Below are 67,141 nucleotides of genomic sequence, written 5' to 3' on the forward strand. Positions count from 1 at the left end.
ATATGGTTTTGATTTATAACAATGTAGAAACAGTTCTAATAAGTTGTTAAATCTTGTTTATTTCTGAGACTTTGCTGAATTTTCCTTTTCATGAAATTATTATTTAAAATTCTAGTTAGTAAATTAGTGTCAATAATTTAAATGAATTTCTTTATATGCAATTATCTTGGATTGGAAGGCAATAAAAGAGTTGGGATTATTTTTAACAAATTGCACATTTTTCCCCTTCATGTACTCTACTGTTAACATTAGGAAAAGTTAAGGCTGTAATTTTGTATTTAAAGTAGAAGTATTTGGTTTAGAGGGAATCATAGAGCTAAAAAAAAAAAATCCACATGTTCCTCACATCCACCTTAAAGAAATAAAAAGACCAAGAGTTCACAATTTCCTAGTAAATGGTATTCAATCATCCTCTATATATTTGAATTTTGTTTTAAAGAAATTAGACTGGGGAGAGAGCATCCCAGAGAGAGAAGGTGAACTTTAAGAAGATAAATAAATTAATGCATAATGCATTTTTAAATTCATGAATAGCAATCCGTTTTTTAACCTGTGGTAGTATTGGGCATTTTTCTGTAGGAGCCATAGGGTTTACCTAGTGTCTTGGACCATAAAGGCAGTTACAGGAAAGAGTTGATGATTAAGGAAGAAAAAAGGTAGGTTTCTACCGTCCCAAAACTTTTCACACCTAAAATTTCTACTTGTAACCATTGGATGATTTAGTCAAATTGGAAGATAATATTAAAATGTTATATAGACAACAGTTGAGAAGTTGATGTATCATTAGGCTGCAAACCATGTTCTGGAAACAGTAAAAATTAATGATGGCAAAGTCAGTGAACAAATGCGAAGAAAAAGACTTGAAAAACTGATTTATCTGCTATGAAAAAGTAGAGCAGATTAGATATATGTTATTTACTTTGAGGATAATTACATTGATCCTTTGGAATTCAGAATCAAAATATATTAAAGCAAATCATGAATATAAAACAGGAGAACAAAATAGATTAAAAAAATGGGATTCTTGTTTGGACAGCTAGCACATGACAGCTTTTGATGGACACAGATTTCTTCTCTTAATAATCATTCATACCACTAAATTACCAAGGGCACATCCTACACTGCCCACCCTCAAAATGAAAACCATGTGGAGAGCAGGCTAATGTAACAGAATAATGAAAATTTCACAGGTAACAAGGTAATGTAACAGGATAATGAATGCCACTCAGATGCATTCAGTCTGGAGCCAAAATTAGCCTATTCCTGAATCAGCCTGTTCACATCATTTAGCATATATTATATTAAATCAAGGCCAAAAAGTGTACATGTAGTTCTAATACAAAATCTTGCAGGAGCATGTAGACATCAGGCAAATGTAAATAAATCTAATCCTAAATCTATGTGGGTTAATAATGAGACCTAAAATTATCTAACCTTTACACAATCTTATGAGGTAGGAACTAATATTACCCCCATTTTGCAGATGAGGAAAACAAGATACAGACAGTTCAGGAACTTTCCCCAAGAACAGACAGCCAATACCTGGCAAAGCCATATTTGAATCCAAGCACTCTGGCTCCACAATTCATACCCCTTATTATGATATGATTATACCACCCCTATGGAGGTTCTTGAATTTGTTTAACTGTCATCATCTTTATGTGAATAAAGTTATATTTTTCTTATGAAAAAGCTCTGGAATCCTGATGCATGGCCACAGACATGGGGGTTGGAGCATCTCTACTCAGATACAAGTTGCATATGTCCATCTACTACTTCTCACCAAAGCACTTATCAGACCTACTGCCCGCAAATAATTCATGAGTAATTAGAAGTCCTTTAATCTCATTTTTAATTTTCAAAATATAGATTCTTTTGGTCATCAACCTGTATATTTTTACTCACATGCACTGAATTTGCCTCTAAGACTTAGAGACCCAGGTGTATGTCTGAATTTGGTATGGCTTTTATGCAAGTCTTAAGAATTCAGTTATCATTTCAACAAATATAGCCAACATCTCTATGTTAAAAAGTGACCTGAGAGTCACAGAATGTGGCCCACATAGCGGCACCACAAATGAAATGATCAATTCCCAGTATGTCCAATGAATCTAGACACCCTTTGGGGTCTATTACAGTGATATTTAAGCTATATTTAGTAAAACTGTTTGAAATGTCCTTCAGTTGCATTTGACCGATACAACTTGACATCTTTCAACAATAAAAATGAAGCAGGTCCCTGAAACTAATGTAGACATTGATTAAAATGGAGTTGCCTAATGTGTAGCATTCAGTAAACACTGAAAAATATTAATTCAATTATTCTTGGTCGGGGAGGGGGGAGAGAGCCCTTTAAAGCCCATGCATAAAAGAGGAGAGCTTCTGCTTGAGGTCTTTCTTAAAAAGCCTTCAGTTTTACAGCTATGACAGCACAGATCTCTCCTCAGCCTCTGTGCTTAGGCATTTATGTAATTCTGGGAGGACAGAGCATATATTAGCCATAGCTATTGACTTTGATAAATCATCTGGGCTCTATGGAATGCAAAAGGATATTGTAAGGAGAAATGCAATACTGTCTGTGATAATACTTTGAGGTCTCCAGAGAAAGGCACATATTTAAATATGGCAAAAGTCTAGGAGTGAGAATATCAGAATGGCCAGGGTCTAGCTTCAACTCCACCAAGTGGCAGATAAGCAGTAGACAGATGGTGGCCCATATGCCTTCATCCTTCTGTAAACTTTCCACATGCAGACCAATGCATGCCATTCATCACCCAGTCTGTAGGTCATCCCATCTACTCGGCTCCAAGGGGATCCACCATACCAGGTCTGTTTGTTTCACTATTTGTTTTAACCCCAGAGCCATGCCATGAATATAGAATGTTCCACCTGGCCATGCTACAGAGATGAACTTATGCATACTAGTTTGTAGCATGTAGCATGTAGTCAACCCCATCTTCCCACCATGTTTGTGTGCCCATCTATACTTTAATGATGCCAGAGAGAGGATGTTATACTAAGGGCCCAAATATCAATTCAAGTCCTAACTCATATACTAATTAACTGTATAACCCTGAACTTGGCTTCTCTGAGGCGAATAACCCCTGCTTTATCTGTCTTCCAGGGGGATAGAATGATCTAATGAACTAATAATTTCCTGAAAATGCTTTAAAAAGTAAGGTGGAATTTTTTTAGTATTAGTGTTGCTACTGAAAAAAATACTGATTAAATACAAAAGATAATCTAAAATATGCCCTGTATGTAGTTTTACACATTAATATGCGTGCACACCTGTAACTGATACATAGGTTTACAATGTAATCTCAGTATTTATAAGTCCTGAACATGTTCTGAGATTTTGGTCTTATACATTCTGTGCCTGTAGAGCCATATCCAGCCCAGGTTATTGTGGAAATTTTTATTTCCAGTGATTAACTTTCATTTTTCTCCCTACCACTGCTATTTAGCTGAGCTAGAGATAATCTCAGGAAAAAAAAAAAAAAGGAAATTTCCTTAAAACACTATTCATTATGTTCAAAAATAGCCATAGTCCACTTTAGAAGTCAGTTAATGATAAATTTTCCTGAGCAAAATTCCCCTTTTAGTAATTTAATAGCAAAATGTTTACTCCTGGAAAATGCCTGTTTCCCAGGGATTATTAATCATACTTTATTGGGAAGTAATCAGTTACATAGTTTGTTTTCCCACCCCTTTTAGAAAATTGAAATGCTGACGTACTCATTTTTGCTATGAAAATCTACCCAGTAATTACCATATTTACTTTTCATTTAGGGGGGAATAATCTGTTTTAATTAAGCCTAACTGAAGAACTTTTATCAGATGTAATTATCCCTTTCGATAAATATGTCTCCACTAATTACATTTAACCATGGGATTTATAGCTCTTAAGTCATTTAGTAGGAAACATAATAAATCTTTAGTAATACATGCTAAATTACTATAAATTAATTCAGATCATTAACATAATAAACAAATTAGGATAATTTTGCTTAATTAGTTTGGGTGGTTAACTCAAAATCCCATGTAAGCTTCATGGTAATCTTGATCTTCACCATTATTACTGGAATGACACATTTTGAAACAAATCTATTTTAAAATTTAAATATAAAGCTATCCATTCTCTTAAGTCTTAATCCTTTGACAATTGATTATTTTCCAAAGAGGAAACATAATTGACTGTCCTTTAGTTTTTGAACTTTATAAAATTTTTCATAAAACTTTACAACCTAAATATATTTCAAATAAAAATATTTTATATTTCCTCCTTAAGTGAATTTTCATTTTCTGACTCAATAAATGTACCCCAATAAAAATCAACATATGTATCTATATTTTTGTGTATATGTGTATGTTTGTGTATAAATGTATAATACATTTTAGGCACTTCTCTAGGAATCCTGAGCTTTAATTTAGGTTAAAGAAGGAAAAGTTTGGGATTGTCTGGGTGGCTCAGTCAGTTAAGCATCCATCTCTTGATTCTGGCTCAAGTCATGATCTCCTGTGTCCTGAGATCAGGCCCTGTGTCAGGCTCTGCACTACGTGGAGAGTCTGCTTGAGATTCTCTCTCTCCCTCTCTCTCTGCCCCTCCCCCTACCCTCTCGCTCTCTCTAAAATAAATACATAAATCTTCTTTTAAAAAGGAAAAGTTAGTAGCAAAAAAAAAAAGAAAATATTAAACTAGGAAGCACTTAGACAAATTTAAAACAAATAAAAGTATGTTTTTCATGATGAGTGGAAACCTCATGGATATTCATTATCCAAGAGGTGGTGCAGACGAAAAATTAATTACCTTCTAAAATAGCCCAGCTAAATTCAGAGATGTTAGCATTTGTAGATGCCAGAATCAGGACAAGTTATTAGAAAAGAAATATGCTGTGTTCTCTCCCACTTCTGCCAAGCATTCCTTCTGTTCTTTCCACTTGTTTTCACCCAGGCAACTCTAGGACACTGCAAGACCCAGCTCAGGTGCCACCTTATCCAGAAATGTTAGAGAATAATCTATTAGGTGGCTTTTAACAGCACTCCCCTATTTGTTTCTGCATTTTCTCCCATAATAGATGATGAACTTCAGACACAGGTGGCCCTTCCAGACACAGTAAGCCACAGCTCAATGATGACAAGGTGAGCACACATAGCCATTGGTCCAGGATGAACCTGCAGTGGCTCAACCTGCCTGCTCTTGGCTCCTGTGCTTGCATTCTTCTCTTCCATACAGAGAACTGTCTGGGTATCCTTCTCTGGTTTACAGCCCTCCCCATCCTCCTCTACCAGGAGGCTCCCTGGGTTTCAGCAGTTCTCAGAGCTTCAGGTAAGAGCCCTTCCCTCTGCCTGTACCTACCCATGTTCACTCAGCTGCTTCATGAATCTTTGCCCAGGGCAGCCTTCCTGACTCCTCTAAGATGAGAGGACACCCAGGCAGCATCTTAGTAACTGAGGCAAATAATAGTGTGTTTCTCAATAGTGAATAAATCACAAAAATGAACTATTGGGACTTCATCAAGATACAAAGCTTTTGCACAGCAAAGGAAACAGTCAACAAAACCAAAAGACAACTGATAGAATGGGAGAAGATATTTGCAAATGACAAGTCAGATAAAGGGCTAGTATCCAAAATCTATAAAGAACTTATCAAACTCAATACCCAAAGAACAAATAATCCAATCAAGAAATGGGCAGAAGACATGAACAGACGTTTCTGCAAAGAAGACATCCAAATGGCCAACAGACACATGAAAAAGTGCTCAACATCGCTCGGCATCAGGGAAATCCAAATCAAAACCTCAATGAGATACCACCTCACACCAGTCAGAATGGCTAAAATTAACAAGTCAGGAAATGACAGATGTTGACGAGGATGCGGAGGAAAGGGAACTCTCTTACACTGTTGGTGGGAATGCAAGCTGGTGCAGCCACTCTGGAAAACAGTATGGAGGTTCCTCAAAAAGTTGAAAATATAGCTACCGTATGACCCAGGAAATGCACTACTGGGTATTTACCCCAAAGATACAAATGTAGTGATCTAAAGGGGCACATGCACCCCAATGTTTATAGCAGCAATGTCCACAATAGCCAAACTATGGAATGAGCCTCGATGTCCATCAACAGATGAATGGATAAAGAAGAAGTAGTATATATATACAGGGGAATACTATGTAGCCATCAAAAAATGAAATCTTGCCATTTGCAACAACATGGATAGAACTAGAGGATATTATGCTAAGTGAAATGAGTCAATCAGAGAAAGACAAGTATCGTATGATCTCACTGATATGTGGAATTTGACAAACAAGACAGAGGATCATAAGGGAAGGGAGGGAAAAATGAAACAAGATGAAAACAGAGAGGGAGACAAACCATAAGAGACTCTTAATCTCAGGAAACAAACTGAGGGTTGCTGAAGGGGATGGGGGTGGGAGGGATGGGGGGGCCGGGTGATGGACACTGGGGAGGGTATGTGCTATGGTGAGCACTGTGAATTGTGTAAAACTGATGAATCACAGACCTGTACCTCTGAAATAAATAATACATTATATGTTTAAAAAAGTAGTGAATGAATCAGAAACTCAAGATTGACATCTGAGTGTTGCTGGAGTGGTGGGGGGTGGGAGGGATGCGGTGGCTGGGTGATAGACATTGGGGAGGGTATGTGCTATGGTGAGCTCTGTGAATTGTGTAGGACTGCTGAATCACAGACCTGTACCTCTGAAACAAATAATACATTATATGTTAAAAAAAGAAGATAGTAGGAAAGGAAAAATGAAGGGCGGGAATCGGAGGGGGAGACAAACCATGAGAGATGATGGACTCTGAGAAACAAACTGAGGGTTCTAGAGGGGAGGGAGGTGGGGAGATGGGTTAGCCTGGTGATGGGTATTAAAGAGGGTATGTATTGAATGGAGCACTGGGTGTTATACTCAAACAATGAATCATGGAACACCACATCAAAAACTAATGATGTAATGTATGGTGATTAACATAACATAATAAAAAAAACTATTGGGAGTACATCAAAATAAAAATCTTTTGCATAGCAAAAGAAGCCATCAACAAAACAGAAGGGCAACTTACTGAATGGGAGAAGATATTTGTAAATGATATTTGCAAATGAATATCTGATAAGGGGTTAATATCTAAAATATATAAAGAACTCATAAAACTCAACACCAAAATAAATAAATAAATAAACAATATGATTAAAGAAAGGGCAGAGCACCTTAAAAGACATTTTTTTCCAAAGAAGACATGCAAATGGCCAACAAATACATGAAAAGATACCCAATATCACTCATCATCAGGGAAATGCAAATCAAAACCACAATGCATTATCACCTCATACCAGAGTGGCTATTATCAAAAAGACAAGCAATAACAAGTGTTGGTGAGGATGTAGAGAAAAGGGAACCCCATGCACTGTTGGTGGGAAAGTAAATTGGTGCAACTACTGAGGAAAACAAAAATTAAAAATAGAAATACCATATGATCCAGTAATTCTATTGCTGGATATTTACCCAAAGGAAATAAAAACACAAATTTGAAAAGATTAAAAAAAAAAAAAAGATTGACATCTGAGAGACCCATCACACCTTGATGCTGTCTACTGTTTTAAGCACCCAATAAATATATTTATTTTATTCCTTCATTCAGTCCCTCATATAGGAAACTTTTTTTGACAAGCATTGCTTTATATGTCTTTTCCCTTAAATGACAGATTCTCAACAAGCATTTAATCTTCTCTAGGTCATCATTCAGTTTAATGTTGGGGGGAACAATAAGCAAATTAGTTCCTGCCCTTAATGAGCTTGCCATCAGTTAGATTGCTCCATACTCTTCATTTTTGGTCCACTTCTCATCCCCAGAAAGGCTTTCCCTGACTTCCCAGAAGAGAATGGGGCCTTGGAATTTTAGACCGCCTTACACTCTATATACTACCTCTATACTTTTCATGATATTTGATTAATATCTTTCTCCCTCAGTAGACTGAAAAATCATGACAGCAGGGACCACATCTGTCCTATTCACTGTATCATTCCCAGTACCTAACACAGATTCCTCCCATTGGTAAGCACTCAATGAATGGCCAGTCTGAAATAAGAAAGATCAAGGGAGGAAATTGAGTGAGGCTACATTATATATTATAGCTAGTATTATAAAGTGGTTAGTGTTAGGTAGTCATTCAAGTACTGTACATATACAAATTCTTTTTATCTTCATATTAACCCCATAACATAGGAACTATTGTTACTTTACAGATAGAAAATTTACACAAACCCTATGGCCAGATACTATTGCTATTTTATAGATGAAGAAATGGAGATGATTAATTTACAAACATCACATTGGTAGAAACTGGCAGAACTGTGATTCCAAACCATGCTCTTAGTCACTAAACTGTATGCATTTGCTATCCCATTAACCACAGCAGAGTGGGCCAGAAACCAAGACTATCTCTAATTTTGAAAGTTTACCAGATTTTCTATGTATTACTGTTGTCCACATTTGGGAAAAAAATTAAAAATAAATAATTTTTTTTAAAAAGACAGCCAGACCCCTACCTCACAACATAGACAGAAAAATCAATTCAAAATGGATCATATAGATGTAGACATAAAAGTAAAAACAATTGAATTATTAGAGGAAATAGAATATCTCTGTGACCTTCAAGTAACACTTTTTAGAGAAGAAACAGAAAGCATAAACCATTAAAAAAAAACTTAACTTGGATTTCATTCAAATTAAAAGCTTCTACTTATCAAAAATACTGTAAAGGAAATGAACAGGCAAACCACAAACTAAAAGAAATATTCACAATGTATACATTTAACAAATGACTTGTACCCAGAATACATAAAGAACTCCCACAGCTCAAAAAATAAAAAGACAAACAGTCCCATAAAAAACTGGGCAAAAATACTTGAATAGACACTGAAAAAGAAGATATACAAATAGCCAATAAGCAGATGAAAACATACTTAACATTACTGGTCATCAGTGCAACAGAAATTAAAACCATGAGGTACCAAAACCCAACCATCAAAAATTTAAAAGCCTAACTACATCAAATATTAGAGAGAATATGGAACAACTGGAACTCTCACACATTGCTGGTAAGAGTATAAAATGATACAACTTTGGAAAACTATCTGGCAATTTCTTTAAAATATAAATATACAATACCATATAAGACATCAATTCCATTTCTAGTTTTTTATGCAAGAAAAATAAAAATATTTGTCCACAAAAAGCCTTGTGCACAACGGTTCATAGCAGCTTTATTCATAGTAGCACAAAGATAGACAAAAGTCAGATGTCCATCATCAGGACACTGGGTATATAAATTGTGTTATAATCATATAGTTGAATACTAATAGGCAATAAAAAGGAATAATCTACAGACCCATGTAACAACATAAATCAATCTCAAATAATATTATGCTGAGTGAAAGAAACCAAAGAGCATTCTGAATGATTCAATTTATATGACATTCAAAAATATGTAAAACTAACCTTAGTGATAAAAATCAGATTAGTGTTTTTTTTCTGCTGGAGGAGAGGAGGAAGGAATGATGGGGAAGGGGCATAAAGGAACTTTTCTGAAGTGGTATTAATGTTTTGTGCCTTGATATACTTTCATTAAAACTGACTGAATAGTATACTTAAGACTTGAGGATTTGGCTGTATATAAATTTGGCTGTATATAAATAGAAAACAATTTTTAACAACATTTTTAAAAATTTTTTATTGTTATGTTAATCACCATACATTACATCATTAGTTTTTGATGTAGTGTTCCATCATTCATTGTTTGTGCATAATACCCAGTGCTCCATGCAGAATGTGCCCTCTTTTTTTTTTTTTAAAGATTTTATTTATTTATTTAAGAGAGAGAATGAGAGAGAACACATGAGAGGGGATAGGGTCAGAGGGAGAAGCAGACTCCCTGCCAAGCAGGGAGCCCGATGCGGGACTCGATCCAGGGACTCCGGGATCATGACCTGAGCCGAAGGCAGTCGCTTAACCAACTGAGCCACCCAGGCGCCCAGAATGTGCCCTCTTTAATACCCATCACTAGGCTAACCCATGCCCCCACCCCACTGCCCTCTAGAACCCTCAGTTTGTTTTTCAGAGTCCATCATCTCTCATGGTTCGTCTCCCCCTCCGATTTCCCCCCCTTCATTCTTCCCCTCCTGCTATCTTCTTCTTCTTCTTTTTTTTTTTTTTTTTTTTTCTTAACATATATTGCATTATTCATTTCAGAGGTACGGGTCTGTGATTCAACAGTCTTGCACAATTCACAGCACTCACCATAGTACATACCCTCCCCAATGTCTACCACCCAGACATCCCATCCCTTCCACCCCACCCCCAACTCCAGCAACCCTCAGTTTGTTTCCTGAGATTAAGAATTCCTCATATCAGTGAGGTCATATGATACATGTCTTTCTCTGACTGACTTATTTCGCTCAGCATAATACCCTCCAGTTCCAACCACGTCATTGCAAATGGCAAGATCTCATTCCTTTTGATGGCTGCATAATATTCCATTGTATATATATACCACTTCTTCTTTATCCATTCATCTGTCGATGGACATCTTGGCTCTTTCCACAGTTTGGCTATTGTGGACGTTGCTGCTATAAACATTGGGGTGCACATACCCCTTCAGATCCCTACATTTGTATCTTTGGGGTAAATACCCAGTAGTGCAATTGCTGGATCGTATGGTAGCTCTATTTTCAACTTTTTGAGAAACCTCCATACTGTTTTCCAGAGTGCTGCACCAGCTTGCATTTCCATCAACCATGTAGGAGAGTTCCCCTTTCTCCGCATCCCTGCCAACATCTGTTGTTTCCTGACTTGTTAATTTTAGCCATTCTGACTGGTGTGAGAACACCATTTTTTTAAACACAGATAATACCAGCATTAAAAATAAGTGTGAGGAGGTAAAAGGACACAAATAAATAACCATTAGTCCATGAGGAAAGAGTGCTAGTGTAGCTCTGAACATAGTAGAAATTTTTATTTTTATTTTGACTCAGATTACTATATTAACATTCTTTTGACATTTTATGATAAAATATTATTAATTGCTTGATCTCCAGGTAAGAACAAATATTACACTCTGTGTCAGAGCATTATATCCTCCTTTTAAAATGACATGGATTCCAGATATCTTTCCTCCCTTTCTCAGGGTGATAGATACTCCTAAAGACCCTGGACAGGAGCAACTGATTTATTGCCAAAGTTCACAGAGAATGAAGTCATGGAGGCAGCTCAAATCTTACACACAGCATAAGTTTACAAGGTCTAACTTAAAAGGATCTACATTTCTCACCAGCCTGCCTTCAAGCCTAGTTAGTGTCCCCCCCTCCGCCTCCTGTGATGTGCATCTGTGCAGGAAGGCTCACTTGTTATCTATGGGGTGGAATGCATTCATCATCCATAACTCATGGTCATCAATACAGTCATCACCCAGCTAAGTGGAAACATCAATCTATTGCCTCCTTTATTCTAGCATCCAGAACTCCAGTCTTGCTAAGGTAAATATGCTTTTTCCCAGCTTTCCTTACAGTTTAGGGATTTATGGGGAAGCTTTTCCTTTGCTAATGAAAAGGAAAGAGATGCCACTGGTACCATCCTTTTCCCTGCTTTCTGTTTTGAATGTGGATGGGATGCTTGGGGCTACAGCAGCTATATTCCAACCGTGAACGAACAGCCAATAAGCTAAGGATGGTGAAGCAGAGTCTAGAAAGGGGTCTAGGTTCTTGATAGCATGATTAAGCCTCTGCACCAACTCTAAACTGCATACTCCTAGAGTTCTTGTTCTGATGGTGGAGATACTAGTTGGGAAAGTTCAAGGGCATAGACACATAGGAAAAACTGCCCTGAAAGCATGTAAAGAACATGGAAAGAACAAAAAGCATAGGAAAGAACAAAAAGGAAGTGGATAGCTCCAAAAATTAACTTTGTCCTGTACAGGCGCTATATATAACACCAAGTTCAAATGATTAGATAAAAACAAAGAGGAAGTCTAAAATGTCTTGTTGCCTAGAATTTAAGAAAAAATATATATATTTGCTTTCCAACTTGGCAAATGACTCTTTTTTTCCACCTTTTTAGAGCATGTGTGCATGTCTGTGTTTAAAGAAAGAGTCAGAGAGAGACACCAAGCTATTCAGTACTCTGCTTTTTTTTCCAAGCTTCTGAGCTTCCTTTTCTACATTGTACTTTGCTGTATTCCATCCAAGGGGCATCCATTAATCACCATCCCATTTTTGGCAGTGACAAGGTAGACAATGCATCATGTCAAAGATGTTGCTGTTAATAATTAATGATAATTTCTGTAATGGGGAGTGACACATTGTATTATACCCAAGCTCAAGATAACTGGGCCTGCCATCCACTCTTATTCTGACTTACATGATGAACATGGCAGATTGAGCCTGATACAGGACAGAATTGGAGAGGTGGGGGTGCAGAAACAATCATTTCACCCAGCAATTGGAGAAAGCTATGTTTCTAAAACCCATCCTGACTGCAGGAATGTGTGGGGTCCCCAGATAAGGGAAATTATGACATTTTAGAAGATAAAAGTTCACAATTACTTCTGAAATAGTAAGCTAATTTATTTCACAGAGAGGTGCGAAAGGGCAACCTCAGAAGACAGAGTGGTCCACATCCATTGTCCTGTTAATCTCTGAAGAGGTAAATGATGGTAAAAAAGGTATTTTTAAGAATTGAGGAGGAAGAGGAAGCCCTGCTCAGTCCATTCTTGAGCTCTCTACTTGTTGTCTATACCAGCTTTTATGCAATCCTAGCTTGCATTAGAATGTGTGGCACTATCACCCTCCCCAACTTCTGCCCCAGAACTTCTAAAATGGAAGACCCTGGATTGGCAGACACTTGTTAATTGTCTACCCAATATCAAGTGCCCCTTCTCTCTTGTTATTATAACCCTGATTTTGTATACGGCACCAATGTGCCCAGCTAAATGTTCTCTTTTCCAGGTTCCCCTGCAGTTAAGGGTTGCAATGTGACACAGCTCTGGTCAATGAGAATAAGTGTAAGTCTCTGATGAGAGCTTCAGAAAAGTTTGCTTGTTTGATATATATATATATATATAAATGCTTCTAGGACCATGTTACCCACTTCTTTCTGACTTAAATAACTTAAATGTGTACACTAAAGTCTGGAGCTGTAGCTACCCTCTTATAGCCATAGCAATGACCCAAATGCTAAGGATAGTGTCATAGAGAACTACAAAGAACCTGGGTCTTTGATGACACGGTTGAGCACAGGTCTGTGCCACATGTCTCTGTATGTGGTCCTATATGAAGGAAACCAGTCCCTATTTGTTTAAGCCACTCCCACGTGGTTGTTTTCTTACCTGAAACCAAATATATTCCTAAGTGATATGGATGAATCTGAGAACATAACTTTAAAAAAGCATATAGATGATTGATTAAATGTCTAATACACATTTGGAACTTAACATATTCAAAACAGAACCCTTGATTCCTACCTGCCATCCCCTCTCCAATCCCTTCCCAACCATAAAAAGAAAACCCCATCTCTTCTCCTAGCTTACCCCCATCTCAAAGTGTAGTAATAGGCACTACAACACTTACCCTGTTGCTGGTGCCAAAAACCTAAATGTCATCCTTGACTTCTCTTGCCTGACATCCACTTCATCTGCAAGAGTTATTACCTCTAAAATATGTTCCTAAACCACCTCCTTCTCTCTCTCTCCATTCTCACCCACTTCTTCAGTCCTGACTGACACCACAACCTCCTAACTGGTTCTTCCCCAGACCCAGTCTTTAATCATGCATGTCAGAACATGCCATTCTCTGATTAAGACCCACTAAGAGCTTCCCATTGCACTTGGACTAAATCCTTACCATGGCTGGGAAGCCTTGCATCACCTCACCCTGCTACATCTGGAATCTCAGTTTATTAGTGACTATCCCATCACTCACTGGGCTTCAACATCTCTGGACTTTTCTTTGTTCCTTGAACACAACAAGCTCATCTATGTCTGCGGACTTTGCACTAGGTCCCCTCTATCCAGGTTGTAACCTGCTCATTCATATTATTTAGATCTTGGCTTAAATATCACCTTCTCAGATTTGCTTTCCTTGGCATCTCTTTTGAAAGCAGTCCCACTCACACTCTATGATATCATTCTGCTTTTTGCTTCATAGCACTTGTCAGAATCTGATATTTTATTGTTTATTTATGTTAATTGATTTATTTTCTGATTCCTGCCATTAGAATGTATGCTCCTTGAGTGCAGGAATTTTGTTTGTCTTATTGCTTGGATAATTTCCAGCACTTAGAATGGTGTCTAACACATCACTAGCTCTTATCTAATGTGTGTATAATTTTATTGAATGTATGATTTACATCCCTATGATGGAACCACTTAAATATAACATCCAGATTATTTATTTAATTCTTCTTTTACATTGGATGTGCATGAAGAATATTGATTTCAGTCATGATTTCACTGACCTCCAATAATATGGTGCTGATACTGCTGGTAGCTTATTGATTACTCTTTTGAAAAACAATAAAGGACATTTTATGTTGGATTCTACTGTATGCTGAAAAAAAATTTCCCCACTGAATGCATTCTGAATTTTCCATCTTATTACATCTTAGGAAAGCACCTATTCTAGTTAGTTTCATAAAATATTCAGAGGTCAAAATTCCTGAACTTGCCGAGTGATGACTTCCAAGGACTCATTCTAAAGTCTATCATTCAATTTGCCAATAGCTATAAAAACAAAAATCTAACAGAGACAGGCCAGGGGATAAGTAGAGTCATTTAGTTTGAAAGATAAATTATACCAATAATGTACATTATCACATGCTGAAGAGTCACCAACCTGCTTTAGTTCAACTTTGTTAGCAAATTACTCATCTTAATTACTGCCTTCTTCTTTTTCTTATCTCATTTTTCCCTAGTCATATTAATGGTTGCATATTAATATTAGAACAATGTTCACTAAGCTTAACTCTAAAAATAATGGCTGTTTTAAATCAGAGTTAATTAGTATGTCAGGAAGTTCAGGTAATTATGGGGCCATGTGATTTTTTTAAAAAAAGATATTGAGTAAAAAGACACTTTACCAAATGCTACATTCATGATTTCATAAAGTATTTTTAATATTTTTCTTAAAATTGTCACTGAAAACTGAATAACATGAGTCTTCGGTGATCATTTGTCATTGCTAACTACAGGTGAGTGAGCTCTCCCTAATCCTGCAATCACTGCAGAAAATAGATTTAACATTAATTTATGAATCTCAGTGTCGTTTCTCTTCCAGGTTTAACAGTGAATCATGGTTTATACTATTTATATTTCATCACACATAGGGAAGGTTGTCAAGAGCAAAAGATCAGAGTAACATAATTCTCCTCTCCTGCACCCTCATGAGCTGCTGCTTGAGAATACTGGTTTGAGGGGAGTTGGAAGGCACACTGTCCTTGGATGTATGTGGGAAATATTCTGGGACTTCAAGGGGAAGGAGCAAATGTACTGAGGGATAACTCTGAAAACTGCATACATATGGAATAAGCATCATAAATAAATTATCTTGGGTATCATGTCCTGTAAACTTGTCCATCTAAAAGTCCTCTGAGGGTATCCATAAGCCCTCTCCCAATCCTTCACAAAATAGTCAGAAATTCAGAGCAATCAAGAAGGAAGAGCAAAAATAGTTTGTGTTTCACTGGTTCCTGAAATACATTCCTGTCCGTAAAGAAATACATGCCTAGGGGTGCCTGGGTGGCTCAGCCGTTAAGCGTCTGCCTTCGGCTCAGGTCATGATCCCAGGGTCCTGGGATCGAGCCCCGCATTGGGCTCTCTGCTCAACGGGAAGCCTGCCTCTCCCTCTCCCACTCCCCTACTTGTGTTCCCTCTCTCGCTGTGTCTTTCTCTGTCAAATAAATAAATAAAATCTTAAAAAAAAAAAAAAGAAATACATTCCTATTTCTTTAAAATCAACACTAGAAAAGAAGGACAAAAATAAAAACAAGAATTGGGCAACAAAAATAAAGAGGGTTCTGAGGGCGGAGGAGTAGGAGACCTAGATTTCATCTCCTCTCAGGAATTCAGCTGGATAGGGATCAAACCATTCTGAACACCTACAAACTCAACAGGAGATCGAAGAAAAGAAGAGCAACAACTCTCTCATCAGAAAAGCGACCACTTTCTGGAAGGTAGGACGTGCGGAGAAGTGAATCCGAGGTGATATTCGGGAGGATAGACGGCGGGGCAGGGGCCTCGTCGGCCGCTTCTGGCAAGTGATAGAACCACGGAGCACAAAATCAGAACTTTTAAAAGTCTGCTCCGCCGAGGGACATCACTCTGGTGGCTAAGCGGGGGGTAGAACCCTCCGGGACAGTGTGGTCTCAGGACCCTCGGGGTCACAGAAAGACCGGGGGTGCCTGAGTGTGGCAGAGCTCCCAGGTATCGGAGCGGGGAAGCCGGCTGCAGAGGCGGAGCCCAGGCGCAGGCTCTCAGCTCGGGGTTGCCATAAACCATGATCCGGGGCCCAGTCGGGCCCCTGCTCCTCCAGCAGGGACCCAACAAGTGGCAGATCTGGGGAGACTCACCTTCCTCCCCCGGGAGGAGCCGCGCGGAAGTGCACCGCAGGGATCTGCTGGGTTTGGAGACTCCACCCGGGGTCGGGTGCCAGAGATAGAAACGCGCAGTCACAGGCCGTGTGAGCACGGAGTGCGGTGGGAGACCGGGGAGACGGAGTGACTGACGGCTTTTCTCTGGGGGCTCACTGAGGAGGGGGGCCCCGAGTTCTCGGCTCCTCCAGGGCAGAGATTGGGAGGCCGCCATTTTCACTCTCTGCCTCCAAAGCTGTACGGAAACCTCGCAGGGAACAAAAGCTCCGGAGAGCAAACCCAAGCAGATTACTTCGCCGGGAGGGGGCAAGGGCGGGGCAATTCCGCCTCCGGCAAAGACATTTGGAAACCACGGCAACAGGCCCCTCCCCCAGAAGATCAGCGGGAACAGCCAGCCAAGACCAAGTTTACTGATCAATGAGAACGGCAGAACTCCAGCACTAGGGGAATACTGCACATAGAATTCATGGCTTTTTTACCATGATTCTTTAGTCTTTCAAAGTTAATTTTTTTAACTGTCTTTTTTTCTTTTTTTTTCTTTTTTTTGAATTTTTCTTTTTCCCTTTTTCAACCAACATCTTATCAATCCCTTTTTAAAAAAAAAAAAATTTATTTTTCATTTTTAGAGTCATATTCTATCCCTTCACAGTAGTTACCCGTATTTTTGGCTTCTATATGTAAGTTGTTCTCTCTTTAAAATTTTGAGATAGTTTCTTCTAACAGATTAAAATATACCCTAAATCTCTAGTATATGGTGTTTTCTATTCCCCTGCCTGATCACATTCTCTCCCTTTTTTTTCTTTTTTCTTTTTTTAAATCCTCTTCTTTTTTCAAACAACTTCTTATCAATTCCTTTTATAAAATTTTTTATAATTTCCATCTTTACAGTCATATTCCATCCCTTCATCATATCAACCCTTATTTTTGTACATATATAAGTTTTTCTTTCTTTAAAATTTTGGGAGGCACCTTCTTCTAAAAGACCAAAATACACCCCAAATCTAGTGTGTGGCACTGATCTATATACCAGCCTGACCATATTTGATCACATTCTGGTTTTTGTTGTTGTTGTTGTTGTTGTTTTGTTTTGTTTGTTTTTGTTTTTATCTTTATCTTTTTCTTTTTTTTCTTTTTCTTTTTTCTCTCTTTCCCTTTCTTATCCCACTGCTTCAGGTCTTTTCTGATTTGTTTAGAGTATATTCTCTGGGGACGTTGTTACTCTGCTAGCATTTTGTTCTCTCATTAATCTATTCTCCTCTGCACAAAATGACAAGATGGAAAAAATCATCTCAATAAAAAGGACAAGAGGTAGTACCGACTGCCAGGGACCTACTCAATACGGACATTAGTACGATATCAGATCTAGAGTTCAGAATCATCACTTTAAAGATACTAGCTGGGCTTGAAAAAAATATGGAAGTTATTAGAGAAACCCTTTCTGGAGAAGTAAAAGAACTAAAATCCAACCAAGTAGAAATCAAAAAGGCTATTAATGAGGTGCAATCAAAAATGGGGGCATTAATTGCTAGAATAAAAGAGGCAGAAGAGAGAATCGGTAATATAGAAGATGAAATGATGGAAAATAAAGAAGCTGAGAAAAAGAGAGATAAACAACTCTGGATCACAAGGGCAGAATTCGAGAGAAAAGCGATACCATAAGATGAAACAACATTAGAATAATTGGGATCCCAGAAGAAGAAGAGAGAGAGAGAGAGGCAGAAGGTATAATGGAGCAAATTATAGCAGAGAACTTCCCTAATTTGGGGAAGGAAACAGGCATGAAAATCCAGGAAGCACAGAGAACCCCTCTCAAAATCAATAAAAATAGGTCAACACCCTGACATGTAATAGTAAAACTTACGAGTCTCAAAGACAAAGAGAAAATCCTGAAAGCAGCCTAAGGAGAAGAGATATGTAACCTACAAGGGTAGAAACATTAGATTGGCAACAGACCTATCCACAGAGACCTGGCAGGCCAGAAAGGACTGGCAGGATATATTCAGAGCACTAAATGAGAAAAATATGCAGCCAAGAATATTCTATCCAGCTAGGCTGTCATTGAAAATTGAAGGAGAGATAAAAAGCTTCCAGGACAAACAAAAACTAAAGGAATTTGCAAACACAAAACCAGCCCTACAGGAAATCTTGAAAGGGGTCCTCTAAGCAAAGAGAGAGCCTAAAAGCAATATAGACCAGAAAGGAACACAGACAATATATGGTAACAGTCACCTTACAGGCAATACAATGGCACTAAATTCCTATCTTTCAATAGTTACCCTGAATGTAAATGGGCTAAATGCCCCAATCAAAAGACACAGGCTAGCAGACTAGATTAAAAAACAAGACCCATCAATATGCTGTCTGCAGGAGACTCATTTTAGACTCAAAGACACCCCCAGGTTGAAAGTGAGGGGGTGGAAAACCATTTACCATGCTAATGGACACCAAAAGAAAGCTGGGGTGGCAATCCTTATATCAGACAAATTAGATTTTAAACCAAAGACTGTAATAAGAGATGAGGAAGGACCTTATATCCTACTTAAAGGATCTATCCAACAAGAAGATCTAACAATTGTAAATATCTATGCCCCTAACATGGGAGCAGCCAATTATATAAGGCAATTAATAACAAAAGCAAAGAAACACATCGACAACAATACAATAATACTGGGGGACTTTAACACCCCCTCACTGAAATGGACAGATCGTCTAAGCAAAAGATCAACAAGGAAATAAAGACTTTAAATGACACACTGGACCAAATGGACTTCACAGACAAATTCAGAACATTCCACCCCAAAGCAACAGAATACACATTCTTCTCTAGTCTCAATCGGTCTCAATCGGTACCAAAAGATTGGGATCATTCCCTGCCTATTTTCAGACCACAAAGCTTTGAAACTAGAACTCAATCACAAGAGGAAAGTCGGAAAGAACTCAAATACATGGAGTTTAAAGAGCATCCTACTGAAGAATGAATGGGTCAACCAGGAAATTAAAGAAGAATTAAAAAAATACATGGAAACCAATGAAAATGAAAACACAACTATTCAAAATCTTTGGGATGCAGCAAAGGCAGTCCTAAGAGGAAAGTATATAGCAATACAAGCCTTTCTCAAGAAACAAGAACGGTCTCAAGTACACAACCTAACCCTCCACCTAAAGGAACTGGAGAAAGAACAGCAAATAAAGCCTAAACCCAGCAGGAGAAGAGAAATAATAAAGATCAGAGCAGAAATCAATGAACTACAAACTAAAAGAACAGTAGAACAGATCAACGAAACTAGGAGCTGGTTCTTTGAAAGAATTAACAAGATTGATAAACCCCTGGCCAGACTAATCAAAAAGAGAAGAGAAATGACCCAAATCAACAAAATCATGAATGAAAGAGGAGAGATCACAACCAACACCAAAGAAATACAAACAATTCTAAGAACATATTATGAGCAACTCTATGCCAGCAAATTAGATAACCTGGAAGAGATGGATGCATTCCTAGAGATGTATCAACCACCAAAAATAAACCAAGAAGAAAGAGAAAACCTGAACAGACGTATAACCACTAAGGAAATTGAAGCAGTCATCAAAAATCTCCCAAAAAACAAAAGCCCAGGGCCAGATGGCTTCCCAGGGGAATTCTACCAAACATTTCAAGAAGAATTAATACCTATTCTTCTGAAACTGTTCCAAAAAATAGAAATGGAAGGAAAACTTCCAAACTCATTTTATGAGGCCAGCATTACCTTGATCCCAAAACCAGACAAAGACCCCATCAAAAAGGAGAATTACAGACTAATATCCCTGATGAACATGAATGCAAAAATTCTCACCAAAATACTAGCCAATAGGATCCAACAGTACATTAAAAGGATTATTCACCACGACCAAGTGGGATTTATCCCTGGGCTGCAAGGTTGGTTCAACATCCGCAAATCAATCAATGTGATACAATACATTAACAAAAGAAAGAACAAGAATCATATGATCCTCTCAAGAGATGCAGAAAAAGCTTTTGACAAAGTACAGCATCCTTTCTTGATCAAAACTCTTCAGAATATAGGGATAGAGGGTACATACCTCAATATCATAAAAGCCATCTATGAAAAACCTACAGTGAATATCATTCTCAATGGGGAAAAACTGAGAGCTTTCCCCCTAAGGTCAGGAACGCAGCAGGGATGTCCACTATCACCACTGCTATTCAACATAGTATTGGAAGTCCTAGCCACAGCAATCAGACAACAAAAAGAAATCAAAGGCATCCAAATTGGCAAAGAAGAAGTCAAACTCTCACTCTTGGCAGATGATAGGATACTTTATGTGGAAAACCCCAAAGACTCCACTCCCAAAACTGCTAGAACTCATACAGGAATTCAGTAAAGTGGCAGGATATAAAATCAATGCACAGAAATCAGTGCCATTCCTATACACCAACAACAAGACAGAAGAAGAGAAATTAAGGAGTCGATCCCATTTACAATTGCACCCAAAACCATAAGATACCTAGGAATAAATCTAACCAAAGAGGCAAAGGATCTGTACTCAGAAAACTATAAAATACTCATGAAAGAAATTGAGGAAGACACAAAGAAATGGAGAAACGTTCCATGCTCATGGATTGGAAGAACAAATATTGTGAAGATGTCAATGCTACCTAGAGCAATCTACACATTCAATGCAATCCCCATCAAAATACCATCCACTTTTTTCAAAGAAATGGAACAAATCATCCTAAAATTTGTATGGAACCAGAAAAGACCCCGCATAGCCAGAGGATTGTTGAAAAAGAAAAGCAAAGCCAGCGGCATCACAATTCCAGACTTCCAGCTCTATTACAAAGCTGTCATCATCAAGACAGCATGGTACTGGCACAAAAACAGACACATAGATCAATGGAACAGAATAGAGAGCCCAGAAATGGACCCTCACTTCTATGGTCAACTCATCTTTGACAAAGCAGGAAAGAATGTCCAGTGGAAAAAAGACAGTCTCTTCAACAAATGGTGTTGGGAAAATTGGATAGCCACATGCAGAAGAATGAAACTGGACCATTTCCTTACACCACACACAAAAATAGACTCCAAATGGTTGAAAGACCTCACTGTGAGACAGGAGTCCATCAAAATCCTAAAGGAGAACACAGGCAGCAACCTCTTTGATCTCAGCCGAAGCAACTTCTTCCTAGAAACATCGCCAAAGGCAAGGAAAGCAAGGGCAAAAATGAACTATTGGGACTTCATCAAGATAAAAAGCTTTTGCAAAGCAAAGGAAACAGTCAACAAAACCAAAAGACAACCGACAGAATGGGAGAAGATATTTGCAAATGACATATCAGATAAAGGGCTAGTATCCAAAATCTATAAAGAACTCATCAAACTCAGCACCCAAAGAACAAAGAATCCAATCAAGAAATGGGCAGAAGACATGAACAGACATTTTTACAAAGAAGACATCCAAATGGCCAACAGACACATGAAAAAGTGCTCAATATCACTCGGCATCAGGGAAATCCAAATCAAAACCTCAATGAGATACCACCTCACACCAGTCAGAATGGCTAAAATTAACAAGTCAGGAAACGACAGATGTTGGTGGGGATGCGGAGAAAGGGGAACACTCCTACACTGTTGGTGGGAATGCAAGCTGGTGCAGCCACTCTGGAAAACTGTATGGAGGTTTCTCAAAAAGTTGAAAATAGAGCTACCCTATGATCCAGCAATTGCACTACTGGGTATTTACCCCAAAGATACAAAAGTAGGGATCCGAAGGGGTACGTGCACCCCGATGTTTATAGCAGCAATGTCCACAATAGCCAAACTGTGGAAAGAGCCAAGATGTCCATCGACAGATGAATGGATAAAGAAGAGGTGGTATATATATACAATGGAATATTATGCAGCCATCAAAAGAAATGATATCTTGCCATTTGCAACGATGTGGATGGAACTGGAGGGTATATGTTGAGTGAAATAAGTCAAACAGAGAAAGATATGTATCATATGATCTCACTGATATGAGGAATTCTTAATTGCAGGAAACAAACTGAGGGTTGCTGGAGTGGGGGGTGGGGAGGGAGGGATGGGGTGACTGGGTGATAGACACTGGGGAGGGTATGTGCTCTGGTAAGCGCTGTGAATTGTGCAAGACTGTTGAATCTCAGATCTGTACCTCTGAAACAAATAATGCAATATATGTTAAGAAAAAAAAAAGAAGAAGAAGAAGGTAGCAGGAGGGGAAGAATGAAGGGGGGGAAATCGGAGGGGTAGACGAACCATGAGACACGATGGACTCTGAAAAACAAACTGAGGGTTCTAGAGGGGAAGGGGGTGGGAGGATGGGTTAGCCTGGTGGTGGGTATTGAGGAGGGCACATTCTGCATGGCGCACTGGGTGTTATGTACAAACAATGAATCATGGAACACTTCATCTAAAACTAATGATGTAATGTATGGGGATTAACATAAGAATAAAAAATAAATAAATAAATAAAAATAAATAAATAAAGAGGGTTCCTTGGTACATGGATAGATTCTCAAGTACATAGTAAACCCTGAGTCACTGGGTTAAACTATTAATAGGGCAACAAAGAAATTATGGGCAGTCACACTTGCAATAGGCCTGGCGAGGGCAGTGCTACGGGTGCTGACTGGGGAATAGGGAGATGGTCCATTAGTCTTCATGACCTACTGGGAAATCTCAGATGGAGGCTGATCTCAAATTGAGAGACAGTAACCTATAATACTGCTGAATCGAATTCCCAACAGGGTAAAATTATAAACATTTTTAGTCTGTTAATATTTATTGAGTACCTACAAAATGCAAGGCACTGTGGACTGCATAAAGATAGTGGCCTCCTAAAACCCCCTTTCTCTCTCTTGTAACAACATGCCACACTGATCATAGTCAATTGTTTAACTGTCCATCTTCCACATCAGACTGCCAACTCAAGGGCTTATCTATCTGTGTGTATCCTGGCCCTACTACCTCTCCAGTACCTAGAACATAGTAGGTACCCAAAAATGTGTTTGAATGGGTGACTAGAAGCTCATAAAATAGTTTGAGAGATAAGACACAAACACTTGTTATTTAAAATAAAAGAATAAATATCACAAGATAGCACATGATGAGTTGCCAAATGAAAAGTAAGACAAATCCTAAAGAAGAGGAATTTCACGGCAGGCTGGACTGGGGACTTCCTCAGGTTGTCAGAAGAACCCAGACACTAAGTCTGTTCCATGTTTTTCCAGGACAGAGACAGAGGCACCCATCCAATAAGGGAGAAATAGTAGGAAAAAGGAAGGACAAGTTGGGAGGAAGAAGAGGAGATAACCTATCACTAGGGTCTCAACTGCCACCACGTTTCTTTTTCCTTATATTTTAGGTATTTCATATATAAATTACATGTATAATTAGTGTAGCCAATAAGACCCTGGGCTACAGTCATTTTAAGGAGGAGTTGAGGACTGATACTCAAAAACCATTAATCAATTTAATTAATGAGTAAAGATCAAGCACTTACCTTCATACTCTCATTTAATCTGAATGGCGATCTATGAGGTGTCATATCCCCATTTTGTGGATGAAAATACTAAGCCTCAGAAAGGTTATGTGAAGTAGACAAACCACAATCCAGAATAGCTGACTTCCAAAACATAGCCTTTGTATTTAACCCAAAGTAATAACATAATCAGAGGCTAATCCTTCTAACCAAACAAATGGCCCTTAGATGGTAAGCCGATATCAAACTACATTTATTCAAGACATGAGGAACCCATTGCAGTGCAGCGGGTCTATGGACTACTGAGAAGCTTGGAAAACAATGAACTTGCCTAAAAATACCAAAAGCTGGTACAGCAATTACTCCAAAATCAGAAGGTTTCAAGGGGGCACAGGGTCTAAGAGTGGAAGAAATGGCAAGCATGAGAGAAGATGGAGTCTACCCCACACTGTGATTCCTGTCTTGCCAACAAGATCCTCGCTGAAATTATTTCCCCTACCACCTCTCTCTGACAATTCTCATTTAAAGATTTACTCCTTGGCCTAAGAAATGCTATTTTTCTATCATCAATTACCATCACTTTCCTTCAACTCAACTGCAGAAATATGTATCAATTACCCATCAGGAGAGAAGGCAGAGTGCTAGCCCTCGTGTGCAAAACTGCATAGAGCCAGGTCCCTGGTCTCAAGGATGAAATGAAAAACAATTCAACACACCTGGGTATACTCTTAGTGGAGTCACCAAGGTATTATAGGAACACATGGAAAGAAGTGATCAACTTTGCCTCCCAGTTAGTTTCCTGTTCTGTCACTCAGCACAGGCCTACCTCCTCACCAATGCCATTAAGAGCCCCTTAATTTCGACTGTTTTCCATCATTGTGGTAGACATAATGGCTACCAAAATATCTACATGGCCTCATCCCTGGAACCTGCGACTATGTTATGTTACATAGCAAAAGGGACTTGCAAACGTAATTAATGTTACAGATCTTAAAATAAGGACATTATCCTGAATTAACTGGGTAGACTCAATCTAATTTAATCACATGAGCCCCTTACAGAACTTTCTTTGGTCAGAGTTAGAGACATGCAGTAGAAGGAGAAGGCAGAGAGATTTGAGATAGAAAGGGCAATGGGATGAGGAATACAAATAGTTCTAAGAGGTAAGAGAGGCTCCCAGCTGGCAGCCAGCAGGAAATCGGGACCTCGGTGTTACAATGATAAGGAATTGAATTCTGCCAACAATCTCAATGAGCTTGGAAGCTCATTGGGGAAAGTCGACTCTTCCCCAGAGTCTTCAGAAAGAAATGTATTCCTGCAGATACTTAGATTTTGTCCTTGTAAGAACCTAAGTGAAGAACCAACTGAGTCTTACTGTACTAAACTTCTGACCCACTGAAACTATGAGATAATAAATTGATGTTGTTTTAAACCACTAAGTTTTTGGCCTTTTGTTACAGCAGCAATAGAAAACCAATACATTGTCAAAAATGTTCTTCTGCCCTCTTTAGACATAATTCATTCTTTAGGTCTTGCTCTAATGCCATGCATCTGTAAAGCCCTCCCAACTTCCACGGGAAAACAAGCTCTCCTCCCTCTGGATTCCTGTCACAGCTTGGCTGGACTTTCATTAGGTCACTTATTTCCCTCCTTTGTACTATTATTAGCTATTTTCATGACTGCTCAACTAGGTTATATATTGTGTCTGGTTCAGTTTTATGTCTCTCACATACCCAGTTACATTGGCATAGATGGAATAAATAGTCAAAGAGCCATTCAGTATATCCATATTTAGTATCCCTGGGTGTATGGCACCAGCAGGCATTCACATGTCTTTTTGGCTGGCACCCAGAGTAGTGGATGTCAGTCCAAGACAATTCATGGTAAGAAGGGCAGTGTCATACAAGTGGAACAGCTCATTAGTGATCAGTTGACAACATTTTATTATTCTATATTGACTTTTTTAAATGCAAATTGAATGCTTTCATGAAAACTAAATTGAAATACTACATTGGAATTAGTCTTGATAAAAGAATATCACAGATTGATGCTGAGACCATCACCTGCACAGTTATAAATTAGTAGTCCATCAAAAGCCAACTCATTGTCCCTCAGTTATAAAAAGACAATTTAGTGTTTCAGCAAACTCAGTAATTCATTAAGAGACATAGCAAGTAACTGTATGAATAAAGAGCTAAAGCGTAAAATGTGATACTCATTCTTTAGAATGAGCTAACACTTTAATATATGAATTGTGTTTTCTTAGAATTGTCACCCAATTTATCTGAGTAGCTAGTTAGCAGGGAAGCCAGAACCATCTGGAATAGAAAAATGATAAATTCTCTTTTAGAATGTATGATAATACTACATAATTCTAGTGATCTTATGGTGAAGGTGTGGAAACAGATATCAGGCATCATACATTTTGGCTAAACCCATTTTGCACTAACGTTCATCATATATTATAATTATTAAACAACAGGGGCGCCTGGGTGGCTCAGTCGTTAAGCATCTGCCTTCGGCTCAGGTCATGATCCCAGGGTCCTGGGATCGAGTCCCACATTGGGTTCCCTGCTCAGCAGGAAGCCTGCTTCTCCCTCTGCCACTCCCCCTGCTTGTGTTCCTGCTCTCGCTCTCTCTCTCTGTCATATAAACAAATAAAATCTTTTAAAAAAATAATAATTATTAAACAACAGAACCCATCTAACCTCCAAGCAAATTGAGAAATCTCATGTGATCCCCCAGTCCTTGAGTCCAAGGAGAAATCAAGGCTCCCAGTGGATATATAACCATGAAATATGTATATGTGTATGCATTATTATTATTATTATTATTATTATTATTGCTGTAATTGCTTCAAGGGATGCACTCTCTAGGTTAAAAAAAAATCTATAGGGAAGTCCTGATTTATCTCATCACTACAAGGTGTCCTCCATACTTGAGTAGACTGAAATATTTATCTGTTTGTTAAAAAGGAAGTGTTAATTGGCCAATCTGGTTAAACTCTCTAGAGGGAGAACTGGATGAATGGAAGGTTGTTAAGGGGTACAAACAGATCAGAAAAGGTAAATCAAACTGTAAATCAAAATGCAAAAAATTGTTAGAGAGAAGAGAAAGTAATTGATGGAGCATAAAATGCCATAAACTACATTTTTGCTAACAATGACAGTGATAAGGACATTGGGAAAATCATCCAATCCCTGATTGGCCGGGGATCTGATTGCAAACAAGTGTCAGTAATTGTACTGTAGGGTCTATAGAATGGAGCTGCATTAGGCCATAGTCTCTAGGGTTTTCCTCATTCATTCAACCAACCAGAAATCTCTAAGTGTCCTATGTGGCAACACCTTGGACCAGGTAGTGTGGAGATGAAAAAGTGAATCAGAAATAAATCCTGTTCTCAAGGGGTCTGGGCAGAAAATACAGGAGTAAATAATAGGAGTAAAGAGAGCAGTGATTTTCAAACTTTTAGCAAAAGTAATCTCACGTAAAACTCCACCAGGTAAAACATAAAAAATGTGTGTGTGTGTGTGTGTGTGTGTATATCTTCTAGTTGAAGTGGAAGGTCAAAGTCCTGGATTCCAGATGATTTAGCATCTCCTGCCATGGTACTGGGGGATCCTGAATCACCTTGAACTCTGCATAGCATCATTTGAAAACAGTCACTGATACAACCAATCAAGAAAGTGACACACTCTAAAAATGAACAAGGAAGTTCCACAAGAAGACAGAGAAAGTTGAGACTACTGAATATGCTGCATATGCTGTGCTGTTTTCATTCAGTCGTTCCTTCTTTCGATTGACTCATTCATTCATTCATTCATTCATTCATTCAACAAATACCTATTGAGTGCCTCCTCTGCCCCAGAACTATTCACTGATAATCAAGGTAAGTCCCTGACCCCTTAGAGTATGTTTTAGTGGACAAAGACAAATACCAATAAACCATCAAACAACCACACAAAGAAATAACATAGGGTATGTCAAGTACTATAAATAATGGGGGAGAAGAGGTGGAGGGCAATAATGTAATAGAGAGTGGCTGGGACAGATTTACTTTAGATAGGGAGCCCAAAGGCCTCCCTGAGATCATATATTGAGCTTTGCTTTTAGATTCTAAAATCTAAAAGATGAGAGAAAATATTCCAAACAGAGGGAGCAGCATGTTCAAAAGTCCTGGGATGCCCAATGTGGCAGGGGTATGGGAAACAAGAGTATAAGGTACATTCAGACTGGTAAGCAGGAGCCATGCAGGCAGTTTGTTTAGATTCTTTCTAGTCTATGTGCAGGAGGAAGCCATTGGAAGATTTTAAGCACTAGGGTCATATGAAACGATTTACATTTCTAAAAGGTCACGTCAGCTCTAATGTGGGAAAAAGACTGTAAGGGGCATATGCAGAAGCAGTTGCCCAGTTGAGACCATGTGTATGAAAGCATAAATGGAGATGAGTGGACAGATTCATGGAGTATTTTGGAGGCAGAGCCAAGAGACTTGTGGATTGGATTGAAAGGTGGGGAGGACAATAGGGAAAAGAGAGGAATCAAGGATGACATCTAAGTTATTGGCTTGAACAGTTAATCGGTGGGTGGGGTACCCTTTGTGGAAATGAGAAAGGCTAGAAGAAGAGAGGTTTGGGAGTTGCATGAGAAAAAGGAAAAAAAGACTGTGAGAAATGAAAGATTCTTAGGTTTGTGTTTGAACATTATCTTATTGAATCTTCAGAGCAACCCAGTAGTTATTCCTATTTCTCACATAAGGAAATTGAAATTCAAGCAAGTTCAATAAAGTGCCCATGGACACTCAGCAAGGAAGTGTCAGGACTGGGGTATGAGCCAAGGTGTCTGATTCGAAGAGTCCACACGTGCACGTTCTACACACCACTACCTTCAGCTACAGAAAGACTAAGGTTTTGGTACTGGTTTTGTCTCAATGAGCTTCTCTTTCCTTATTTATAAAACTAGACAAATAATATTCACTGTGTAAGAGTTGTAAGAATCAAGGTGATTAAATGAGGAGTTCTCCTTGCATTGTAGAGTTGTTTGTAAGAATAAAATATTATATTGCCAGCCATTGAATCCTGGCATGTATTCTTGATCTTGTTAACTCTGAGTTGTCTGGTCTTGATCATGGCCACACCCTGGTGTGGTAGATTTCTGCTCCCTTATTTCACTTCCAGTCAAAGAGCTTTCCAGGAGCCCTGAAAGGGATACCTGAAAGGGACTCATAGATTCTGTCTACCCCAAGTCTGAGACAGTGCCCTACACTCAAATATCCCTAGAGAACTTTGGGATTCTCCATGCTTTCAGACAGCCTTTTGTGATTTGCCTTAAGGAAATGATGTGTCATGCTGAGCCTGGGGTTAAAATTTCTACACAAATAGAGATGTTGTCATATATACAGTTATAGTGACTTATGTCATCTGCAGGAGGCTTTTTCATACCACTTGATACACTACGGGAGACACTCAGCCTGCAGCTGAGAGAGTCCTTGACAACCGCCCAGCCGCTGTCCCTTTTGAGCTAGAAGTGAGAGGAAAAAGAAGGAAAAGAGAGAGTGACAGGGAAGGCCACCATCTGTCCTCTGGGTTCTAGACAATGGGGTGAGTATTTTTACTCATATTATTTCCTTCAACCCTCATAAAAATCTTGGGAGGCAACAATTAAATATTCCCATTTAACAGAGATCCTAAAGTTCAGAATGTTCACTTAACTTGCCAAATTCACACAGCAGACAAGAAGCAGAGTCAAAATCCTGCCCTACATATACTTGACTCCAAAATACAGTGGGTTTTTTTTTTTTTCTATAAAGCCATAATGCCAAAGTATAGAATCATGGGAGAAAGAAGGCAGAAAGGAGAACAAAAGTATCCTCTTAGAGTGAGTACTCAGAATCCTATTGAAAATATGAAGTCATGAGTTCAGGGTGACTAAAAATTAACTTGATTTTCAGCTCAGGATGTCAGAAAAAAAATCCAGGTTTGGTTACTGTATGTGGAATGTAGGTTATCAAACTATAATGAAAAACATCAGCCATATTTAACCAGCCTGATTTTTATTTCCCAAGGCCATGATAAGGAAGGCGACTGAAATTTAGTTTGCATAATTGTAAAGAAACCATGTTAACAAAAGAAGGAAGGCAGCTTATTCCACTGCTAAAAGAATCGATTCTTCTATCCAAATGAGAATGCCAGGTGAGAAATGGGGATTTACGTGGCTACCTTTCATCGGGATGATTTGATTTATGTAAGTAAGTTCTATACCTTTCCAGCTCTTAAATCCAGAGCGGTGCAGTTAAGCTGATGCATATCAGAGCTGACTCACTTTCTCATTCCAAGTTGATAATTTAAATGTTTACATTAAAGTTTCTATGTTAACTTTCAGGGTTTTAAAAATGAAGCAAGTTTCTGTTCTCCATCAGACTCAGAAGCAATGGGAATTAATGTGATATTGTCTTTAATGAAATGTAGTGGGGACCTGTGATTCATGTTGGTTCCCAATCCTTTCCTTCTCTTTAAAATGCCATAAAATGAAAAATACAACAGCTGTTTCATATTAAAGAGAAATGCAAATGTGCATTAATGTAGCTCCAGAAGTATTTTATATGTTCAGAGAATTTATTATTTATATGATTAGAATCAATCTAAGTTTTTCCCATTTAATAAAATGGCACTTATTTCAATGGCTTTGTCAGCGATTTAAGCCAAATACACAAAAAAGAATGGTCTGGGATCTAAGTCAAGGATATATTTCTTTTCCCTAAAAGTACAGAATAGACAATGAAAAATGTCTGATGCTGTTTGCCCAACAAAGATATGAAAGCACCACATTCTCCTTATACCTAGGTTAGTAGATTAACTAGTTTAACATATTAAATAGATTAACTAGTTTAACATACTAACATACTAAAAAAATTTCATCAGAAGGGTCAATTGTTTAGGCTGAGCTTTGTCACAGGGTGAACTGTGTTCAAACCCAGGTACCTCTTATGCTGGTAAATTGTGTTTGGAAAAGTCCTCCCGGCAAGCAGTAATACTTCCTCATTTTATACTCTTTCTATTGCCTATTTTGGTTGCAGATATAAATTATTTAAAACAGGAGAGGGTTCCCTTGCTAATTAATAGCAGGCTGACTAACCAGTTCCCATCAATGCCTGAGGGTTCATTCTATACACAACTTTCCAACCAGTATAACAGCCCACTTCCATGGTTTTGCTGGGTAATTTTAATCAGTCACTGTGTGTACCATGGAAACCCAAAAGCTGTGCACTTGGATGACCTTATTATCATTAGCAGCAAATTGGTTGTTGAGCAGGGAATTTTTCATCAGGAAAGACTATGTGATTTCATAAACTTGGGAATAGCCAAGTTGTATTTATTTTCTTTTTCTGACTATAATTTACAACTTAGGAAATGAGCACGTTTAGAGTGAAATTCACATTTTAATGAAGAGGGATATATCTGAAGTTTCTTTCTAACATAGCTTCTATATTCTTTTATTCTCTTCCAGGGAATAAGAGAATTGTCATCATTTAGAAATTTTCCCAGTGAATGAATGGGAGGAGTGTTCCATGACTTTTGCTTCTGACATTGGAAGTATTGAAAGTGGCCTCCTGGTGGTCAGGGGATCAAAAATTCTCTGGAATCATGGGGAAATAATTCAAATAGTTGCCCCTAAAAGAAGATCTTTCCACACCTATGGTGGAAGATGCACATTTTTGGTGCTAAGAAAAGCCAAATAACCTGCCGGAGACACAATCACTCACAAGAGCATACTTCAAACAGGTCAGTGGATATTAATTTTACAGCTCTGGTACAGCCCAGATGGTACTTTTTTATCAGGCATCCCCAAACTCCATATATTAAAACAGAACTGCCATTATTTTAGCCTCTCAGAGTTTAAAACTTTCTATATTACCTTTAATTTAATATGGAGCCAAGCTCTTATCTTATAAAAAATGCTCCTAGTGGGGAGATTCACTGCTCTTTCTTTTGTAACGGTAACTTCTCCAGAGAAGGCAGTAGTTTTGTCATAATTAGTCCCTTAACTTTTCAATAATCACTGAAAGCTCATCCTCCTTGTTGTTAGCAGCCATGTGATATGTATAACAATTTCTTTGTAATTCCGCAGTAGTGTTGCCAAATGGGATGATGACCTCATAGATAGTAAAGATGGTCTGTAGATGTGCAGCTAAGGATAGAGAGTGTGGTATAAATGTACAAACCTTCTTTTTTGCATGGCCCATGGGGGTAACTTCTACATTTGTTACACTAGCCTTGGTTCCCTGTGATGTATTTGGCCTTGTCTCTTGTGGGTGTCCCCAGGAAAACTTGTAAAGGATGTAAAATAAAATTTCAGCCTTCTCCTACCTTCCCTCTTTGACTACCTTTCTCTTTACTCATCCCCCATCTCACCCCAACACTTTAAAGAAACTAAGGCCAGCTGGAAGGTACTAAGAGAAGATGGTAGAAAGAGGGTATAGTAGATACTGTGGTGCTCTGCCCGGGGCTGCTTTCCAGGACCAACACATCCATCCTTCATCAGCAGAAAATGTCAGCTAATAAAGATTCCTAGATGCTTCCCTCACTGGGATAGTCCCTCAGCCTCAGCGAACTACCTCACCTAAGTTTATGCCCACTCCTGGGGAGTAGTCCACAATCAATGACAGGCCAGTGCTGGGATATAAAGATCTGGTTCCTTGGCCTCAAGCTGGACAACAATAGAGCTCCTGTAGGATTGGCTAAGGCCTCAGTTACAACCTCACTGCACATCAGCTTCTCTTCCTGCCCTATCCTGCCTTCCTTGCCTCCTTACAGGCATATCTCCTGGGAGCACGTCCCAATAAACTTTCTGCACCTAACTTTTCATCTTTAAGTATGTTTCTAATGAACCAAGTTTAAGATAGGGGGTTACCCAAAGTAGTCTGAGACTCTGTGTCTTAAGGAAGGGTAGTCAAATTATTCCCCAAAAAGGCAAGAATTACAACCAGGAAGACAAAGTGGGTTACATCCAAAAGGTAAACTATGGACTAAATTCAATAATCCAAAGCAAAATGAAATGAGATTTAAGATATAGGTAGAATTAAATGTTTCAGGGCAAATTCTAAGAGCAAAGGGAATACAGTATTTTATATCTGAATCTTGTCCTATCTGCTTAAATGAGCTGGTCCCCCATGGCATCTTCTGATTTCTCAGAAATCAGAACTAAACTAAATGCACTCAACTAAAATGCACTGTAATAAAACTCCAGTTTGAAGCTCTTATACACCTACCACACTGGTCATAACCATATCTACTATCTACACCAGAGAATGGGACCTTGCAAACATACTACTACCCACCACTCCTCTCCAGAGTTCCATTTGAAATTCCAAGGTTAAGTAGTCCATCTGTCTCTTATGTCTATACCCCAACCCTTACCTCTCTCATCACTGTTTTCCATAGTCCTGGCCATGAGTCAGATCCTCTGGACAGCTGTCATTCCCCTGCGCTCTGGAAGCTCAGTCCATTGCCAAGAAGGTACATTAGATTCTCAATAATGTTTACAGTACACAAAGATGGGTTTTTTCCTTGTGAGTTTGTTTTAAACATGGATATATTTTTCTCCCAGGAACTTTTTTCCCCTGCCCTCAACAGGAAGGAGATCCAGTATTTTCCTGCCTCCTAAGACCAAAAATAACTTTTACTTCTCTACTTCTAAGTTATAATGGCTAATATTGACTGGGCACCCACTGTGAGCTTGGCACTTTTCTGAGTGCTTTAATGCTTTATCTTGGGTAATATTGATAATGACCTTGGAAACAGTTATTATTGTTATCATCCCTATTTTGCAGATGAAGAAACAAAGGTACAGACCTAACTTTCCCAGGTCTACATGATCAGAAAGTGGTGGGGCCAGGATTCAAACCCAGCCAGTGCTCTCAAGCAATAAGCTCTTCTGCCTTGCCCCATTCCCAGCATCTACCAACATCTACTTCATCCTTCTCCAAATGTTGAAAATTTCCTTTCCACTCTGAATGCAGCCATCCATTCATGCAATATCAATAGCCCCCATAACACCAAAGCCCTTAGCCTCCTAGTATCTCACCCCTCATCTGTTTCAGTGGTATTCACTGTGGGCCTTAAATAATTGACTCCCAGGATCATCTTCTTCTCAAACCTTCAACTCTGAAATTTCCCTCTGACCACAACCATACATCTTCTACTTGTCCTGCTTCTTCATTCTTTCTAAACTACTCTCTGCATCACTCCTTTCTCTCCCAGTATGGCCCATCCCTTCTACCCTCAGTTTTACTTTCTTCCCTGATAAGCTCATGTTCCCTGTTTTCCTGTCAATCCCTCTTTTAGCAGCACCCGAAACTCCCTCATTTTCCTTTCATTGCACATCCAATGCCAATCTCCAATTTTGCTTGTGCTTATGGTTGTGGTTGTGGTTGCTTACCAGTGACTTCCCTCTAAGTAAAGGATAAACTCCAAATTCCTAAGCAAGACTTTCAAGGTATTCCATGGTCTTCTTCACCCTGTTCATCTCCCACCACTGCTCTCCACCAGGACTCAGTCAGTATCCTGTCCACATGGAGCATTGTCATTCCTTTCATAGCTCCCTGTCAGACATGCTCCTTCCTGTTCCCCTTCTGGTAAAAAGCAACAGGATAAGATGACTTCCTAGATGGATGATTAGGGGAAGGAGGAGAAAGAGGGGTGGGGACAGCAGTAGAGGAACAAATGTAAGATGACCTAGAAATGTTTGCTCTAAGCATCTGCAAAAATCAGGGTGTCATACTGAATGAGCATGCTCTAGGAGAGAAAGTGGATAATATAAAGGGTCCAAGTGGGCTTTCTCAGACCAGAGCTGTTGATGGAGCACCCATGTAAGAATACCATGAAAATAATAACTATCACAATTAAATGGTGATGCCCCCAACAATCATCTAAGTTTCACCATGATTATGTCCTAATGATTAGGCACGAAGTGTAGTTTATATGGATTAACAAAGCAAATACGTTGGGAATGTTATAGAATATAACTGCCATTCTGAGAGCTAACAAAATGAAGAAATGAACAGAACTTACCTACATAGCTGCAAGCTACTTAGAAATATGATAAAAATCCTTTTCTAAAATAAATGTAAAAATGAATAAATTAGTTATCTAACATTTCACTAATACTTTATGAGATGTACTTCCAAGTATTTGTCATGTTACTAGGAAATTTATTAGTGATTATTATAATGAACTTATCCATTATGGCTGATACTGTTATATATTAAAACCAAATTTACCTGAGTCATTAATTTTGGATACTTTTAAAAGTTCATTTATGTATACTGTCTCATTTAATTATCCATTATTTATCTTTAAAATGACTCCAATATCTTAGCTTTAGATCTTGTATATTTTGAAATTTTCATTTTCTAGAGAAACTATGGAAGTAAAAAGAAAAAAGGTAAGAACAAAGAACAACTAACAAAGTGGAAACATATTCTTTATGCCCTAGAAACCAGGAACCACATAGTCTTTACATATTGCAAGAATTCAGGCTTTACCATGTATCTATTTTTATCATGAAAAAAATGTTCCCACAGGAACTAAGTGTTTTTTTAAGTGCTATGTGGATTCTCTTACACCAGAAGCTTAGGAAACAGGATGCTAGTCATTCTTGCAGAAACAAGAACCACTTAACACTAAAGGCTCACAACATTATGACACAATAATTGGGCTAAGTTCAGGGGAACCCAGACAACAAACATATTGCTCACAAAATGACATATACTGCATAAGAGTGAAGATTTCATAAAGTTAATGACTGATATCGGAAAGTTGCTCAATCACATATTCCATCCATTGACAAATGAAGATCTAGCAAAGCTAGACCTGTTTACAATAGAAGAAAAAGCTTACAAGCATGGTGACAGAATAGGGATACCAGAAGAGAACAGTATGAATGTCAAATCATCAAGAGAGACCTTTGAGGACATTGATAAAGTCTACAATTTTGTGCTGCAAAATTCAGGTATAAAGTAAATGCTATCGGGCGCCTGGGTGGCTCAGTCGGTTAAGCGACTGCCTTCGGCTCAGGTCATGATCCTGGAGTCCCTGGATCGAGTCCCGCATCGGGCTCCCTGCTCGGCAGGGAGTCTGCTTCTCCCTCTGACTCTCCTCCCTCTCATGCTCTCTGTCTCTCATTCTCTCTCTTGCAAATAAATAAAATCTTTAAAAAATAAAAATAAAAAAAAAAGTAAATGCTATCATATCATTTTGCTACATAAAAATATCAACACCAGATTTAATCTCAGTAAATAACAATTAGTACTATTATTGTTATTATTATTATTATTGTCATTAAAGTAATGGGGGAATGAGGTCCATTTGACTCCTTAGCAGGGAGGACACCCCAGGAATAAATACTGAGACTTCACTGTCCCATTTTCAGATCTCCTGATGGGGCCTCCCCTTGGCTGAACTCAATCTGATCCCATAGGTATACATAGAGATCAGTTTCCTTAGGCCCAGAGACAAGTAGACAAGGGAGGACAGTGGATCTAGAGGGGCAAAGAGAAGATGTCCAGCACACACAATCACACATGCACACGTGCACACACACACACGTGTGTACATACACACAACCTGGGTTCTATTAGGCCAGATTCCAAAGTTCTAAGCCACTTAATTTATCTGAACAACAAATTCATTTTTGAGGCCCAGTACAGTTCTAGGTGCTGGAGGCACTGCCATGAACAACACTGACAGAGTCCCCACCATGGGCACCTATGACTTTCATGGACTCTTTCCACCATAAAAAATATTAAAAATTTTATTTTATGACTATATTTAAAAATCAGTTTAATCCAGCCTGGATTCCTTATTCCATGTTCACTGTTATTATTATTATCATTATTATATCCATTTTTCCTCTGATTTTTAAAGAAACTAAAACATTTTCATGGGCCCCCAAAAGTATCATGGGTCCAAGGCACTGTGCTTACTATATCCAATGGATAAGTTGACCAGCCCTGGTCTTTGTTACCATGGAAATTATATTCTAGTGGGAGAGACAATAACAAAATGTTACAAATAAAGCAAGGTGAAAATATCAGAAAAGTGCAGTGAAGACAACTGAACAGGATATCTTAGAAAGTGATCAGGGAAATGGGGCCGTATAGTCAGAGTGTCCATGGCAGGCTCCCTGAGGGGAGCACACGTGACATGAGAACCTCAATGACTAGAAGGAATCAATCTTCTTAAAGTCTGGAGGACCTGAAGTAGAAGCAGATGATGTAAAGGCCCTCAGGCCAGAAAGAACTTGGGGTTTCTGAGAAGAGTAAGAAGCCCAGTGAGGCTAAAGCATATCAAAAGATGGGAAGAGGGACAAGATGAAGGAGGTTGGCAGGGGCCAGGTCATACAAAGCCTTATAGGTAAGAATTTAGGTTTTACTTTCAGCTGGGGAGTTGCATGGCTTAATGTGGAGAATGGATTATAGGGAAAAGCAGAGAGACTGCAGTTACTGCAGGTCACCCAGGTGAGAGAAGAGGCTGCTTTGCATCAGACTTAAGAGTGGAGATGGGGAAAAAAGGATAATGGATATAAGATGTCCTTAGAATTTAGAGTCAAGAGGACTCAATGAATTGATGCAGGAGATGAAGAGCAGAGAGGACTCAAGGATGAACTAGGCTGGGGGTGGCAGGGTTGGCTTGAGAACCTGTGGGATGGGGGTGTCATTTACTAGCCCTGGCTTCTATAAACCCTGCCACTCCACTTACATTAGTAACCAATAAAATATATTACAATGACACAATATATTACAAAACACAAATTTGCAATGCTGTGATTCTTGTACATCTTCTCAGGAGCATGTTTATTGTGGAAACACACCAAATTTGTGAATTCATGTTATTTCCAGTGACATGGAAATACTGCTTTGGTCACCATACTTCTTGCTGCAGTGTTATCAACAAAACCTCGCCTCTTGATTCCTTATCTTGCCCTCTAACCAACTGTGGGTATTTGACTAGACAATACTTGCTTTTTGGACAAACCTGTCCCTCTAGAAGGACCTAATTGGTTCAAGATTAGCTGCCGCATTTTGTCCTCAAACAATCTTTTGGTCTGTCACACTGAATTTCTTTTCTGTGTTCCTGTTGAGAATTTACCATTTGGATTCCGAATCTTTTTTTACTCATTCACATACATATTAAAGCATCTGAATTTTCATCCAACTAGGTTACTAACCCATTAAGGAATGATAAATTCAAGTTTCTTTCTTATTCCCCTTATCTTCTCATTCTCTATACTTTCTCTGGGTGATCTCATGGATTCATTCCTTCTACAAATACTTGGCATTGTTTAGATGCAATGACAATGACAATAAGAGTTAGCATTCCCATAGTGCTCACAATGTGTCGCCAGCATTCATTTCATCTTCAAGATGATCCTGTAAGATAGATACTAATGTTATCTCCATGTTAAAAATGAAAAAAAAAAAAAAAAAAAACCCTGAAGGTTAAGGTATTACTAAGGAACTTAACCAGGGTCGCATAACTAGTGTCCTGTGAAGCCACAATTCAAACCCAGATAATGGGACGCCAGTACCCATGTGTTGCAACAACCCCCTAAACTGTCTCCTCTTTAGCTTTGGTCGTGCATCTGAATTACAGACCCAAATATCCTGTTTCTTAATTTCTATTTGGATGGCCCACAGGAAACTAAAACTCAAAGTACTCAAAACTTATCTTTCTCCCTACAGATGTTCCTCCCCCTCATAAGCCTCAATAAATGGTGTTTCATCCACCCAACCAAGCAAGCTAGAAGCTTTGAAGTCATTCTTGACTTTGCCCCAGGAAATTTTATCCCCAGCCAGCAGCCAATCATTGATAATGTCCTATCTCTTTTACCTTTTTGGTGTCTTTTAAATTTATTCATTTCCCTATCCTCACTATTCCAACTTCATTCTAGTCCTCACTCTTTGCTAACTGATTTTACTGCAGTAACCTCCTGTTCTGTGCCAATAGGAAGGGTCCATATCTATGCTGAAAAGACTCTGAGGCCATGATCAGGAGCGATGGAACTAGTGTTGTGGTTGATGGGTGATGTTAATGTTGTGGCTGTTTCGCGACGTCTGTCATGGGAACAATGGGCAGGTGGTGGCACTTGTACCAGGACTTGCCAGCCTTGCCTTAGCATTCTAACACAATACTTAATACATGGATGGGACGTAATAAATGATGCAGAATGAATGAAAAATGAATATGAATGTCTTATTGTCTCTGAGCACTAAGCACAAGTTAGTCAACAGTTGTGTATAGGGATGGATGCTCTTTGTTGCTAATGATAATAATAGAGCATTTCATTTCTACTAATCCAATCTAATTTAACAGTTTTCAAAAACTACTTGATTTGTGCCATATCTGTTAAGGCATGCCAAGTCTCTCGAGTTTCTCTCTCATCTCCACTTACCATCCCTGCCCCATACCACCATGTGCCCTATAGCTGGCTGTGGGTAGCCTGGTTATTTTAAATTTTTACAATCTACCCATGGAAAATTCTATGCACCCATTTTGTTATTTGTCCCCAGTAATAAAGCTGTTCCACTCATAATATGAACATATAACATACAGGAAGATCCAGTGACACGTAGAAATGCCAGCCTCTCGGTCCTTCAGAAGTTTAGATATGACTGCTATGTCACAGACTTTCACCTTGTCTTCGAGACTAATGTTTTCTTGGTCCCCATAGTCTAACCATTAACCTCTTGAATTATGTTTTGACCTTCTTAATAGGGTTTCTTTTTCTTTGTCTATCAGTCTACTCCCTCAACATGTCAGATATTTCCCCTGCATATGATGAATGTATTTAGCTGACTGCTTTATTTTTACTTCTCAGGCAAAGTGAGCTTTTTATATATTAAATTGTGTGGTAGATATAAAAAAGGTGTTATTTTTATTCTATATCCTTGTTCTTGATACAGTCAACAAGCACAGTCACTAATTCTCATTTAATTTATAAAGGTTACAGTGGTTTGTTGGGCTGCCTCCCTCAAGATTCAAGGAGCTTACTAATAATGCAGAGCTGCTGAACCATAGTATCTATTGGTCTGTAAAACTAAAGACATTTTAACATTTGCAGGACTCCAGTCTGCTGCAATTAATTCTGATCAGATGTCCACAGTCCAGAGTTATTATTAGCTGGAGAGTGTCAGAAAGCACTGGCCATTTTGAAGGTGAATCCTTGCAAGTGCACTTTGTTGTTGCCAAATAATTAGGAGTTAACATTCAAGTTAATATAAAAGATTGCAAATGGATAGGAAAAAGTGTTTCCACAATTAGTCAATTTTTTGCTGTTCTGGTTCTTCTTTTGCGGCAGAAACTCAACCTGCTTATATAATTCATATATGTCAAATAGCATAAGTGTTCTCAAGTTATAACTAACTCAGTTGGCTGGAAGGGAGCTTCAGATATTCAGGGAATGCATAAGCAAAGGATTAAATATGTCTAAATCTTTTTCTAACCAGGACATTGGAATCATGAGTAGCATCAGAAATGAGGTGTCAAGGCCCAAGATTTCAGACAGGATCTTCTCCCTGAAGTTTTTGGGGCAGAACAAGCTCAGAGATAATAGAGAGATTGAGTCCAATGACCAAGAACTGATAATCAGACAAAAGTTTGAAATGGGGCCATGTAGTGTCAGGCAAGTAAGGGACAAACACAGAAGCCACTGGATATTATTAGGCCAATGGATATGATCCTTTTTAGGATCCTTTATTCCCGTAAATTTTTATTAGTCACTTACAAGGTGGGTGGGGAGAGGGTCAGGGACACACAAGTCACAAAATGCCACAAGGAATTATTAAACCTATTCTACGCAAGGAAACTTAATAGTTGAAATAGCATATACAAAGCTGATTTCAATGCCAACTTGTTCTCAAGAAACATACAGACTGGTAGGGAGACAGTGGTGAACATAAAACATTACAGAAGAGCCACATGGGTCAAAAGGAAGCACATAGCATAATGAGGATTACAGCATTAGAATGATACCATCCTGGGTTCAGTTCTGAGTCTGGCACTAACTCTCTATATAACCTTAGGCCAAAACAAAACAAAACAGAAAACCAACCTGGAGCTAATTTCATGAGGTTGTTATAGGGGTTAAATGAGAGATGGAGGGGGAGAAAAAAAGGTATATATATATATATATATATATATATATATATATATATATATATATGCACTTTCTGTATCTATAATGGTTTGGGTAGCAGGCAGTAAGTACACATTCACTGATAGGTAGCAATAGTAGCAGCTGCAACCATGGTATAAGAGGTATGATTTGTAATGAAGTTGAAATATCAACAAAGCATCATTGGCAGCACACAGGCAGGAGAAACCTATTTAAACTAGAAAAATCTATAATGATATTTCACAATATCCAGTCTTCCCTGTCTCAGTAAATGCTAAATCCATTTGCACAGGCCAAAAATCTCAGTGTTATCTTTGGCTTCTCCTTCTGTCATTCCTCAAGCTCAACCATCAGCAAATCCTGTTGACTCTATCTTCAAATATATTAAGGATTCATTCACTGCTCCCTACCTCTCCCACTCCCCACCTCCTTCAAATTCCATCTCTCATCTGGATTCTTCAGTGGCCCCTGAGCTGGTCTCCCCACTTCTACCCTTTCCTCCTAACATCTGTTCTCAATGCAACAGTGACAAGCATCCTTTTTTTTTTAAGATTTTATTTATTTATTTGATAGAGAGAGACACAGCGAGGGAGGGAACACAAGGGGCAGAGGGAGAAGCAGTCCTACCACGGAGCAGGGAGCCTGATGTGGGGCTCAATCCCAGGACCCTGGGATCATGACCTGAGCCGAAGGCAGACACTTAATGACTGAGCCACCCAGGCGCCCCAACAAGGGTCCTTTTAAAAGGTGAGATCATTCTCCCCTGCTCAGAATCTTCCAAAGGTGTCCTTATGTTACAGAGAGTAAAACTCTAGGTCCTTATGATGCCTGCTAGGCTCTAGGGATTCAGCCCTCTGCTTTGTGTCTGTCCACATTCCCCATCACTCGCCCCCTCTCTAATTCTGTTCCTGACATGCTGATCTTGATGTTTCTTGACCATATCCACATGCTCCTGCTTCAGTCCTTTGCATTTTCTGTTTGTGTTAGTTTGGACCCTCCAAGAAGCAGATGCCAAGATGGGATTAGCTGAGCAAGAAATATACTGAGGGGAAATGTGGGTGAAGGATAAAAGGAATGGATGGAGAGAAGATGGGAAGGGCTTTTGACCACAGTGCCAATCTGACACCTGTAAGGGTGAGGAAAGAGGATTGTGCAGGAATGTTTCAGACTGCAATGCAATCCCAAAGGAGGTTCTGGCAAGGTGTCTCTGAGCCACAGTTGCTTGTCAGAGATATCCCCATCTCAAGGAATAGTCCTGAATTAGTACTCCATTCTGCTTAGTTACTGACTAGGAGAGGCTCAGGAGAAGTGTGGCCTCTATGTGAATGTGGTGGAGGGTCCAGAAGGGGGCAGCTAGACTGTAGTCAACTATGTTCCCTAGTAGGAGACCTATGTCCACCACACTGTTCCCTCTACCTAGAATGATTTTTTACCAGATATCAGCATAGTTAGCCTCCTCACTTCCTTTAGGTCTCTGGTCAAATGTTACCTTATCAGTGAGGCTCCCCTAACTATCCAAATAAAGCAGTACCCCCACCCTGGCACTCCCTAGCCACCTGACCCTGGTTTATTTTTCTCCATAGTGCTTCTCTCCATCTAAAATATTATATAGTAACTTGCTTGTTATCTCTCCTTCTACTAGAATATAAGGTTCATGAAGGCAGGACTTTGTTTTGTTTACTGCCATATTCCCAGTATTTAGAATAACACAAGTAATACATGATACATAGAAATTGCTCAATATAAAAGGGGAACCCTCTTACACTGTTGGTGGGAATGCAAGTTGGTACAGCCACTTTGGAAAACAGTGTGGAGGTGCCTCAAAAATTTAAAAATAGAGCTACCCTATGACCCAGCAATTGCACTACTGGGTATTTACCCCAAAGACACAGATGTAGTGAAAAGAAGGGACATATGCGCCCCAATGTTCATAGCAGCAATGTCCGCAATAGCCAAACTGTGGAAAGAGCCAAGATGCCCTTCAACAGATGAATGCATAAAGAAGATGTGGTCCATATATACAATGGAATATTACTCAGCCATCAGAAAAGAGGAATACCCAACTTTTACATCCACATGGATGGGACTGGAGGAGATTATGCTAAGTGAAATAAGTCAAGCAGAGAAAGTCAACTATCATATGGTTTCACTTATTTGTGGAACATAAGGAATAACATGGAGGACATCAGGAGAAGGAAGGGAAAAATGGGGGGGGAATTGGAAGGAGAGATGGACCATAAGAGACTATGGACTCTGAGAAACAAACAGGGTTTTAGAGGGGAGAGGGGAGGGGGGATTGGTTAGCCGGTGATGGGTATTGAAGCACGTACTGCATGGAGCACTGGGTGTTGTATGAAAACAATGGATCGTGGATCACCACATCAAAAACCAATGATGTATTGTATGGTGACTAACATAACATAATTAAAAAAAAAAAAAGAAATTGCTCAATATATACACTGTGAACAAATGAATTAAAAGGCATAGGTTAATTTCATTATTGTGCACACATTTAAATTCCCTGCTAATTTTAGAACCCGATCTCTCCATATAATGTTATTTAATCTTCTAAACAATATCAATAAGTGAAACTATTAATATGTATTCAAGATATAGAGGCTTAATATTAAAACATAATGCAGTAAATCACATAGTGAAGCAGAATTCTTTAGAATTCATGTATCTCCATTTACTGTCTGAAATTTGTAATCTTAAGGACCCAGAAATCTCTATATAGTATTTTATTCCTTGCTTAATATATTTTAGTGGTTACTAAAGTTTAGTGTGCAAAACTACTTTTTAGGATTTTATACATAAGCCATGCATCTTATACTTATGGGAAATATAATGGATATTCAAAGGTAATTTTGGCATCTTCCATGCTATCTGTAGGGTAGGTTCCCTAGAAGCAGACCCTGATGAAGATTTATGTGAAAATGATTTATTAGAAAGTATTCCCTGGAAAAACTGGAGGGGTCATGGCGGGGTTGGATTGTGAAGAGAAGGAGGCCAACCAAAAGTGAAATATCAAGCAAACTCCCACATAAAGTTAACTGTGGCATAATCATGCAGGGAGGTCTAGAGATAGTAGAGATTGCTCCTCAGAGTTGTTCTTAGAGCATTGTATTCCTGCACAACTCAGTCATTAGTTAGGAGATGTAAATTCCCAAGCACGTTGGCACATTTTCGGTACACACTAGCAAAACAGGCAAAAGCAGCCTGTAGGAACTCCTCCAAAAAGGGATCCTGGTCCTGGATATTAGAAGTGAAAGTGCAAGGGGATCCCCAGTGCATGAAGATAGTAAAGAGACGGGAGGTGATGTAATAAAGAAATCGAGGACATACGGGTAGAGCGCTGACAGTGCCTGCGGCACTGGCTGACGTCTGTCTCACTGAGTACAGTTACGGAAGGGAGAAAAAGGGTGGGGGGAGGTATGCTTATAGTAAAACCAGTCAGCTTTAAATTTGGAATAAATTTTTTCAGTTTTCTGATTCCCCTTGTTATCCATGAACATTTATTTATATGTGCAATGGAATTTCTTTAGATCTCCTGGTATAATGATCCAAACATTGCTCTTAGGATCATCTCATTGCCTTTTTGAGTAGGACTGTGTTACAAGACTGCGAAGCCACACTAAACTGGGATGCCTCCTTCTCTCCACTCAGATGTTGATATCAAATACTACATCCTCTTACCATTATGTGGTAACCTCAAGATCTCAGCCAACTATTTGAGACTATGAAAACTTCTAAACAACTGCTCAACTCTGAGTCAGATGGCAGCGTCAAACATGTCAGCTGGGTCAGGTCAAATTTTGGTCCCATTCTCTACATTTGAAATTCTTTTTTTGTGGCAGATGAAAGGATAAAGCCACGCTGAAAATTGTAGACCATGAGACAAACAATGTCAATGGAGTCTAACGAACAGCATTCAATAAGTGACCTCAAAAAACATAATTTCTGAAAGATTTGGTATCATTATTATTATTACAACTGAGCTAACTAGATTCTTTCAAAATTTCCTTTCTGCAATAGAAGTCCACTATTCAACAATTCTGTGGAGCATGCCCCAAATCACTGCTCAATAATTCTATAGATAGGAGATTCCCCTATCATGGCCTCTGTTTGAGGGAGTTCCAGTGGTCTCCTCAAGGCCTGAGACAATTTTGCCACTGCCTAAACTAACACAACATCATGGAGAGATGAAAACTAACAGTTGTTTGGTGCCGGGTACCATGCTAAGTACATAAAGTAGCTCATATAATCTCCATAATGATATTGTAAGGTGGTATTACTATATGCTTTTTATAGATAATGAACTTGAGGCTCACAGAGATGAAATAACTTATATACTCACATAGCTTGTAAATATAAAGTCAGAATTAAAACCTAAGGAACCCTGATTCTTTCCACTCTGCTTATACAATGGAAACAATTTTCGAGCAGGAGTTATTCCCAGGAAGCAACACTAAACCCCAATCAAGAAATATTCCCTGTCTTAGTTATCTCAGGCTGCTATAACAAATACCATAGACTGAGTGGCATAAAAACAACAGAAATTTATTTCTCATAGTTCTGGAGGCTAGAAGACTGAGATCAGGGCGCTAGCATGATTAAGGGCCCTCTGTCTGGTAGTAGACCTCTTGCTGTGTCCTCACATGGCAGAATGGATGAGAGAGCTCTCTGGGGTGTCTTTATAAGGGAACTAATCCCATTCTTGAGGGGTCTACCCTCATGATCTAATTATCTCCCAAAAGCCCCACCTCCCAATACCACACCATTGGGGGTTAGGATTTCAACATATGAATTTTGAGAGACAAAAACATTCATTCCATAACATTCCTTATCCCAGGAAAGAGAATTGATGACAGGTACCTAGCTGGATTGCTATGGACAACTGATTGCTAAGTGCTCCAGTGCCCTCCTGGGGGGACTGAAGTGTTTATACCGTGGTTACACTGTGTCTTTCTCACCATTGCATATTGTGTATGAGGTATAAATATTTTTTTCTGTAGTTCACAAGTCTTCAGATCAATAAGAATTTGTACTCAAGGAGCTATATTCAATGATTCACATCCAAGGAGACTCATCCACACTCACATCTGAATTCAGTGGAGAGATCCTTGACACCTAATCTTGCAATATGATGTAATTTGGCTGGGGGTCTTGGGAAAGAGTGAGTGTATTTTGCATGTAGGAGGAGGTATGTAAATAATTCATGGCCAGAGAGTGAACTGTGGTAGATTAAGGATCGCCATAAATTTTTTTAAGTAGTAATCCTCTTCTGCTGGAATCTTAGCTGGCGTTAATGGCTTGCTCAAACAATTAAATGCAACAGAAGTGATATGATATTCTGAGTATTCCAAGACTAGGTCATAATGAGGCTTGCAGCTTATACCTCTTAGAAAGTTTACTCTGGGTGAAGTCAGCCATCAAGTAAGAATTCTGACTATTCTGAGACTGCCTTGCTACTCAAGCTTGACATATGGAAAGACTTTGAGAAGAAAGAGGGGGAGAGAGAGAGAAAGAGAGAGAGAGAGATGCCTACCAGCTCCAGGCCATCCATATCAGCCCAAGCTGGGATCCCAAATATAAGATTGAAGAAGCTCTCTTAAACATTCCAACTCCACCAGACACAGCATGTGGAAGAAGCAAGGAACCCAACCTACAGCTAGAATCAAAGCCCTGGGCATATAACTCCTGTGGAGCTGTTTCAACCATCTCTTGCCATTTAAGTACCCCAGCTGAGACTTCAGTCATCAAGATGCAGAGATAAGCTACCCTCACTATGCCTAGCCTAAATTTCTGGTCCACGAAATTATGAGCATAACAAAATGGTTGTTGTTTTCTACCACTAAGGTTTTTTTGGGGGGGAGGGAGGAGAGTTGTTAGACAGCAATGGGTAACTGGAATATACTGTTCTAAGGACTCTGTAAGGGAAGTGATTGAGTTGTCCCTTCACTAACTAGTTGTTTGCAATGGTCATTTTATTAAAATCAATGTTATGTTCAATATCATTAATTATTAATCTTATCATTAAAGTAATGCAGGTTTATTAGAAAATATACAAAAGTATAAAAAAGAAAATTAAAATCCCCTACAACCCCACCATCCAGGGATATATTTGCATTTTTAAAGTGTGTATGTGTGTATTAGGATGACATTCAGTATATGCAACCATTATCTATTGTTGCATAAAAACATACCCAAATTAAAGGTTTGCAATAACAATAATTTTATGATTGTTTACAAGTCTGTGGGTCAACTTGAGTGATTCTGTAGGTCAGCTGGAGCTGAATGGACTATGGGCAGGTTGGTTGGTTTCTGGGGCTAGAGCTGTGACGTGTCTGTTCCATGTCAGCTCTCATCCTCAAGGAGGCTAGCACAGGCTTTCTCACATGGAGGTCTCAGGACAACAAAAGCATAAGAAGATTAACTATAAGATCTCTTGAAGCCTACACTCAGAACTCCTATAACATCATCACCTCTGCCGTATTTTCCTGGTCAAAGCAAGCCAAAGGCCAGACAGATTCAAGTGGGGAGAGAAAGTGACTCAATCTCTTGAGAGGAATAACAGCCAATTCACATGGCAAAAATGCATGTATGCAAGGATAGGAGGAATCTGCAGCTATTATTGTTATTATTATTATTACTATTATTATTATCTACAAGACCATACTTGAAATTTTCTACTCATATTTTTATAAACTGTTATGCTTGGAAAATATAATCAAAACAGTATGTGTAAGTAAACCCTGTCCATAATCCTCTAAGAAAGACTGTTATTATGTCTCAGATAGATGAGTTCTTGTCTCAATATTGGGAATAGAGTTTCTTCTCTAAAGAGAAAACTCCTTGCAGCTCTCAGGGCTAACTTTTTGAATGAACAGGTGAATTAACTCATTTTCCATTTCTCCTGCCTCAAACTGATGGGTTATTTAATACTACCTAAACATCACATAGAGGCACATGGGCACCACCTGAAGGGCTTTCTCATTCTCTGAACTGTATAACTGAGTGACGTAACCATAGCGACAGGGACACTGGACCTAAAGATGACTTTTGTTGCCGTATTCTGATTGAGCATTTATCTCAAAGATTTGTAAATACCCTAAACTGTGGTACAAAGGTCACCAAGATTTATTTCTGAGAGAAATGGTTATCTCTGTCCTGCTTTGAGCAAAACATCCCATGAACTGAGGTTATACACCCTGAATAAATTAAATCCCAGGGAAACATAAAGGTTAAATGAAAAAGTCAAAGTAAGATGATCCAAATAAGTGGATCAGTTTGAGAAACACCTGGGAAGTGAGAATGAGAACTGTATCCCTATCCTCAGCCATAATGTGGACTTCTATTGTCCATGGACATAGCTATTAATCAAACAGGTTATTTTTAGAATATCCTAGAAATGAAAGTGCCCTTCTGGGTTGTTATTGTCCTCTTTTAGGTCAGTAATACATGACAGACTTATCATGAAGTCTGTTGAGGAAAAAAAAATCTATCATGCTCTTTGAGTCTTAAAGCACAGAAATTTCAACCAAGAATAAGGGCCATACTCTGTCACAATTCCTTCAGCAACCTTCTTGATTGAATGCCTTATGTTGACAGCTTGCATTGTGCCTATTTTGATGTGACATGGTCTAGTAGCCTGGTATTAAATGGCAATCGGAGAAAGAGGTGGTGGAGAAAAGTGATTAGAAGTCTATGCCCTAGCAGGAACCAATCGAGTTTCAAGTTCCTGCTCAGCCACTTACCACTAGCTGTGTGGGCTTGAGTAAGTTAATTCACCTGTTGAGCTTTGGTTTCCCCATCTGAGACATGGCAAGAAGTTGGACAGAAAACTGATAGGAATAATGCAAGGAAAGCATTTGGCACAGTGTCTGGTACATGGCAAATACTGAATACATGTAAGCCATGCTGGTTGTCAAAGAAGTAAGCCCAGTTTGATGCCACGGACCTCAGTCACAGGGCTGTCAGTGGGACAGAAAACAACTGCACTGAGGGCTTTTCTCCATCATAATGAGAGGAATGCACTATGCCTCATTACGCAGATCTGGGACAGGACACGATCCACAATGGAACTAGATTCATGGAATAACTAGGTACACTATAATGAGTTTAACCAAAGTGGTGGAATGCTAAGCCTCTGTAACTACAGATATTTATCATTCTCTCTGGATGCATATAGTAAAACTAGAAAATAGGGAAATTGAACAAACCCCAATACCACTTATTAAAATTCAGAGAAACAAACCGAATCTAGGTATTATACCTCTGAGGAATCTAGTTAACATTAGAAGTTATTTTTCCTCATTTCTCAAAATATTCACTTTCCCTCATAGGCAAAGGAATGTTGTGCTGGCTGCCACTAACCAAACAGAGGCTTCAGGCACAGACTTCAACAGGTCCAGTTCCCTCTCCCTCCCAAATCAACCATGAAGAAAAGAGAGATTTCACTAATCACAGGGTAATTAATAACATATTTACCTAGACAAAACAACGTACTAAAAAGTAAACATGTAGCTTTATGTAATTTTGTGCAGAGGGCTGTTGTTTTAGTGAATTCCAACTCATTTTCCCTCAGTTCATTCATAACATCTTATGCATATGTACAGTTCTAATCTGGGAGATTTATTCAGTCGACTGTAACTGTATCTCTCAGGTGCTAGTCTCTTGTGTTGTTCCTTGACTTTAAAATGATGGTATAGTATCTTCTAGGCCCAAACACCCACTGGGGTTTCTAACTTGCATCCTGTTATCACAACAATGACATTTTTGGAGATTTGAACTGGTGCATGATGTTATGGTCCAGCTCAGCTAAATGATATATATTTTTTAAAAAGTTAAAAGAGAAAGAGGAGATTAAAATCATGAGTATAGCATAAGGAGATTCCCAGCTTAGATGGAAATCCTATAGAACATGAAATACACAGCAGGTCTCCAGTGGTTAGGAGGAAGTTCTGGTGCAGGGAAATTTCGTAGAAGAAAATTAAGGCACCAAGTAAGGGTGAACTACTGTCTTCTGCATGCATTCATGAATGATGGCATCTGGAGGTCCCCACCATGAGACTGCAGCGGAGGCCACCTAAACTGCCTCCTTACCAAACATGCAGGAGATTTGCTTTCAGAGTACACAGCTCTAATTTTATAAAGTAAATCAGTGGGGAAACAGGATTTATTTTACATGATGTACTTTACTGGCAGCTCCTTGGAACATATTTATTCCATAAAAGTAAAGGATAGCTGTCCTCCATCTGATCCAAACTTCAAGAGGGATGTGGGTCAAACTCCATGAGTTACAATATGGTCAGAAGGTTTAACACTCCTAGAAAACAATCTAGAGCCTTAATGATGACAAATACTCCAACTAGTTTCTCATAAAAGCTGAAGCTGGAAATGTTGTCAGCCAGCGTGGCAACCCCTAGATGGGGTGCAGAAGCAAGGCTCATGGTACATGCTTCCAGCAAACATTTCACCAACGATGTCCAGCCTACTCAGCAAGCCATTGCTTTGCTCACTGATCTGTATCCTATTTGCCATGTAGACCCAGCAAAACAAACATTTTCAGTGACATGATTGCAAATGTTTCTGTCACATAGACCCATGGCAAACAATCTCCAGTTTGGATTTATTCTTGGCAAGCAGGGCTCTGCTCCAGAGCCTATGAGGATTCTTCTTACTGTCCATATCTCAGAGGGTGTCTTTCCTGGAAAACACATGAGATTTCTGCCACAGCAAAACAGCAGCATGGGATCCTCCTGAGAACCAGCATCTCACCTAAAATATTCATGGCTCAGATTCCCAAAGGCTGATAGAGCAGTGCCTCAATTAATGACATTCCCCCTGGTACACAGTCAAAAACATGGGGTCCCAGAGATATGGTAAGAATGCTTCACCCCTTTGCATTGTTATTAATCTTCAGTATTTCACTGAAGTTAGAAATATCTTTTAATAAAAACATATAAAACCATGAAAAAATTATTCTAGCTCATTTTATGAACTGATCTGATCCTACTACTCATAAATTATGGATAGTTACATCCTGTGGCATTTTAGTTCTGCTCACTTTATAATTTAGTCTGACATTTGGATAGCCCTGGTCCTTCTATATTAAAGTACTGTTGAATCACTTAATTATAACCATTATATCTTGGGGGAAAATGTGTACCTGTAATGACTTGCCACTGTTAAGTGGCCAACTGAAGACAGTGAAAGTAAGTTTTTGATACAAAGAACGAAGAGTTACCCTATTTAAAAAGAATGGTCTAAAGTTAAAAAAAAAACTTTGGGTGGCAAATTATAGAAACCTATCCAGAATGCTTTGAGCACAATAATGGTGACTAACTGAGAGTATCCAATAGTGTGTCCTTGAATACAGAAGCAGCCATCCAGCCAAGCCTGGGAAACTAAAGTCCAGAATCTACAAGCCAGTGGGAAGTAACTAGTTTCATCATCGCTCAATTTCTCTTCCCTCCATGGATCGTGTCATTTCTCACTTCACATGAGCTCCTACTGTGCATCTACTTTATTTATCTGTTTCCTTGCCAATCAGTAGTTTCAGTTTTTCCACTTACAGTGTGGAAATGGATATGCCAGCTCCACAGCTTCAGTACCTCCCAGCTCCAGAAAGGCAACCAGTTCCAAATTCCAAGAGAGGACCCAACCGAGCCAGACTGGTTCAGGTGTTCATCCTTGCCCTAATGGACTGTGGCTGCTTCATCCATGAAACACAAAAGCCTTAAACTCAGTTAATCATGAGCCCTTTGGAGTTACCCCAAAGAAAAATGTCTATGTTTAAGGATGAAGCATGGGGCCTGTATACCTAGTGAATAGAGTGGTTGAATTTTGAGGTTGGAAAAGCTATTAGAAATTACCCTATGGATACTCCCATTGATATAGAAATCTACTAACAGCTCAGCTTTTTGATGGGAAGCCATCCAAGTGATCTCAGCTTGAATACTTTCTATGACTTAGTATCTACTTTCTAGCAGAGGCTCATTCTACTAGTGGGCAGATCTCATCCTCAGCCAGGTCTTACTTATATTGAACAGAAATTACCTCTCTCTAACATCTATCCATATGCTTGGGTCTGCTCCTTGGAGCTCACAGAAGAGTTCAACTCTAGCTTCCCTATGGTAAATACTTGATGGCTGTCCTATCATAGCTCCTCATCTCCAAGCTTGATATTTTCACACTCCCCCAAGCATTCTTTTAGATGACATCATCCTGACAGCATGTCTCTCCATGCTCTCTGGTTGCCAAGGACCCTCAATGTATGAATATAATCATATAAAATTTGTGGAACATCCAAGAGGATGTTGTCTAATTCTCACTCTTACTAATTTTCACCTACATGCAATATTTCTATTAACATAGACAAAAAACTGTATGAGCCCTCTCAACAATGACCTTTGGTATAGAATTAAAGAGCCCAGATCTCCAGGGTTCATATACTGTCTCCTCCTTTTACTAGGTATATGACTTTAGGCTATTAATCTCTTCATGACTCAGTTTCCTTACCTGTAAAGGAAGAATATGCACAGTGCCTGCTGTGAGAACTGTATAATAATACCTGTAAAGAGCTGAAAATAGCATCTGGAACATGGCAATTGCTCAATCAATGTCAGGCATTAGTTTGGAATAAACTAAATACTATTGTCCTTTATGCGACTTTCTAAAGTGGTTCAATTTCATCATGAATGTCTTGATCATATGTTCAGTCTACAGATACCTTTGTTGTCCTGATTACCTCGCTCAACAAATTAGCTATTCTTCTTAGGCTTGTGTTATCCACAAATTTGATAATTATGGCCTACTTGTCTTCAAGATAATGAAAATGTTGAGTAAGATAGAACCAAGGAGAGAATTTGAGGCATCCACAGAGTGTTCTTAAATTACAAAATGCTTTCCTGCCTTCTCATTTGAGTTAGATATCATTAGTCCTATTTTTCAGATGAAAAATTAAGACCCCAAATTGTAAAGGTGCTTGCTTGTTTAAGGACACAAAAATAATAAGTGATTAAGCCAAAACTGAAATCTAAGAATCCTTGTTACCTCAGTGTTCTTCTGATACAATTAATAAAACAGCTAAAAACTCACATTGACTTTATCTTCCACATTTTTAAAAATCTTCTCCATATGGTATAAAGGATGCTGAGTGAGAACACCAACTTGGGAATGAGACAAATATGTTTTGGAATCTCTCAGTTCCACTGCTGAATCACTGGGATGACTTTGAACATGTTAATTTCCCTAAAGCTCAGTTTTCTCATTTGTAAAATTGGTACAGTAATAATACTTACCTCATAGGTTTGCTGTAGGATGAAATGAAGTAATAATGTATGTGAGGTGCTCATCACAGTACCTGTGCATCCACTATATGCTAGTTGTGATAATTCCCATTCTTAACAATATTATCCATGAAAGATCATCAAATACCTTACCAAAGGCACAGTATTACTTCTTTTGGCATCATTCTGATTAAACTGCTTGCTTTAAAATAAAATAACAGGGTGCCTGGGTGGCTCAGTTGGTTAAGCAACTGCCTTCGGCTCAGGTCATGATCCCAGGGTTCTGGGATCGAGTCCCACATCAGGCTCCCGGCTCAGCAGAGAGCCTGCTTCTCCCTCTGACCCTCTCCTCTCTCATGCTGTTTCTCTCTCGCTTGCTCTCTAATAAATAAATAAATAAAATCTTAAAAAAAAATAATAAAATAAAATAACAACAACAAAAGCCTTGAAATTCAACTCATATGGAGATCTGGGGTTGGGGACTACAATTCCAATTTCCAAAGTTATATCCCTGAATTTTCCCAGAGTTAAAGATTAGTGTCCACTTTTAGAGACAGAAGACCACTTGCAATTTATAAATTATAGTTCTTCTCCTCACACCAGTTCTACAGCCAAGATTTCAAAACTAATGAGGTTTAATCACAAGTATTATTATTATTATTATTATTATTATTATTATTATTATTATTATTACTATTATTACTTCTACAGGCTGAACTGTGATGCTGTACTATGGTTTTGAATAGTATGATAACCAGATCAGATCAGTTTTGACACAGAGTTGTTCCATGACAAAAGCTGTACTCCAACTTTAGTCATCCCCTATGTGTAGTACCTGGTCACTAGTTTTAAGAGCGACTGGTTAAAAAAAAATGTGTGGATGCTAGCAGTTACCATTCCCGCTACTGAAAATACAAATTCAAAGCACGTTAGGACCAACTGTGGGTCTCTGGCACCAACTGGACACCCAATGGTAGATGACAAAGGATTCACTGCTCCTATTTCCCTGGGTCTCAAGAAATGGGGGGAAAAACTCATTAACAGAAAAAATTTGCCTGGATACACCATGAGAACCAGGGAGCTCATATTCATCCCAATATTCATTATATAGATTGTATGTGAGAAAGGAGTAAGCCCACAGTAACATCTTAAGGAGAAATAATAACTACTTTTATTTGCATAGGCGCTCTGACTTCTGCCTTATGTCTGAAAAGTGATTATCACTTGATAGAAATAAAATTGTAATAGCACGAATATAAATTTAACGTGAGATTCAAACACAATTTTAATATTTATTTTGTGGAGATAAACAGTAGCAGCACATCTGAATATAAAATGTATTATAAATCAAGCCAAGGATTCACAAACTAATCCCATTTTAAATATATTTATTCATGGTGGCAGAGAATGAGGCAGTGTCAATAATTTGGCACCAAGGGCTTCCCTTGCTGGAGTGAAAAGGAAGTCCTTGAGAACATCATTATTCTACCTCCATGTACATACTGTGCCCTAGAGGATCCTTGAAAACGAAGCTGATTCTAGGGGCTTCAGCTCTGAAGGGTTCTGGAGACAGAGAAATGACAAGGAGGGGACATGTTGTAATCTGAGAGTCTTTTTCATGTGGCTGCTCTCTGTAGACAAGATTGAAAACCCGCCTGCCACCGAGTAGATGAAGATGCCGGTGACCCCGAGCATACAAACCACCGATATCTACGGGAGACTCAAGTGGGTGTGGCAGAGTCAGTTCCAGGGGAAGCAAATTATACCAATGTCCTCCTGTCACAGGCAGGATAAAAATGTACCTACAGTGAATGAAAAGGCAAAATCCTCCCCATGCTGTCCGGAATGAGTTTTTGGAGTGGCTTGGCTCCGACCAGAGCCTCTTCCAACAACCAGGGCTCCACCTCTGTGAGTGAATCTTTGCAAGATGTGAAACTGCCATTCTCCATCTTAGTTTCATGTCTGTTTCCTTCCTAGGAAGCAACCTGCCATTTTGTATGCATTTTCCTTTGTTTTTCTTTTGTTATTCCCCCCCACTAATTTCCAACCCCAGATCTCCATATGAGTTGAACAACAAAACAAAAAAACCTCTTTTCTTCACTATTATATCCCTAGACTCCTGCCAGAGTGCCTGGCACCCACCAAGTAAATTTTCATAAATATTTGCAAAGTAACGAGCGAATTCTCTACCGATGATACCTATAAAGGAACTTCTTAAGCCAGGGATGATGTATTTGCATTATTTTGTATGTCAAGTGTGATGAGTCACCAGTGACTTCCAGGAGAAGGTACATCTAGGCTCCATGGAAGCTGAGAGTGAGGCAGCAGACTCTTGCCACTCCTATCTTCCACCCCTGTTGGAACAACTACAGTGAATACAACTACGGTCACACGTTAAATCGGAATGAGGCATAGGAAGAGGGTGGGGGCAGGCATCCATAATTTTTAAATCTCTCCTCAGTGGTTGAGAGCCACTGAGCTGCCTTCTTCTTGGGAATTTGATTGGCCAATCCCAACAGCAGGCCCTGAGTGAGATGGGAAGAGGGACAACTGAAGGGAGAGGAAGCCTCTAGACCAGACACGGCTCAGAAACTCAGGTCAGCCCACCTGGCTGCACCCGTGTCCACCTGTGCCCTCAGCATCATAGAATCACTGCTCTTGCCTCTGCGTGCGGCCCATGTGCCCTCCACTTTCCACAATAATCACTGCTTCATAACTGCAAAGCCATGGATTTCTCAGTGCTAAATATGAAGAAGAAAAGAACATTTATTCAGAAATTCTTGATTTATGGTAAACCAGATGTAAATCTCAGGATGAATCTCGTGTGGGTCATGAAGATTTTTGTACAAACCCACAAAATGTCCAAGAAAAGTAAATAATGAGTGTCTAACTGCCCTCTGTATAATTTGGCTAATTATACAACTCTCAGATTATAGCAGTGCTTGGGTAAACATAATGATATCTTATGTGCCACAAATTCCCTAGGTTTAGTTAACCAGTTACTTTTCTAATGCTTCAGGTATCATTAGAGCCATCCTATAATAAATGTTGGATCACTATGTTGTACACCTGAAACTAATATAATATTGTATTGTCAATTATACTTCAATTAAAAAAGCCATCCTCATTTAAAAATAAGCAGATGTGCATCATAACAGAGCTCCAAATTTAACCCCAGATACCTAATAAATGTATAAAAGGGAAAAAAATTGTCTATTCTTAATATGCTATTTAATTACAAGGTTTGAGAAAGAAATAATACATGTTAATGATGAAATTAAAGGCTTTAAGATCTAATTTGATTATATTCTGTGAACATTGGTTATAACTTGACTAGCAGCTAAATTTATCAAGATGCCTTTCCCATTCACATGGGGCTAAAAGCAATTTTCAAGCAAGAGGCTAGATTCACAGTGGATTGTTAGTGTTGGATAACTTTTATCAAACAGCACCTCTTGCTCTGGATCTATTAGCTGGCAACAAGCATATACCAAGCTAAGATGATGCCCATAAATAGTGCCATTAGCTTCTTGTATCGAAGACAAAGGTGTCTAATGGACCAATATCCCACACTTCCCCACAGCAGCAGGGCTTACTTTACAATGGGTTATTATGCTAATACATTGTAAAATAGTATACAAGAACGTGGCTTTAATGTATTTACCCCTGTAGACAAGGAGGGGGAAAATGCTTTGCAAGCAATTATCATGACTTATTACACTATCTAAAAAACAATTACTGTAAACTCATGTGTTTCCGTTTTCTAAGTTTATTACCGTTAGCATGCACACAGTGAATATAATCGAGCCAGCCACTCAAAACCTCACTTACAAACAGAGCACCTTGAGTGAGGGGAAGGGAGGATTTGTGCATCCAGCCCCTCTCTGCTCCCCACCGCCATTGTTTTCCCACCTCAGAAAGGACTTTTCTTCTTGAATGCACCAAGTACTTTTAAGAAAGGAATTGAACAATGGCTGTAATTTAGAATGCAATTAGGTGAGCCACTTCTCCTTTTTTTACCTCCAATTACCCACAGCAACCTGCACACAGCTACCACCACCTCCTCCTCTCAGTCCCAGCTGTTATTCTTGAATATCAGATCAGGGCAATGTAACTCAGCCAGAGAAGCTGAGTCTAACAGAGGTCCCCAGAGGAATCTGGCTAAACCAAAGCACTTCTCACCCCTTCTGCCCTGCTGACAACATCTGTTAGGCCAGTTCCCTGGGGCCTTATGCATCTTCATTGAAAACTCTCCAGACTTAAAGTTCACAATAACTAGTCTGCTGACTCTCTTCTCTGGTGTGTCTCAAAATGTGTGCCGCATGAAAGAGAATTGACTCTGTGAAAATGGACTAAATGAACATGGTCTTTTCAAAACACAAGTCTGACCATGCCCTCCTCTTCCACTTCCCTTAAAACCTCTCATTATGATTTGTAAACCCTGCATGATCCAGTCCCTGCTCACCTCTAGCCCTTTCTTACAAAGTCCCTCGATCTCTTGCACCACAGGGCCTTTGTACATGCTGTTTCTGCTGCTCATAAAACTCCCCCTGCATCTAGTTAAAGCCTAACCAAAACTTCAGACTTCATCTTAAGTTTCCCTTCCTCTGACCTCCCTAATTAGTTAGATCCCTTGCCCTACCTACCCCCTGCCGATGTTATTCTCTCAGGCTACCACATTCCTCTCCTCCAAAGCCTTTACCACATCTGCAAATTTAGCCCTTATTTGTATACTTCTTTGTTTAACATTGGTTTTCCACACCAGACTCCAAGCTCCATGAAGGCAGTAATCCATCTACTTTATTTGCCACTATATCCCCACTAGAACAGTGTTCAGTGCATAATCAGTTCTCAGTAAATATTTCTGAATGAATAAAATATATGAACAAAGTTAGAAAGATAAAAAATAATCATGTATGCAAGCACCAGAATCACTAACCCAGAGCATGGGTACTGGGACCTGGTGAGAGATAGACCGATATAGATAATGTAGAATCAACTGTAGTAGTCATCGACAATACAAGATAAATTATAACAATTTAGAAGGAAGAAATAAACAGAGATGAGAGAATGTGGAGGATTTTGGAGACAGAAAGCCTAGAAACTAGGTGACAAATTGAGTTTTAAATTGGGTGTGTGTTGGGGGTTGGTAATCAGCAGCATCCGATACAGCATGAACCAAGAAGAGTAGCTCAGGATCGAGCAGAGAATTTGCCTAGGAGGTGAGCAAGACAGCAAGACTGACTGCAGTTTTCAGTGGAATATTGGGGATAGGAGCCAGATGTAAGGTGCAGGGATGTAAGAGGAAATTGAGGAGAGACAGAAATCAACCAATACTTGGCAGCCTCAGTACTAAGTGAAGAAGTGCTTCAGGATGGAAGAGATGGATCCGAGTGAGAGCGGAGCGGAAGAAGTCCGAGGGCAGGGTGGTGGGCAAGCAGTAAAAAGACCAGGAAGAGCCCTACGTGGCCAGGAAGCAGGCAGGGAGCCAGGACCCTCAGGAAACCACAGGAGGCAGAACTCGGACAAGAAGATTAGCTGAGGGAAGAGGCAGACTGCCTCCCAGGAAAGTACTAGCTAGCAAGGCGAGGGAACACAAAGACAGGAATGAAGAGGTGGCGAGAGGCACAGAGGAACCAGTGGGGCCGCCAGGATGCAGCCTTAGTTGGTCCCAGGAAGGAAAAAGCAAGGACTTCGTCTGTAAGCCTAGTCTGGGGAACAGAAAGCTGTGCATGTTCCCATGAAAGGAAGCTTGGGGCACAGGCTTTTCATGCTTTGTTCTGCAAAAAGAGGAGGAAAAAGCAACCTCTCCCACTCATGTTAAGAATGCAAAGGCCTCTTCTAGGGCAGGGGAGGAGGAGAACTTCTAGAAGTTGTGTGTTTGGAAGCACCAGTTGTCACCAGAACGCTGAGTTCCCAGAAGATCCCTCCGGGCCATCTGTCAGGGGCAGGGCTGAGCATCAGTAAGGGCGCAGCAACCCAACGGCCTAACCAGACCCGGTGCATCTCCACAGCGGTATCGGGCACTTTCTCCAGGACCTGTCAATTTGGGAGCCTCACTCTAATGAAATGATGGATGGCCAGGCTGAGAAGGAGAACCACAGTCCCTGGGCCCTGGAAGGCCCCTGGCCATCGGAGCTGCACTCGGTTCTGAGGAAGGCCTGCAGGGCTCTCCTCAGGTGGAACCACCATCATCAAGAAGCATTAGGAGGGGAGGGCATGCATGGTGGAGCCACACACAAGTTGGCAGCCCTGGAAAGGGGAGTTGGGGGGAAGAAGAATTACTACTGAGAGCCCCAGAGTTTTTTCCAAACATACTTTTAATTGATGGGCCCATTATATCCTTTCCAAAGGCATTTTTAAAACTTAATAAATGACTGCTTACTATGGAGCACAATACAATCCCTTACAAGTTAAGCTGTTCTCGTGAATCACTTGTAATTACTGGGCATTTTCAAGCCCAGGGGTTGTATAACTATATTATTGTATTCCTGTGATTTTATGAAGTCAAGACAAGGAAACAAATCATGGTAACTGAATTAATCTCTTCACCAAGAGCTTATAATAATCAGCAGAAAACTTAAAAATCCCATAAACCAAAAAAAAAAAAATCTATTAAATCATCAGGTCTTTTTCTAACTACTACTTGGTTTGTTTACTCCCAAAAGGGAAGGCTAGAAGGGGAGAAGGTGGGCAGGGGAGGGAGACAAGGATGGGAGGAAGAGGCTGAGGGCCAGAGAGGGAGAGAAAGGGGAAGGGAGAAGCCTGCAGGGGAAGTGGAAGAAAAGGGAGGGGCAGAGAGGAGGGCAGGAGGAAGGCAAGAGAGGAAGAGAGGCAGGAAATCATATTAGTTTCCTAGGGCTGCTATAAAAAATTGCCACAAACTTAGTGGTTTAAAACAACACAAATTTATTCTCTTACAGATCTGGAGGTCAGAAGCCTAAATCAAAGTGTTGGCAAGACTGTGCTCCTTCTGGAGACTTCACGGGGAGAGTCTGTTTCCTTATCTTTTCCAGCCTCTGGCTGCCACCTGCATTCCCTGGCTCATGGCCTTTTCTTCCATCTTCAGAGTGTATCACTCCAACCTCTGCCCCTTTTGTCCCACCTCCTCCTCCTGCCTTCCACCTTCTTGCTTCCCTCTTATGAAAGAAGCCTGGTGATTACACTGGAACCCCCCCCCCCACCCCAGATAATCCAGGATAATTGCCCCATCTCGAGATTATTAACTTAATCACATATGTAAAAATGTTTTGCCATGTAAAGTAATGTATTCACATGTTCCAGGGAGTAGGATATGGTCATCTGGGGAAGGGGGACATTATTCAGCCTACTACAGGCAAGGGGAAGGATTCCAACTGAATGTGAAAGTTCTGTCAAGTGGGACCTCTCTGCCATTTTGATTTCAAATGACCTTCAAGTCATGTTGTAAGAATGGCTTTTTAAAATTGCCCTCTCTAGAAAAAATGCAGAATGTGCCATGCAGTCTTTTCAGCAATTTTTTCAAAACACATTCACATCTATAATCTGATGTTCTCCTCCAAACATATCTTGTCATATAAGACAGTTTATCCCTAGTTGCAAATAAGAAAAGCCTGGCCAACTTGCAGCGCCCCCCCTCCACCCGCCCCCAATCACCGAGGGAGCCACCAGCAGCTCAATAGGACTAGCCTGCCACTTCTCTTTCCACGGCATGACACTTAGCTGCATTTTTATTATAGCTTTTTGTAAGGAAAAAAAATAGATGAAATCAAAGACTTTTAGATCTTTCAAATTATTTGAAAAAAAGATCATATGGTTTGCCCTCCCCAACCCACATTTATCCTGACAAGCCCATTCCTGTGATCCAGGCGTGGTCACTCTGCATAGATACTTCCAGGGACATGGAGCTCATTATTCTGCAAGTTAACCCACTCACAAGCACTCCTCTACAGGGTCTATTTCCAAAGATAGTCCTAGTGAATCCTGGCGCCAGAACAAAGGTGGTCTTACATGGAAGTACGGCCTGATGCAGGATGGCATACAGGTGTGGCTCAGGGTCAAATATCATCCTGCAGGACACATCTCCACAAGCAGTCCATTGGAGATTCCCTGAGAAGTCTGAACCCCAAAGTCCTTTTCCTCTTTATTCATCTGCCACTAACTTGTTGAATGGTGTTGGTTAAACTGCCCCCCTTTGTATGGAGCTGGTCCAAGGCCAAGCTTAGCAGGACGCTTTTGCATGATGGTCAAGAAGATGGAGCATGAAGCTAGCCTAGCTGCTACCTACTTGATGCCAAGCAAGTTCTTGATCTCTCTGAGCCTCAGCTTCCTCAACTATAAAATTGGGAGAGTAAACTTCACCTGCATGATAGGATCATGACGATGATAAGGGAGATGGTGTGTGCCAAGTGCTTAGGACAGTGTCTACAAGAGTAGCTCTTATTCCAGAGACCTGAGCTCTCTTTCTATGTCTGACTCTGTAGCTTTTTGTCTTCCCACACCATGACATTAGGACTGGGTATATCTCCCCTTGGCAAAATCCCTTTGCACCACCTTTGCAACCTCTCAACACATACACACACACATCATAATTGCCATGCTTATCAATGCTCTCAGGATGCTTCTAGTTCATTCAGCACTTTGCTGTGTTGGGCGCATTGGGGCACACAAAGAAAAATAAGAGTCTGCTTTCTCAGAGTTTTAGGTTTAGGCAAAGAGAAGGTCCATGGGCAAATAACTATAATGCAAGATAAAATATCATAAGGTTCTAAGACAGATTTGTATAAATAATGTGCTATGAAGTTTTAGAGGCTGGAGAAAACAACACTGGCTGAGAGTGGGAAAAAGGGGGCTATAGAAGTCCCACTCACTGGTCTTGACCCAAAGATGCCAATGTGACAAAAGAAAGAGCATTGCAGGCAAGGAGGATACTTATAGGGAATGGGCATTCTTGATATATTTGGTGGACCCAATCTGGTCCTCCACTTTGCAGACCCAGAAAACCGATTTATTCAGGAGCCTGAGAGTGGAGCTGGCACTCAAGGTAGACTCACATTAACTACACTCGGTAGCCTGATGTATAACAGCAGATGGTCAATATATTGCTTCCTTTGAGCAGTACATGGATTACAGTAATCACATCAGAATGGCCATTGTATATTTTCCCTGAAAGCAAATCATAATCAAAAAGTTGGTGACTGGGGGGGAGCGGAGCAAGATGGCGGAGGAGTAGGAGACCTGGATTTCATCTCCTCTCAGGAATTCAGCTGGATAGGAATCAAACCATTCTGAACACCTACAAACTCAACGGGAGATTGAAGAAAAGAAGAGCAACGGCTCTCTCATCAGAAAAGCGGCCACTTTCTGGAAGGTAGGACGTGTGGAGAAGTGAATCCGTGGCGATATTCGGGAGGATAGATGGCGGGGGAGGGGCCTCTGTAGGCTGCTTCTGGCAAGTGATAGAACCACAGAGCACAAAATCAGAACTTTTAAAAGTCTGCTCCGCTGAGGGACGTCACTCTGGTGGCTAAGCGGGGGGTGGAACCCTCCGGGACAGTGTGGTCTCAGGACCCGCGGGGTCACAGAAAGACCGGGGGTGCCTGAGTGTGGCAGAGCTCCCAGGTATCGGGGCAGGGAAGCCGGCTGCAGAGGCGGAGCCCAGGCGCGGGCTCTCAGCTCAGGGTTGCCATAAACCGGGATCCGCGGCCCAGTCGGGCCCCTGCTCCTCCAGCAGGGACCCAACAAGCAGCAGATCCGGGGAGACTCACCTTCCTCTCCCAGGAGGAGCCGCGCGGGAGCGCACCGCAGGGATCTGCTGGGTTTGGAGACTCCACCCGGGGTCGGGTGCCAGAGATAGAGGCGTGCGGTTGCAGGCCGGGTGAGCACGGAGTGCAGCCGGAGAGCGGGGAGACGGGAGTGACTGACGGCTTTTCTCTGGGGGCTCACTGAGGAGCGGGGCTCCGAGTTCTCGGCTCCTCCGGAGCAGAGATTGGGAGGCCGCCATTTTCACTCTCCGCCTCCAAAGCTGTACGGAAAGCTCACAGGGAACAAAAGCCCCAGAGAGCAAACCCAAACAGATGACTTAGCCCAGACTGGCAAGGGCAGGACAATTCCGCCTCCGGTAGAGACATTTGGAAACCACGGCAACAGGCCCCTCCCCAGATCAGTGAGAACAGCCAGCCAAGACCAAGTTTACCGATCAATGAGAACGGCAGAACTCCAGCGCTAGGGGACTACTGCACATAGAATTCACGGCTTTTTTACCATGATTCTTTAGTCTTTCAAAGTTAATTTTTTTAACTGTCTTTTTGTCTTTTTATTTCTTTTTGAATTTTTCTTTTTCCCTTTTTCAACCAACATCTTATCTATCCCTTTTTAAAAAAAAAAAAAAACATTTTTATTTTTCATTTTTAGAGTCATATTCTATCCCTTCATAGTAGTTACCCATATTTTTGGCTTATATATATAAGTTGTTCTCTCTTTAAAATTTTGAGATAGTTTCTTCTAACAGATTAAAATATACCCTAAATCTCTAGTACATGGTGTTTTCTATTCCCCTGCCTGATCACATCCTCTCCTTTTTTTTTCTTTTTCTTTTTTCTTTTTTAAATCCTCTCCTTTCTTTTTTCAAACAACTTCTTATCAATTCCTTTTATAAAATTTTTTATAATTTCCATTTTTACAGTCATATTCCATCCCTTCATCATATCAATCCTTATTTTTGTACATATATAAGTTTTTCTTTCTTTAAAATTTTGGGAGGCACTTTCTTCTAAAAGACCAAAATACACCCCAAATCTAGTGTGTGGCATTGATCTATATACCATATAGATCATATTTGATCACATTCTGGTTTTTCTTTTGTTGTTGTTGTTTTGTTTTGTTTCTTTTTGTCTTTACCTTTATCTTTTTCTTTTTCTTTTTTTTCTTTTTTTTTTTCTCTCTTTCCCTTTCTTATCCCACTACTTCAGGTCTTTTCTGATTTGTTTAGAGTATATTTTCTGGGGACGTGGTTACTCTGCTAGCATTTTGTTCTCTCATTAATCTATTCTCCTCTGCACAAAATGACAAGACGGAAAAAATCACCTCAACAAAAAGAACAAGAGGTAGTACCGACTGCCAGGGACCTACTCAATATGGACATTAGTACGATGTCAGATCTAGAGTTCAGAATCATCACTTTAAAGATACTAGCTGGGCTTGAAAAAAGCATGGAAGTTACTAGAGAAACCCTTTCTGGAGAAGTAAAAGAGCTAAAATCCAACCAAGTAGAAATCAAAAAGGCTATTAATGAGGTACAATCAAAAATGGGGGCGCTAAGTGCTAGAATAAATGAGGCAGAAGAGAGAATCAGTAATATAGAAGATAAAATGATGGAAAATAAAGAAGCTGAGAAAAAGAGAGATAAACAACTACTGGATCACGAGGGAAGAATTCGAGAGATAAGCGATACCATAAGACGAAACAACATTAGAATAATTGGGATCCCAGAAGAAGAAGAAAGAGAGAGGGGGGCAGAAGGTATAATGGAGCAAATTATAGCAGAGAACTTCCCTAATTTGGGCAAAGAAACAGGCATGAAAATCCAGGAAGCACAGAGAACCCCTCTCAAAATCAATAAAAATAGGTCAACTCCTCGACATCTAATAGTAAAACTTACGAGTCTCATAGACAAAGAGAAAATCCTGAAAGCAGCTCGGGAGAAGAGATATGTAACCTACAATGGTAGAAACATTAGATTGGCAACAGACCTATCCACAGAGACCTGGCAGGCCAGAAAGGACTGGCAGGATATATTCAGAGCACTAAATGAAAAAATACGCAGCCAAGAATACTCTATCCAGCTAGGCTGTCATTGAAAATTGAAGGAGAGATAAAAAGCTTCCAGGACAAACAAAAACTAAAGGAATTTGCAAACACAAAACCAGCCCTACAGGAAATCTTGAAAGGGGTCCTCTAAGCAAATAGAGAGCCTAAAAGCAACATAGACCAGAAAGGAACACAGACAATATACGGTAACAGTCACCTTACAGGCACTACAATGGCACTAAATTCCTATCTTTCAATAGTTACCCTGAAGGTAAATGGGCTCAATGCCCCAATCAAAAGACACAGGCTAACAGACTGGATTAAAAAACAAGACCCATCGATATGCTGTCTGCAAGAGACTCATTTTAGAACCAAAGACACCCCCAGATTGAAAGTGAGGGGGTGGAAAACCATTTACCATGCTAATGGACACCAAAAGAAAGCTGGGGCGGCAATCCTTATATCAGACAAATTAGATTTTAAACCAAAGACTGTAATAAGAGATGAGGAAGGACACTATATCCTACTTAAAGGATCTATCCAACAAGAAGATCTAACAATTGTAAATATCTATGCCCCTAACATGGGAGCAGCCAATTATATAAGGCAATTAATAACAAAAGCAAAGAAACACATCGACAACAATACAATAATAGTGGGGGACTTTAACACCCCCCTCACTGAAATGGACAGATCGTCTAAGCAAAAGATCAACAAGGAAATAAAGACTTTAAATGACACACTGGACCAAATGGACTTCACAGACATATTCAGAACATTCCACCCCAAAGCAACGGAATACACATTCTTCTCTAGTGCCCATGGAACATTCTCCAGAATAGATCACATCCTAGGTCATAAATCAGGTCTCAACTGGTACCAAAAGATTGGGATCATTCCCTGCCTATTTTCAGACCACAATGCTTTGAAACTAGAACTCAATCACAAGAGGAAAGTTGGAAAGAACTCAAATACATGGAGGCTAAAGAGCATCCTACTGAAGAATGAATGAGTCAACCAGGAAATTAAAGAAGAATTAAAAAAATACGTGGAAACAAATGAAAATGAAAACACAACTGTTCAAAATCTTTGGGATGCAGCAAAGGCAGTCCTAAGAGGAAAGTATATAGCAATACAAGCCTTTCTCAAGAAACAAGAAAGGTCCCAAGTACACAACCTAACCCTCCACCTAAAGGAGCTGGAGAAAGAACAGCCAATAAAGCCTAAACCCAGCAGGAGAAGAGAAATAATAAAGATCAGAGCAGAAATCAATGAAATAGAAACTAAAAGAACAGTAGAACAGATCAACGAAACTAGGAGCTGGTTCTTTGAAAGAATTAACAAGATTGATAAACCCCTGGCCAGACTAATCAAAAAGAGAAGAGAAATGACCCAAATCAACAAAATCATGAATGAAAGAGGAGAGATCACAACCAACACCAAAGAAATACAAACAATTCTAAGAACATATTATGAGCAACTCTATGCCAGCAAATTAGATAACCTGGAAGAAATGGATGCATTCCTAGAGATGTATCAACTACCAAAACTGAACCAGGATGAAATAGAAAACCTGAACAGACCTATAACCACTAAGGAAATTGAAGCAATCATCAAAAATCTCCCAAAAAACAAAAGCCCAGGGCCAGATGGCTTCCCAGGGGAATTCTACCAAACATTTCAAGAAGAATTAATACCTATTCTTCTGAAACTGTTCCAAAAAATAGAAA

The 67,141-nt window shown here is 39.6% G+C and overlaps 1 long non-coding RNA gene across 1 annotated transcript; it reads left to right on the forward strand.

Moving 5' to 3' along the window:
* Positions 1 to 29,657: 29,657 nt before the first annotated feature.
* LOC118005235 lies at positions 29,658 to 60,710 on the forward strand. The gene is made up of 4 exons (XR_004677787.1): positions 29,658 to 29,759; positions 30,224 to 30,350; positions 31,666 to 31,940; positions 60,548 to 60,710. It is a non-coding gene; the product is annotated as an uncharacterized LOC118005235 (long non-coding RNA).
* The last annotated feature ends 6,431 nt before the right edge of the window (positions 60,711 to 67,141 follow it).

This window comes from Mirounga leonina, unplaced genomic scaffold, assembly GCF_011800145.1.
Source record: "Mirounga leonina isolate KUSES-001 unplaced genomic scaffold, KU_Mleo_1.0 Mir_94, whole genome shotgun sequence".
Classification (NCBI taxonomy): domain Eukaryota; kingdom Metazoa; phylum Chordata; class Mammalia; order Carnivora; family Phocidae; genus Mirounga; species Mirounga leonina.